Raw genomic sequence first — 60,948 nt, forward strand, 5'->3', positions numbered from 1 at the left:
ACCACTTCCAGAACAGTGAATACAAACAGTACCACTGGCTTACAGCCTCTGAGGAGCAGTGCAAATTATGACTATGCATCTCTGGTGAGTAGGTTGTATATTATTTACATTTTTATGTGAATTTTTTTTTGTCAAATATTGATTCTGAACTGCTCCAGATGATGTAGGTGGCACAGTTGCAGTTTAGAGGTTTGGAGATGTCTTACTTGGTTTCTTGCTTTAGTAAAATGGTATTCACCCTCCATTTGCGAAATATTCATATATTGCATTTTTGTATAGTATTGATGGTTTCTATAATTGCGACGTGATAGTGGGGGTATTAAGAGGTGGATTAAGTCGAGTAAGTCCCCACTGAAGGCCCAGGTACCAAATGCACGGCCCGCCACTGGTATTATGCTGGCGCTACCATTTTACATTGATCTTTGAGTTGATCACTAGGTGGCACTGTGACCTTGTGTAGCGTCGTCTTCAGAGCTGTTTACAATCAGCCTGGATTTTTCGCTTATGTGGGCAATCAGGTAGAAAATTGGTAGGACATAATTTAAAAAAGGGATGCTGCAGTATTGAGAAACAAAACAAGCCTAGTTTAAACTAAATAACTTCATTAGGTCAAATGCACTTATGAGTGTAAAGAACTTTCTTGGAAATGGGATAAAAAAAAACAAAAAACAGTCCCACACACATGTAATGCAGCTTGCAGTATGGAATTTTATTTTCCTTTGAATATTTGTTTATCCACTATTGAAAGATGCTTCAAAGTCAGCTGCATCAGAAAATGTACTGGAAGAGCACTGACACATGAGTTTCTTCCAAGCATTTAAAAACGTACTTGGTTCATTTAACCCAGCATATGCATCGCCCAGTAGTGACCCTGACATAATTCAGACCTTAAAACATAAAGAGCAAAGGCCTTGGAAGTTCAGATAATCTAGATCAGCAGGTATTATATGAGAAGACTAAAGATGAAAAGTATTACTTATAAATTATACCTAATAGACTATATAATACAGAATGATACATAATACAGAAGGATGTGCCGTTCTGATTTCTACTTGATTCAAAATTCCATTAACAAAAAAAAACGACAGCAATTTAAAAGTGGCATTTAAAACATTAGTTATATAACACGTCATATCTACATCATGATGTATTTGAACTATACAAATAATAAATAACTCAATATTTTAATGTCATTGACAATGTAACAAGATCAAAAAAAGTCTAAAATAAACAATAACAGTTTATATATATATTGTATATGTCTAGCATAAATTAACAAGAACATAATTAGTTCTGAACAGTGTTTCACCTGTAAACTATCTAAAGCTGACTGATTTTATTTAAAATTATCTTTATTTTATTTATTTTTTTTTAAATTGACTGTTTTAGGTTTATTCTTTTTCTAGGTACTTTTTTTTAGGCCCTTCTTAGCTACATTAGCCTCTGAATTAGTTTAGCCACATTTTAGCTCAGTCTCCTAAAAAGAAAAGATTTTAATCCCTTTTATCCATAATCCTGGCCTCGGCCTCCTGTGAACCAGACACTGAGCAGATTACTGGAATTTTCTGCTCTAAGCACTGGGATGTCTTAGCTACATATTCATTCCTGGAAGAAAGCACAGACAATAGTTAGACTGGAATATTATATGTGGAGAGATGTTGTGAAGATATGCTGTGTTCATATTCATCAGTAGTAAATCATCTTATTCATAGTTATCATAGAATTTTGAAAATGCCTTATGAATTGTGCAGATATTCTAATGTGGGTCAAACACACAGGGAATGTTTCCATCATTCTCACCGACCTTAAGTTAGAATTACCACTAAACAACCTTTATAGTCACAAGACTGCTATTACAAATCCAAAATGTTTTTTGTTTTTTTAGTATTGTCTGACAATTCAGTTGCCATTTTAAGAATGGAATACATTTGGACATCAGGACAAAAAAACAGTAGTTAAGTTAAAGAGCAGTAGTTAAGCAATCGCAGAGAAAGAGAGCGACAGAGAGACAGACGAGGAATTAGACTGAACTGCAATTGTCTTAATACTGTTAATAAGATTATGATAAGTAGGAGATTTGCAGGTCCACTGCTGTGCATGTATAATCTACATTCAGATCTCAAGTTCAAAACTGTACCAATAATCTTGAATGTGTCATGACAGTACCTCAGAGCTATGTGTCTACAAAACATTTCAGATAATTTCAATAACTGATTCTCTGCAGTTTTCATACGGTGATCAAGAGTGATGCTCAGAACAACATTTTATAACTGACAATTTCTAAATGTTTTCCTCATAGCAGTTTCCATTAAATTGGCTGAAAAATGCAATTACCCAGTTTCTTTTAAGGTAATGTGAGATTTACTTTTTTACTGTAAATGAGTAACAAGACATCACATGCTACGTAGCAGTCAGGTTCATTTCAAGTTGACACATAACAACTCGTTTATTTTTTCCCAAGCATCTAACGTTATTACGTACTTCTGTGCACTTTCTTATTGTACTGCACCATGGTCCTAGAGAAATTATATTTCAATCCATTGTATACAAGCCACTGCATATAGATAAATGACAATACTAGACTTATGCAGACTAATGTTATGAAGTTGGATCACAGAGTCTGCAATTTGATATTTAGTACAGGCTATCAAATAAATAAATACAATTTACACAGTTTATTGGCAAAAGTGGGGCATTCACCTCTTATTATTTAAAGTGGTACCTCCATTGTCCAGGCTGTCGGGCTCTGTGACATTAGGTACCAAGAGTTGGTGGTTAGTTAGAGTGGTCCTATTAGGAATGCTTCTTTGGGATATCTGGGGCAGGTAAGGAGCCTGCAGTCTCCCTCTGGAAACCTTTGGCTGTCCCCATGGCCTTGGTAATGTGGACCTACAGGAAGTCTTGACAGATTGAGGGGCTGATTGGTTCTCTTGACAAAACACTGAGCGAGCATTATAAAATGATTTAGAACTAGAGGCAGTCATGAAGCCATTTTCATTATCACTGTCTCTTCTGGTCCACCTCGTGATGTGGGAAGCAAATGAGGCTGTAAATATTTCCTCCTGACTGTTGACAGGACAGGCAGGGGATGGAGGTAAAGCAGTAGCATTTGAAACTTTGTGGCATGTAGAATAATTTGAGGGTGGGACTTGAGCTCTGGTGACTGGAGAAGTAGTTGGACGGTAGCTGTTAGCATAAAGAGTTGATGCTTCCCCTTCACCTAAGTCCCTGCTTCCCAAGCTTACTCTGCTTTCCAACCTCTCAGAAAAAGACTTGGTACCCTCATCACATAAGCTTAATTTGGGTAATATATCAGTGGAATGATATAATTGACCGGTTGCTTGAGAGTGCTGGAAAGGGCCAATTGATTCATCTTTTTCTTCATCTTTATCAACAATTGACAGGCCATGGTCTTGCTCTGTGTGGCTTTCATTCATATTCAGGTAGCCCCTTGAAATACTAGCCTGGCTGGTTGGTAAGGATACTGTCTGTCTTGATGCTCGTGGACACTGTAAAACACAACATTTCTGTCTTTGTGTGGAACACTTCTGAGGTTGGGATGCACGGTCATCTTCATCCCTCGTAGTACTTTCATCTCTTTTAAAAGAGTTGTCCATCATTACTTCTGGAGGAGGAGGTGGAAGGCTGTCCATATTATTAGATCTCACTTGAAATCGCTGGACAACTTTATAGCTGTTAGTATTTTTGTTATCACTGGTGGTAACACCTGCCCTGTAATTGTTTATTACAGGTAAAAAGTTGCCTCTTGTAGGCTCATTAAGGGGTTTTTGGTTGGAAGTGTCACAAACCCCCTGGCTAAATGTATTAATGAGTCTTTTTACAGCATTTTTACCAGGGTGTAACGGTGAAAAGGGAATAGTCCAAGATGTTACAACTTTCTTAAATGGGCTATTGTTTCCATCTTGAAGACCACAGAACTGTGATGGACTGTGCTTTTTGTTAATCCATTCAGGTTTTGTGTTTTTATTTGGGATTTTATTCTGTCCTTGTACCATATAGTCATTTACTCTATTACATAAACAATCAGCTGATAGTGACCGCTGTGCACCCCATAAAAGAGAATGTCTGTGCTTTTTTGCTTGACAAAATTCAGACAGATCTTCTGCAGTTTTTGATTTGGTGATGTGTCTCTCTTTCTTATAATTCCATTCATATGTATTATTGGTTGACCTCTTGTTCTGGTGCTTTACTTGGAGTGGCTGACTTGAGTCTGCCTGAGACGTAGTAGGGATTTTTCTGTCTGTCACATCGGTTTTGTTCCCTTGTTCATCTTTTGGTTTTTCATCCTCATTGCTGTCTTCTGTGACAATATTGTTGTCAACGTCATCATATTTGTTCCCTTTAACATAGGGATGATCTGGTAAACTGTCCTCAGGACAGCCATATAATGACTGAATGCCAGTTCCAGAGTTCTCAAGTTTGCTGCAATGTCTTACTGAGCCATTGAGGCACTCATTCTCTACACCAATGCCACTGTCCTCACTGTGCAGAGCAGAGTCTTTTGAATTTAGTGTTCTAGAAGCGTATGATTCCACACAAGCCAATACCTGTTTCAAATGTGACTCTGCTGCTCTCTTTGTCTCCAGCTTTCTGGACAGCAATTGGTAAAGTGAGCCATAGTAGTCGACTGTTTCTTCTAAGGATGTCTTCCCCAGCTCTTTTACACAATCTCCCATTTTTTTAATCAATTGATGAAGCATATGCTGCAGGAGATCTGAAGAACTTTCAGTTGAGTTAATCTCAGCCTTTGGCATGTCTTGGCTTACCAAAACATTATTTTGTACTGCTGGCAAGGACATGTGGTATCCATGCATTTTAAGCATCTGCTCTCCTTCCGAGGCAACTTCATCTATGGCCTGGTTTATTTCCTCATATTGTAATGCTAATAAGGTGACCATAGGCTGTAAAGAAAGTTGTGTCTGTGTTGCTTTTTCCAAGATCCCTAAGAGAGACTCATATTTAGGGATATTATTTTTAAGATATGCATAGGCTGCCTGGTGAGCTTTTAGCATTGCTTGTGGAAAATCTAAATTTGACTGTATGTAGACAGTTTTTTCCTCTATCTCTCTCGGTCTTCTTTTGCATCCATTATTTTTCACTGTTTTGTAATGCTTTCTGTTTGAATTTTCTTTCATCAATAATTCCTCTTGGGAATGCAACTTTGTCTCTCCTATATCAGCACTTCCCATAATTATAGCAGACTCTGTGGGCTTTTTACCTTGGAGTTGTACAGCAGCATTTTCTTCTTGTAATAAAGTTAATCCACTGGAAACTATCGGTGTCTCGGCTTGGCTCTTAATTTCTGTCCCACCAGAGAAATGATTGTTGTTTTCATTTGATCCAAACTGCAGAGCATTGTTTTGATGGTTATAGATTCCAGCAAAATGCCCTTTGGATGGTGAGCAGCCCATTATGATGATCAGCGTGGTGTCAGTGTAGTCGAAGATAAACAAAACAGCAAATCCTTATTAATGTCTATGCTTTCTCTACCATGTCCACTGATGGTGTCTTCATGCTGTTACAGGATTTTATCCTTTAAAAAAAGATGATGCTTCCTTAAATTGGGTAAATCTGCAAAAAATCCCTTCGCCTTAGGATGTAATTTTTGCCTTGGAATGCTTTATCAAGATTTTCTTCGTTTGTATTCACCTAAGAATGAAACCAGTCCATTCTCATCCATGCTGTGTCCTCAAATAGTCAAGTGGCTGAGAGGATAAAGGGGGATTGGGGATCCTTGCTCTTAGTATGTACAGATGGCCATAATAAAAGTATAAAGTGCACACGTAAGAGCCTAATCTCATGAAAACAAGGTGGCTGTTGGTTTACATTCTTCCTCCTTATTACTATTAGTATACAATACTATGATAACTAATGCATATACTATTATACACATAACTCTGCAAAACACATAATTCTGCAAAACCGATTTAGAGCACTTCTGCTCTTTTAATTACCTACACTCTCCACTAGACTTTGGATTGTATCTGTGGAATACAACCAGCAGAGGTGGGAAGTAACGAAATACAAATTCTTTGTTACTGTACTTAAGCAGAGAAAATCATGTAAATACGGCCATAGGTGTTGTGGCAAGTTAGTCAGGAGATTCTTTCATCGTTTATTACTCTCAAATTGTTCTGCTTGCTGTTGTACTGATGCTAAAGTGTATGTTTGTGCTAGGTAAATACCACCAAGTGGCAATCACTGGCTTGCTGTGTGTTTGAACAGTTTTTATTCACTCATGGATAAAAAGTAATGACTGATTTCATGAAATGTAGATGTAAAAAGGAAGATATTTAACTGTGAAATGTAGTGAAAAAGTAAAAGTCTCCCCAAATGGAAATACTTAAAGTACAGATACGAGAAAAAGTGACTTAAGTACAGTAACGAATTACATTTAATTTGTTACTGTACACCACTACAGGCAGTCAAGCAGACTGCTTAGTTACAGTTAATAATTTTTTTTATGCCATAGCATACAAAGACAACGTGTTAGGTATCTTTATACTTTTGGCCATGTAGTGTATTTGTGGGCTGCCAAAGATTAATAAAAAAGGAACGACTAAAAGCTCTTTCTATTTATAACTCGAGTCATATAATCATCTGCCTTATTGTTGAATTTTCTTTCTGTAATTCAGTATATTCTATGATGACAGAACAGATCTATTGAATGTTGCACTTTTCTTTTCTTTTCTTTTTATTTATTTATTTATTTATTTATTTATTTATTTATTTATTTATTAATTTTTCCAGTGGTTAAATAGTAGTTTTCTGTCTGCTCCTGTGCTAAACATGCTAAGTGGTTACTTGTGCATATATATCTTTTAGTTGAAATTCTATGTAGATTTGAGAAGAGCAAATGGACATATGTGAGTGAGGTGGTAGCCTAGTGGTTAAGCCATTTGACTTTAGATCTGGGGTTGTTGGCTTGAGTCTCAGCCATACCAGTCTGCCACTCTTGGGACCCTCCCAAGCCCAGCTGAAGAAGAAGGAAGAGGATGGGCATTGAGCTATCAACCTGACCCTGCTACAAAAACAGCAAGTAAGCGATTAGGCCCAATGCACAATGCCACAAAAAAAGGTACATGTGGTAAAACAATAATTTTATTGCAACGTGTAGATATTTTTACGCATGATAGACTTGCTATTTAGAAATTAACTTGTCATTAAATCCAACTCCAACTAAAAAGATTTACTTAAAGAGCACCTAAGCTTGTATTTCAAATCTCCTATTGGACTCCATATGCCATATGCCTGTGTAATCTTTGTTCATCAACAAGATTACCTAAAAAGGTTTGTGCAAGGTTTATAAATAAAAAAATTAAAAAAAAAAAAAAAGATGAATTTATAACTCTTTATTTATATTGTACATGTTCAAATAATTGAATATATCCAAAAACCCTTCAGTAAAACTTTAATAATACAATAACTCAAATATATTTCATAAAAAAAAGGACATGTATACCAAAAATCATTTACGCCAAAAAATAAAAAAATGATTAGCACTTATTCACGCGAAGTATAATACAAAATTTAAAATTGAGTCATATGCTAAGCTGTGAAGTGTTAATTTAAAATCTTCCTTCTAGAGTGTCAGTTAGTTTTGGAGAGAGACCTTCAACTTTAATTCACAATTTCAAGAGCCTTTATATACTGTTCAATTCAATTACAACTCAATTTACATACAACTTCTTTACATACAAATCGTTACAAACTCAGTTCAGATTGAAGATTTTCAATAGTGTTATCCTTGCAATGTTATGCTCTTTATTAATCATTGGGTTTTTTTTTGCCCTGTATCTATTGACCTAATTATTGACTTTTTCAATTGTGGACTTGGTAATTTGGTAATTATATGCTTTGGTAATAATACTAGCTAATACTTTTATTTATACAGAAAACTACCAATCACATCTGCATTTTCACTTTCTTTGATTATATGTTCAGAAAGGGTGCTAGTCAGAGCTCTCAAACTGCATCTGTAGCAAACTGCACAAGCTCAAAAATACCTTTTTTTTTTAAAATACATTTTCTTTTCTGTAGAATTTGCACAAAAACACACAATTTGCCTTAATTTTAAATACTCAGGAAAACCACAATGCACACAAAAAATGCACAAAATGCACTGAAAAGCTGGGGTCATTTTATGAGGTTAATATTGATGCTTTAGCTGTGGTTGCAGTAAAATGAGACTTGCTGAATTGTGTTTGTGTTTCTTGCTTTAGTAATGGGATTCATTCACACTGCATGAGATACCTTTCTGTGCTCTGCAATACTATATGCATTTCTGTATAATATTTATGGTTATATACAGTGAGGAAAATAAGTATTTGAACACCCTGCTATTTTGCAAGTTCTCCCACTAAGAAATCATGGAGGGGTCTGAAATTGTCATCGTAGGTGCATGTCCACTGTGAGAGACATAATCTAAAAAAAAAAATCCAGAAATCACAATGTATGATTTTTTAACTATTTATTTGTATGATACAGCTGCAAATAAGTATTTGAACACCTGAGAAAGTCAATGTTAATATTTGGTACAGTAGCCTTTGTTTGCAATTACAGAGGTCAAACGTTTCCTGTAGTTTTTCACCAGGTTTGCACACACTGCAGGGGGATTTTGGCCCACTCCTCCACACAGATCGTCTCTAGATCAGTCAGGTTTCTGGCCTGTCGCTGAGAAACACGGAGTTTGAGCTCCCTCCAAAGATTCTCTATTGGGTTTAGGTCTGGAGACTGGCTAGGCCACGCCAGAACCTTGATATGCTTCTTACAGAGCCACTCCTTGGTTATCCTGGCTGTGTGCTTCGGGTCATTGTCATGTTGGAAGACCCAGCCTCGACCCATCTTCAATGCTCTAACTGAGGGAAGGAGGTTGTTCCCCAAAATCTCGCAATACATGTCCCCGGTCATCCTCTCCTTAATACAGTGCAGTCGCCCTGTCCAATGTTCAGAAAAACACCCCCAAAGCATGATGCTACCACCCCAATGCTTCACAGTAGGGATGGTGTTCTTGGGATGGTACTTATCATTCCTCTTCCTCCAAACACGTTTAGTGGAATTATGACCCAAAAGTTATATTTTGGTCTCATCTGACCACATGACTTTCTCCCATGACTCCTCTGGATCATCCAAATGGTCATTGGCAAACTTAAGACGTGCCTGGACACGTGCTGGTTTAAGCAGGGGAACCTTCCGTGCCATGCATGATTTCAAACCATGACGTCTTAGTGTATTACCAACAGTAACCTTGGAAACGGTGGTCCCAGCTCTTTTCAGGTCATTGACCAGCTCCTCCTGTGTAGTTCTGGACTGATTTCTCACCTTCCTTAGGATCATTGAGACCCCACGAGGTGAGATCTTGCATGGAGCCCCAGTCCGAGGGAGATTGACAGTCATGTTCAGCTTCTTCCATTTTCTAATGATTGCTCCAACAGTGGACCTTTTTTCACCAAGCTGCTTGGCAATTTCCCCGTAGCCCTTTCCAGCCATGTGGATTTTGTCTCTAGTGTCTTTGGACATCTCTTTGGTCTTGGCCATGTTAGTAGTTGGATTCTTACTGATTGTATGGGGTGGACAGGTGTCTTTATGCAGCTAACAACCTCAAACAGGTGCATCTAATTTAGGATAATAAATGTAGTGGAGGTGGACATTTTAAAGGCAGACTAACAGGTCTTTGAGGGTCAGAATTCTAGCTGATAGACAGGTGTTCAAATACTTATTTGCAGCTGTATCATACAAATAAATAGTTTAAAAATCATAAATTGTGATTTCTGGATTTTTTTTTTTAGATTATGTCTCTCACAGTGGACATGCACCTACGATGACAATTTCAGACCCCTCCATGATTTCTAAGTGGGAGAACTTGCAAAATAGCAGCGTGTTCAAATACTTATTTTCCTCACTGTATATAGGTATTGTCATAATAATGGTATTAAGAGGTGGATTGATTCAGGAAGGACACCACTGAAGGGCTACGTGTGTCTTGATTGGTCCGCAACTGAAATATCTTGTACCATTTCGGGATAAAATGGCAGAAGATGATTCCGTAATTGGAGACCATAATCGCAGAGAGTTGAATAATTGGCCGCTGTTCCTCATATGCAACAAAGAGTGGGATAAAACATAGCCAGGCAAACAAATGAAAGAGCATGCTGAAGGCTATAGGCTCAGTCTCATTCTCTCTTCCTTTAAAGGCAAGTATGAAAGAAAACAGAGCCAGAAGAGCAATGTATATATGCATCATGGCAAAGCCAGCAAATGACCCTTGATTGCACAGACGGTTCATTGTAAGAGGATCGTATTTTGATTGACTTTCATAAACTGTAAGAGGATCAAATATAAACCAGAAAAGGCAAATGAGACCTTGAACAGCAGTGAGGATGAATATGTTGACATAAGACTTATTAAACCTGCTTAAGTAGCGCTGTGTATACGGGTCAATGGACATAAAGATTAAGAATGAATGGAAGGCTGTAACTAGAATGCATGATATAGCGAGCGTGCATCCAAGACCATACATTGCCTGTTGTGTCATGCAATGTTGGGTGCTTGGATCGCCTAAAAAGACTATTACACTTCCAAAGCTTACAATTAATCCAATCTGCATAATACACAGCAAAATAAAATTTTCCTGTGTTACTTGATATGATCTGTACTTAATTAAAATGATAATTGAGGACACTAACAGAAGTATGCCTATTGCTGTTCCAATTATCGCCACAATAGAATGCCCTGCTGACCAATTCAAAATCCCCTGCCGCCATTCCACACATTCTGATGATCCAGGAAAAGAAGTACTGTTTAGACACTTCTTACACGAGGCTTGATCTGTGTGGGAAAAAAAGTGGAACATTATAAGTTTAAATGCAGGAGGATGACTAGCACAAATTTATATTCCCTACTCTATGAATGAACAAAAGTATTGAGACCCCTCAATTTTCCTGCCATATGTGGTGCTTTCCCAAAATGTTACCACATGTTTTGCATGACAATGTCCTTGTGCACAAAGTGAACTTCATGCAGATTTGGGATGGAGTGGAAGATCTTGAGTGGCCTGCTATAGAGCTCTGACTTCAACCCTACTTAACACCTTTGGGATTGTTAAATTGGAATTGGAACGCTGTTGCAGGCCTCCTCACCTACATCAGTACCTGACTTTACTAACACCTTTGGGGCTAAATGAGCACAAACCTTAATAGCCATACTCCAAAATCTAGTGGACCATCTTCCCAAAAGAATAGAGGTTATAATAACAGCAAATGAAGACTAAATGTGGAATAATATGTTTAAAAGCACAAAAAAATATTATGGTCAGGTGTCCACAAACTTTTGCACATATAGACTATATATACAATTACCACTTATTACTTATGATTTCTTTTTGTTTTGTAATGAAAATAAATAAATAAACAAAATATTGAAACTGAATAAATATATCCATCTAGCCATCCATCTACACATAAATAACATCTGGTGATGAAATATAGAGTCAAAATTAAACTTTTATTTATTTGTATTTATTTGTATTTTTCTTTGAGTGTACCTTAACTAATTATAAATATTAACAAAAGGAGCGGCTTACTTTTTTTTAATTTTATTTTTTTTATACAGTTTTAAGTGAAAGTGAATTGCTTGAAATGAGTGTTAGAAAGAGGCTTCCACAAGTAATATTACATTGGATAAGCTTGTTATTCTAAAAACTTAATAAATATTTCTGTGTTATATTCCCTATGTTATATTTGATCTAGACATACTGTATATTGATGCGACAGCTCTCATATATCGCAAATACCAGTATCTCTCCTTGAATTAAAAGAATTATCTGATCTATATTTTATCTACAGAGTCAGGTGTCTGCTCTGGATTAAAGGTAATAAAAAGCAAAAGTTTTTATGTGAATCGTCTGTGGTCCTTGCCTTTACTTAAAAATTTTACCATATATTTGATTAGCTGGACTAAGATACATCCCCCATTTAAAAAATGTTAGGACAATGTGCAAAATGTAAATAAAAACAGAATGCAATGATTTGCAACTCTCTTAAATCCATATTCTATTTTCAATAAAATGTAATAAATAAATGTTGTACCTAAATTGAGCAAAATCGTGACTTAAAAAGCAGTGTACATACCGAACCATGAATTTGTGTACCGTTACACCTCGAGATTTACTATTTTAAAATAAAATAAAAAATAATGATATTGATGGCTGAAATAGGTGTCAGAAAAATCAGGACAGGGCCATGCTTACCACTGTGTAGCATCATGTCTTCTTTTCGTATACATCTGGGAACTGAGGAGGCAGTTTCTGACAGTTGCTTGAGTTTTGGGAGAGGAATGATTTCTCAAAATTTTTCCACTTTGTCTCATTACATTTTAAATGAGCTTTGGCCCAGAGAGGATGGCAATGCATTATGTTCACGCATGCCGGATTTCTTCGCATGATAGAGATTTTACCTGCATTTGTGGATGACCTGGTAAACTGTATTCACGGACAATGATTTCTGGGGTTGTTATTAAGCCCATGCAGTGACTTCCATTTCAGAATTAAGACAAGAAAAGTTTTAATTTCAGTGCCACCTGAGGGCTTGAAGATCACCGGCATCCCATATAAATTTTCGCACTGGTCCCTTGTGCACAGAGATTTCACCAGATTTTTTGAAACCTTTGATTATATTATGTACTGTAAATTATTAGATATTCAACTGTTTTGCAATTTTATGTTATTCCATAAAAATTCTATTCTGCTAAAATTCTTCCACAATTTGTAGACCCAGTCTTTCACAAACTGGAGAAGCTCTGCCTCTCTAAGATGCACTATTTATACCCAATCATCTTACTGACCTATTGTCAAATAACCTAATTAGTTGCAAAATATTTTTTCCAAATATTTAATTTTAATAGCACTTACCAGAACATAAATTTTTTGGCCCTGTCCCAACTTTTTAAAACATGTTGGAAATTACATTATTTCTTTCCTTAAAGACATTTCAGTTTAAATATTTGATGTGTTTTCTATGTTCTATTTTGAATAAATATGGGTTTACGAGATTTGCAAATCATTGCATTCTGTTTTTATTTACATTTTACAGTGTCCCAACTTTTTGGAATTGGGGTTGAATTTGTAAAAAAAAGGCATTGTATTCAAATCAGACAGTGATATAAAACCATCGGAAACATAACAGGGAGATGGGAAAGATAGGTGTTTTGGAGCTAAATTCAATTTAATTCTTACTTTTTATATAAACCAATACATGATATAATTAGTCAGCTTTTATTGTTTACAAGGGAACCATGTTTCTTTTGGTTAAGCCAAGCTTCAGCTAGCTTGCTGAGAAAATGATAGTAATTTTTAAGATTATAACTCTAACTTTTGAACTAGTTTCTGAGATACTTAATTTTAGGATGTTTTGTTTAATTTTACATGTATTTAATTGTACTCACCCTCCTGGTCAGAATACTCTCCAGCAGTACAGTTGACACAGGTATAGCAGCATGGCTTATTTAATAAAAGCTTGTGTGTTCCTCGTAAACAATTTATTGAACACCTGGATTTGGGAACCTTAATATGAAGAGAGAGGTGTAATTTCATTACAAACCAATCCTTAATGATGCGGTTGTGCTAATTATGTATCATATATACTAATGCTTTATTTTTCTCTTACTGTGTTGTTAAACCATGATACTTTGTCCTCATAGACATAGATATTGTTACTGCTAATAAGGTATTTCCCAACCACTTCAAGTACTCTTTCCTCACCGTTCTTCTTCCACATGACAAAATCGTAACCGTTTTCAAAATCACCATCTTTATTAAAGGAATATGTCTGGTCATCCACGGTGAAGTTTATCTCACGAAGAATGCTTATAAGCTGAACATAAAAGTGATGAAAACGTTTGTAAAATACAAACAACACAGATCACAGAAGGCAGACAGTCAGTTTACATTTGTAAGAAATTCATGACCTTATGTGTAATTGTTTTTCTGAATTTGTACAATGTATGCATGCTGTTACTTTAAGTAGAATTTATGTTATATAACATAAGTTATTTTGGAATTTGTGTTTAAAACCTTGCCTGTGCAAACCCATAGCACTCCAAAAAGTTTTATTGGTATTAAAAATTGATTGTTACCTTCCAAGGCAGGAAGTTACTGTTTTCAGAGCAAGATGTGCTGTTGCATTTTAAAAGCTTCTTGATGGCATTAGCAATGGCGTAGATTGCCACTCTCTGAGTGTAAGCTATTGTCAGATCCACATTCTGAAGAAGATAGTTATCATCTGTCTCGTTGCAATCTGGATGAAATGAGCTCACTGGTTGCTGACTCTGGTTGCAGTTGGAGCGAATTTGTTTGTACTCACTGATGTAATCATTCCTTGCCCCTGGACTTGGCCTAAGGTTCCCCAGATAGTCTTTAAAGCCAGGAATATTCCCTGTGACAAACGTAAAACCTAATATGTCTCCCACTTTGTTAATGTCTTTCATCTTCATTAAAAATCGTGTTGTAGACCAGGCATCACTAGAAATCCAGACACGACTAATGTTTCTCTTAATCATCTCCTCAAATAACATCTGGACATGTTCTGGTCTTAGAATAAGCAGAATGACTGTGGCATTCGAGGACTCAATCCGATCAGCTGCCATTTTTATTTTCTCTTTAATATTCATCAAACCTAAGTAATTTGGTAACACTTCATGGAACTGAATACACACAAGTTCATCCTGTAAATCCTTTACAAAGTTCTCAAAGACTGCTCTGCCATAATCATCATCCAGGGTAACCACTCCAACCCAGTTCCAGGAATAATGTGTCATGAGCTTGACCAGTGCCTGAGTCTGGTACACATCATTCGGAACAACGCGGAAAAAGGAAGCATAGCGTAATTTGTCACTCAGTACTGGTGCAGTAGAACTGCAACTAATCTGTAAAGGTAGTAAAAAAAATATTAATTAAAAAAGTGTACATAGAAATTTGCATTTACACACACACACACACACACACACGCACACACGCACACACGCACACACACACATGCACACAGAGACATATCTATATACACTACATTGCCAAAAGTATTCACCAGACTTTTCCTGCCCTAGGTGGTTCTTTTCCAAACTGTTACCACAAAGCTGGAGGCACTCAATGTATCTCTAGATGCACTATATTCAAATTTTGCGTTCACTTGAACTTGGAAACCCAAACCTGCTCCAGCATGGCAATGCCACTGTGCACAAAGTGAGCTCCTTGAAGATATGGTTGACATGCTTTGGAGAGGAAGATCTTGAGTGGCCTGCTATAGAGCTCTGATCTCATCCCTACTGAACACCTTAGGGATGAATTGGAAAACTGACTGCACCCCAGGTCATCAGTACCTGACTTTCATAATACCCTAGTGGCTGATAAACACAAATATCCATAAGCACATGCCAAAATCTAGTGGAACATCTTCCCAGAAGAGTGGAGGGAGTTATACAAGCAAATTGGGACTAAATATTGAATGCACTGCTCAAAAATCACATACCATAATTATGACCAGGTGACCCAATACATTTGGCAATGTCGTGTATATATAGTGTGACTATCTTTGCAATACACTTGCACAAAGTGAGGATCAGGATTGTAGGATCAGAGTCAGTTGTATGATCAACCAATTATATCAAGCAGGTGCTGATGATAATACATTTTATATGCACATTGAAACACAATCATTTAGTTAAAACAGCAACAAAACACAAAGTAGTTACACTGCATCAGAAAGCTCTTTTTCAGGCAAAAATTTTAAAGAAGGCTGAGGTTTCAAGATGTGCTGTTCAACCTATTTTGAAGGATCACAAAGAAACTGGCTGCATGATCTTCAAGGGTTCACAATTTTTTAAACATCGCTCTATGTGTCTGTTGAAATTATTTATTTTTTGCTGGACCTAGTACATATCTTTTTTTTTTTGTCAATGTCTATTTTAAAAGTCAAAATTTCTGTATATTCAGTATTAAATCGCAATTTATTTGAAAATAGAATTAAAATAATTAAAAGTATTTTCAAAACACAAATTTATATCAGTTTTTCAGATGGAACCAACTCTAGTAAAGCTGAAAAAAAAGGTTTCAATATTTTTACCTGGGGAATCATGTAGAGACTGAGTAGCTTTGCAACAGGAATAGACAATTCTGAGTATCTTTCACCCAAGAATACTTTTATGGGTGAAGTGAAGTTTGTGTAATCAGAGAGGACAGCAGGTGACCCATTAACAGCAAGCATGCGCTCCACACATTCCAAAGCTTTGGTACCATATGCACAAGCATCACACATCAGATATCCAAGATTGATACCAGGAAGGAAGCTAGAGTTATTGATCTCTTCAATTGTGTAAATTGCAGCTAAAGACGTTACAAATGGTATATAATCATAGCTAGAAAGAAAAAAACAGGTTAGAAAGAGGCGCACTTAAAAGCAGCATATATATATATATATATATATATATATATATATATATATATATATATATATATATATATATATATATATAGTACAGACCAAAAGTTTATATATATTATATATACAGTACAGATCAAAAGTTTGGACACACCTGCTTATTCAAAGAGTTTTCTTTATTTTCATGACTATGAAAATTCACACTGAGTCACACTGAAGGCATCAAAACTATGAATTAACACATGTGGAATTATATACATAACAAAAAAGTGAACTGAAAATGTCGTATTGTAGGTTCTTCAAAGTAGGCATCAAGAGAATGCCAATCGTGTGCAAAGCAGTAATCTAAGCAAAAGGTGGCTACTTTGAAGAACCTACAATATGACATATTTTCAGTTGTTTCACACTTTTTTGTTATGTATATAATTCCACATGTCTGTACTGTATTAAACACATTACTGTACTGTATATATACATATATAAACACATTACATTTTTCCTTAATACTCACTCATTGCAAGTATACATTTCTGGACTTGTCCGATTTTCAAGGGCTTTTACATTAGAATGAACTGATTCTAGAATTCCTATGACAATGTCACCCTGCAAATAAGCTCCAAAATGAGACTGCATTAAATCACAATGTGCCATTAATCCTATCATTACAGGTAGCCCCAGGACATAAAGATACAGATGAGGACTGCAGGTTGCCATGTTGTGGAGAAGTGAAAACTGACCTTCTATTTCACACTGGTGAAATAAAAATGTAGTCTGAAATGGGAGGGAAAAGGGAAAAGGGACGCCCTTCATTTGTTTTAAAAAGTCGTAGAACAGGTACAACAGCCACTGAAAGAATGGTAACCATTACTGTGCTGAATACAGTCACTTACTGAAAGTGGCATTAAAATACTGAAGAATTATCATAGAAAAAGAAAACTGCAAGATGTGCTTACATGAACTGTATGTAATGTGTGTAAATTACATAGTGGTTTATTATTCTTCAAAAACAAAAGAGTTCCATATAAAAGCTATAAAAGCTCCAAAGTTCCATTCTGAGCTCAGGTTCCTCTTTTTTGATGTTGTTAAATGTAAAAATGTGTCATTTGTGAACATTTGAGGGTATCTGATACATTTAGATAGTTATTCATGCGAAACCACCCCACTTTAAACATGCTTATTTTTTTTTAACATCATGCTGACACTAAGATATTTTGAATTTAAATAATTAAAACTAAATGGCATCAGTTTCTGCATAAATACGCTATGACATTTTAAATTAAAAATTTATTGCAGAATTGCTTCAATTTAATATTTATGTAGTAAATACTGGTATTCATGCCTTTAACAGACAATTTACATATCTTACATTTAGCAAATATAAATAAAAAGACGATATATATAAAAAATATATATACGCATTTAAGGTTGGGAGATCAAGCCCCAGTATGGCCAAGCTGTAACTTTTTGGGCCCTTGAGCAGGGCCCTTACCCTCTGTTCTCCAGGGTTGACCTGTGCTCCAACCCCTGCTGGGATATGCGAAGAAAGAATTTTACTGTGCTGCATAAGTATAAGGCCATAGGTGAAATGATTAGAAAATTAATGTGGTACTCAGTGGATTTGTTTTGGATTTAATGTGGCAATTTATTTTTTCATCATGCACTCATTCTGCATTTTTTCAGCTCATACATAGTTCAAAAAGTTTCTTTTCACTACATTACTTGACAAACCAGAAAAACTGCATGCATTGGTGACAGGATGAGATTTGCATATTTGCGTATTTGCCTATTACTTTACTTTTTTTTTTTTTTTTTTTGCATCACTTAATATTTGGAGTATGTGCCACAATCCCACTAGTGTTAGTGGCTAACATAAAGTGGCTTTATCTTTTATTAATTATTATTTGTTCTAATGCTTACAGGTGCATCTCAATAAATTTTAATATCTTTAAAAAGTTTATTTATTTTAGTATTCATTACAAAAAACATGAAACTTGTATATTATATAGATTTATCACACACAGACTAATATATTTCAAGTGTTTATTTCTTTTAATTTTGATGATTATGGCTTACAGCTAATGAAAACCCAAAATTCAGTAGCTCAGAAAATTTGAATATTACTTAAGACAAATAAATATATAAAATATTAATAATAATATAAAAAACATTTTGGATGTTGGACTACTGAAAAGAATGTACATGTACAGAACTCAATACTCAGTTGGGGCTTCCTTTCCATGATTTACTGCAGTACTGACATGTTATGAAAGCCCAGCTTGCTCTGATAGCAGCCTTCAGCTCTTCTACGTTGTTGGGTCTGGTGTCTCATATCTTCCTCTTTACAATACCCAATAGACTGTCTAAGGGGGTTTTAGTTTGCTGCCAAATTAAGCAGATGGACAACCATGGTCAGTAAACCAGGTATTAACACTTTTGGCAGTGTGGGCAGGTGCCCTGTTGCAAATTAAAATCAGCATCTCCATAAAGCTGGTCAGCAGAAAGAAGCATGAAGCACTCTAAAACATACTGGTAGATGACCTTGGACCTGATAAAACACAGTGGACCAACACCAGCAGATGACATGACTCCCCAAACCACCATTGACTGTGAAAACTTTACACTGGACCTCAAGTGTCAGGGTGCGAGTGAAACTGGAGGTGGAAGCCGGAGTACAGCTCGCTCGGGTTTTAATGACAAGAGCGAGGGAGAGAAACACACACACACACACACACACACACGCGCACACGGCAGTCCTTTGGCTGAGAAAGTCCAAGGTGCGCTGGAGAGAAGCGTAGCTGATCCGAGATGCGCGGGGAGGAGAAGCGCAGCCGGTACAGGATAGCGGAGTCCGGATGGAACGGATAACATAGAGTTCTGTATGAAACACTGAACACATAAGCATGCAGCGGCACGTAATGTCCAACACGTTTAATAACGAACGGGGTGTGAGTGAGAGGTTTATGTAGGAGCGGGGTGGAGTGATGATGATGAGTCCCAGGTGTTCATAGTTAAGCCTGGAGCTCCAGAGAGAGCGGAGGGATGAAAGCCACAAAAGGGGGGCGTGGCAGGTGGATCCCTGACATCAAGCAACTTGAATTCTTTGGCTCTTCTCCTCCAGACTCTGGGACCTTGATTTCTAAATGAAATGCAAAATTTTCTTTGGTTTTATCTGAAAAGACGACTTTGGCCCACTGAGCAACAGTCCAGTCCTTTTGTTACCTTTGCCCAGGTAAAACACCTCTGGCATTGTTTCTGGTTCAGGAGCGGTTTGACACAAGGTATGCATCAGTTGTATCACTCTTTGTGAATCTATCCAAATTCTTGAATGGGCTTTGTTTCACCTTTTTCTACCACATTTTTTCTTTCCATTCAACTTTCCATTAATGTGTTTGATACAGCACTCTGTGAACAGCAGCTTCTTTAGCGATGACCTTTTATGTCTTACCCTCCATGTGCAGGGTGTCAATGATTGTCTTCTGGACAACTGTCAAGTCAACAGTCTTCCCCCATGATTGTGTACCCTGAACCAGAGTGAGACAGTATTTAAAGGCTCAGGAAACCTTTGCAGGTGCCTGGATTTAACTAGCTGATTAGAGTGTGACACCACGAGTCCCCAATATTGAACTTTTTCACAATATTCAAATCTTCTGAGATACTGAATTTTGGGTTTTCATAAGCTGTGAATGATCAAAATTAAAAGAAATACACACTTAAAATATATCATTCTGTTTGTGATGAATCTATATAATATACAAGTGTAATTTTTTGTATTGAATTACTAAAATAAATAATCTTTTTAATGATATTCAAATATATTGAGATGCACCTGCATATTTCTAGAGCAGTAAATGCTACTTTTGATCATGTTTGGATATTTCTTCTCTGTAGTGTCTGCAAAAAATATGCTAAGGCAATCAAAATTTACATGCATATGTGGTGTTGTGCATGCTGCATGTTGAAAGCACACAACAACGAGAGTGGATGCAAGTGCAGGCGAGAGTATTTATTATATAATCAGTCAGACAATCCAAATCGTAGGGCAAAATTGTACACTTAATAGAGGCAGTGGTCGGGTGACTGGCAAACAACAAATTGAGGACAAAACGTGGAATGTGAAACGAGAAACTAAAAGAAAGTTTTAAAACTGTGAACCCATGAAAATAAAACTGTGGACATAAACGTGAACATGAAACATATATATACACGCAGTAATCAACGCCAAAAGTAGGAACAGCTGTAAGGAAAGATACATTACAACACAACCAACCAGGGTGGAGACATGACATGAAAACCAACTACATGTGCCACAAACAAAATAAAAGCACATGGTACATACAGAAATGCAGAACTATAGTAGCTATAGTATCTCACAAAAATCAGTACACCCCTCACATTTCAGCAACCATTTTAGTATATCTTCTCAAGGGACAATACTATAGAAATAATACTTGGATATATTTTAGAGCAGGGGTGGCCAACCAGTCAGAGACAGAGAGCCACATTTTTTACTATGTTACCGCAAAGAGCCACATCATACACATGGGAACACATGAACATCACCATCCCTTCCTCTTACACACACACACACACACACACACACACACACACACACACACACACACACACACACACACACACACACACACACACACACACACACATCTCTGCTCAGCCGGATTTATTGTAAATGTCACACACCAACATGATAATGACAGAAATTGACTCCTACAGTACTAAGACCACAGGCCAGTCATTTTCAACAATGAACATTGTGTGCACTGTCTCACACACACACAAACTCTTAGTTCAACCAAGTCCACAAACAAAAATATAATAATTTACAATAGTGTTTTTTTTTTACTATGCATGTTACTTAGTGGGACTTTTGGCATTCCTTGCCTTGAACAATCCCCTTCAAATCTGCCTCGTATTCCGTTGTTGCCACTCGAAGCAATTCTTTCACATGGGTGTCAGTCAGAACAGATCAATGCTTTGATTTCACGTGTTTCAGGGTAGAAAACACAGACTTTGTTTGTGGGTTTTTTAATGTGCGTGTTCACTTCGCTTGAGTTCAATATCGGTATTTTTGTCAAATGCGCATGTGTGTGAGATTTATATACCGCAGTGGTGGGCAATTAATCTTTGCAAGGGGCCACATGAGAAACCTGAATTGTGTCAGAGGGCCACACCAACGATATTAATTTAGGGATGCACTGAAATGAAAATTCAATTCAAAAAGCAACGAAATCCATAATTTTTTGTGTTATGCCTTTTGCCTTGGCACCATCACTGGAAAACTTTCCTGCCTTATCAAAAACGTCCTCTACAGACGGATTGCGCATGCTCGGATTGACTTTACTTTTCTGTGCCACGTTCTTCTGATATTTGGATTTGTTTGGATTTCAGGTGATAAATTAAACCCAACTTGGAGAAACTCTTTGCAGATACACCCCCTATTAAAATTTCAGCATTGCATGTTTTGCAAATCGCTATCCGCACACCGCAGACATGTTGGCTCTTATCCATATAACTGTGTGCTGGCTGCGCTTTTTTATTGCGTCATTACAATTGTGTTTCTGCCGTGTTGTTTCGGTGATTTAGGTATTTCAGCCGAAAATGTTCGGTGCATCCCTGTAATTTGTGATTGGCCTCACGCCGGATGTGGCCCGCGGGCCGTAGTTTACACAGGTCTGATATACCGCAAAGTTTCCCAGTAGGGGCAAGCTCATTTACGTCTTAAAAAAAACGTATTGAACTCAAGCGAAGCGAACACGCACATAAAAAAACAAACAAACACAAACTTCGATATGAACGTAAGAGCCGCATGAAACCAGCCAAAGAGCCGCATGCAGTTTTCGAGCCGCGGGTTGGCCACCCCTGTTTTAGAGTAGTCAAAAATAACTCAATATATAGCCATTATTGTCAAAATAGCTGGTAACAAAAATGAGTACACAATAAGTGATGATAGCTTTACGTCATGTTTTGCATGGTAACCACACGTCCTATTCATCATGTTCATGTTTTTGTCTGCTTGATAGCACCATTCAAATTTTGTATCTGGTATTAGAGCAGTTAAAATTTGATGCTTTGAGAACAATTCTCTCATACTGACCACTGGATGTTCAACATGGTACCTCATAGCAAAGAACTCTGAGAATTAGAATTGTTGCTCTCCACAAAGATGCCTAGACAATAAGAAGATTGGAAGCACCCTGAAACTGAGTTACTGTACAGTGACCAGAGTCATACAGAGGTTTTCTAAGATGGTTTCCACTTGGAACAGGCCTAGCAAGGGTTCATCAAAGAAGTTGAGTCCTTGTGCTGTGCGTCAGATGCAGATTCTGCTTAAAAAAAGAGAAGCATGAGTGCTGCCAGACTAAGATAAACTTTAGATGGTTCAGATGGTGTCCAGCATGTGTGGCGACGCCCTGGTAAGGAGTACCAAGAACATTATGGTGGTAGCATCATGGTTTGGGGCTGCATGAGTGCTGCTGGTACTAGGGAGCTGCGGTTCATTGAGGGAAACATAGATTTCAACATGTACTGTGACATTTTATAGCAGAACATGATACCCTCCCTTTTGAAACTGAGCTGAATGGCAGGTTTCTAACATAATAACGACCCCAAACACACCACCACGACAACTGCCTTTCTGAAGAAGCTGAAGATGTAGTTGATGGAGCGGCCAAGTTTGTCTACAGAACTGAACTCTATTGAGCACCTATGGGCAGAGGTTGCAAAAATACACACATCCTTTACTTAAGTAGAAGTACAGATACTCATGATTTAAAATACTCGGGTGAAAGTTGAAGTACTGATTATACATTTTTACTTAAGTGAAAGTAAAGAAGTCTTGGCTCTAACATGTACTTAAGTAAAAAGTAGTTATTACTTCCACCTGTTTTAGCTGTTAACTGGACCTTACATCATATTAATATTTGATAGATAGATAGATAGATAGATAGATAGATAGATAGATAGATAGATAGATAGATAGATAGATAGATAGATCGAAAGATAGATAGATAGATAGATCGATCGATCTTTATTGTCATTGCATTGTACAGGTACACAGCAACGAAATGCAGTTTGGCATCTACCAGAAGTGCAAAAAGTAGCAATCGTGCAAATAGTGCAGATAAATATGTAGCATATGTACAGCATGTGATATATATGTAAGCATATGTACAGTGATTAAATATAAAGGCTATATCAGTGCAGAGACGTGTGGACATCATTAAGAGCCTTTGCTATGTTTCCACACGGACAGTTAATGAGGTGATACCGGAGAAAGGGCACCTCGTCAAGTCAAGAAGCTTATATATATATATATATATATATATATATATATATATATATATATATATATATATATATATATATATATATATATATACACAGTGAGGAAAATAAGTATTTGAACACCCTGCTATTTTGCAAGTTCTCCCACTTAGAGTGGGAGACTTACAGTGGGAGACTTCCACTTACAGTGGCTCTGTAAGAAGCATATCAAGGTTCTGGCGTGGCCTAGCCAGTCTCCAGACCTAAACCCAATAGAGAATCTTTGGAGGGAGCTCAAACTCCGCGTTTCTCAGCGACAGGCCAGAAACCTGACTGATCTAGAGAAGATCTGTGTGGAGGAGTGGGCCAAAATCCCTCCTGCAGTGTGTGCAAACCTGGTGAAAAACTACAGGAAACGTTTGACCTCTGTAATTGCAAACAAAGGCTACTGTACCAAATATTAACATTGACTTTCTCAGGTGTTCAAATACTTATTTGCAGCTGTATCATACAAATAAATAGTTAAAAAAAATCATATATTGTGATTTCTGGATTTTTTTTTTTTATTATGTCTCTCACAGTGGACATGCACCTACGATGACAATTTCAGACCCCTTCATGATTTCTAAGTGGGAGAACTTGCAAAATAGCAGGGTGTTCAAATACTTATTTTCCTTACTGTATATAAATATAAATACAAAACGAATTAAAAATGTTGTTATCTAATGAATGTATCCAGGCTGAAGATCCACATATAGAACACAAGCAGAGAAAAAATGATGATGATCATGAATGTGTCTGTTCTCAGTCATGTTCTCATCACTGACTCCCTCTGTCTCATCCACATTAACCCCAAACTTCTAACTGCCTTCTGCCTGATGATTCTTCTCTTCGTTAAGAGTGAGAGTCAGGACTTTATACACCAGCGGATTGAAAAAGACGCGCAGTAACAGGAAATCGGTTGTTCGGCTAAAATCAGCGCGCAGTGAAAAGAAACATTTATATTTCACCAAATCAATGGATTAAAACTAAAGTAACAAGCCGGTTTTAAAAATGTAAGAAGTAAAAACTACAGATATTTGTGTAAAAATGTAATGAGTAAAAGTAAAAAGTTGTCTGAAAAATAAATAGTGGAGTAAAGTACTGATACCAGAAAAATCTACTTAAGTACAGTAACAAAGTATTTGTACTCCGTTACTTCCCACCTCTGCCTATGGGGCATTCTCAAGTGGCAGGTGGAGAAGCATCCATTGTCTAACGTCCAGCAGCTGTGTGGTGTCATTATGAAGAATTACATACACAGGAGGATTAACACAGTACTAGATAACAATGGTATTCATACAAAATATTAACACTTTGGACACAGTTTTGACATGTTGACTTTTGTCAGAGGACAGTAAATCTGCACTGCTATACAAGCTGCACATTGATTACTCCAAAATAGTACTCCAAAAGTTTTATTTCTATAGTATTGCCCCTTAAGAAGATATACTAAAATGGTTGCTGAAATATGAGGGGTGTACAAATGTTTGTATAGATATTGTAAGTTTATATAATGGTAATTACTAGGGCTTTCAAAATTAACGCTTTAATAATAACGCAAATGTATTTTAATGGCACAAATTTTATGAATGTGCGATTAATGCAGCGCACATTTATTTTGTCCATTTTTATACACGAAATTAAACCACCAATGGAATACGCGGTTCTTTCTTTACCCAGATATAAAAAAAAATACTCAACTTAAAAATTATTTTTAAACAATAAACATTTGTTTTAATGACGCGCCAAGTCTTAAATCAAGCACCGGAATCTGCCATTAAGCACACATCCGGCATTTAAAACTGTCCATGAGGAAACATAGCAAATGTTCAGTTTAGTGTCCTGATGATTTACGTAATTTAAAACACCATAATTAATTTTTAAATATTTACAAGAATATTTTGTCTTCATGCTCTATGTTGAGTGTGGTTTCACTAATAATAAATATACATTTGCATTAAGCATCCATATTTGTCCATGCCCATGCTGATTTGATTATTAAAAATATATAAAAGTATATTTAAGGTACATTTAGAACAGATTAAAATTTAACTCATTACAATCATGCGATTAATCACGATTAAATATTTTAATTAATTAACAGCCCTAGTAATTATACAAGAAGGCTTTTTCCAGCAATACACTTCTCCCCAACACCAACAGGGATGGCTGCCCCACATGTGGCAGCATGAGAGCAAAGCGTAATGCAACTGCCATGTAATTTCTTGTCTAGTTTTCCCAGTTCTTGTCACCATGGCAAAGTAACCACCTTCCGCCTCTTGTCCCATTAGATTGGGACTATACATAGCAGAATTATTCACTTGACAGGCACTTTACATAATAAACTTACATTCAAATTGACAACTAATAAGAAATGCAATGGTAGTGTGGTATTGGGGAAAGATAACCATGAATGTACACTGTAAAAAATTTCCGCGATTTCACAAGATGTAACAGTAATATTTCACAGTAGCTTACATTATTAGCATTTCACAGGCATTAACTGTGACATTTCACAATATAGTACAGTGTTGAGACTTTTATTGTGAAAATAATGCCATCAGCGAAATCACGGGAAGCGGCTGTGACTTTCCTCCCGCGCTCGCGCTATTTCTGAGTTCTCTCATCTCTGCGGATTCAGTGGTAAGTTTTAAAATGTGCAAATTTGTCAATTAAATGACAGATTTTTTTTTAAAAATATGTGATAGTGTATGAGGTATCAGCCAATTTTCATTAGTTGTAGGTTTTGTTGTCGCGCTGTTGTCGCGCTGTAGGTTGGACCGCGGAATTTAAAAAAAAAAGAAATGAACAGACGTTGGAATGTTAATTGTACAGTGTACTGTGTTAAGGGTTAAATGTACTGTGTTAAGGGTTAAATGTACTGTGTTAAGGGTACTGTGTTAAGGGTTAAATGTACTGTGTTAAGGGTACTGTGTTAAGGGTTAAATGTACTGTGTTAAGGGTACTGTGTTAAGGGTTAAATGTACTGTGTTAAGGGTACTGTGTTAAGGGTTAAATATACTGTGTTAAGTGTACTGTGTTAAGGGTTAAATATACTGTGTTAAGTGTACTGTGTTAAGGGTTAAATGTACTGTGTTAAGTGTACTGTGTTAAGGGTTAAATGTACTGTGTTAAGGGTACTGTGTTAAGGGTTAAATGTACTGTGTTAAGGGTACTGTGTTAAGGGTTAAATGTACTGTGTTAAGGGTACTGTGTTAAGGGTTAAATGTACTGTGTTAAGGGTACTGTGTTCAGGGTTAAATGTACTGTGTTAAGGGTACTGTGTTAAGGGTTAAATATACTGTGTTAAGTGTACTGTGTTAAGGGTTAAATGTACTGTGTTAAGGGTACTGTGTTAAGGGTTAAATGTACTGTGTTAAGGGTACTGTGTTAAGGGTTAAATGTACTGTGTTAAGTGTACTGTGTTAAGGGTTAAATATACTGTGTTAAGTGTACTGTGTTAAGGGTTAAATAAACTGTGTTAAGGGTACTGTGTTAAGGGTTAAATGTACTGTGTTAAGGGTACTGTGTTAAGGGTTAAATGTACTGTGTTAAGGGTACTGTGTTAAGGGTTAAATGTACTGTGTTAAGGGTACTGTGTTAAGGGTTAAATGTACTGTGTTAAGGGTACTGTGTTAAGGGTTAAATGTACTGTGTTAAGTGTACTGTGTTAAATGTACTGTACTGTGAGACCATATTTTAAGCCTTATTAAAAAAAAAAAAAAAACATTATCTGTTAACTTATCTGCTTAAACGTTCTCTCTTTCTTTACTGTAGGTTCTTCCCACAGCATCTTTTTGCGGTAAGTTAACCACTGGGGAATAAAGTTGTGAGGTAAAACGTTATTCTGTGGCCTGAATGTATATAAATGAGACATTATGGCTGTTATTATCAGCTAGAAAAATGAACGTTATATGCCCGGTTTCAGTGAAACCAGGTTGTAGTGTCGTGGATTAGGACAAAAGTTAATTCATTTCAACCTTGTGCCTTATGCTGTGTGAGAGAGGTACAGAGCAACCGCGATCTGTCTCGTCAAATGAAAAATGAAGTGCTCATGTCAATGTTTGAACATTTAAAAAAAAAAAAAAAAAGAAAGAAAGGATAATAATTCTATTGTCTTGTCTCAGAAAAATTCCACTGCCAAATGTTTTTTTTATACCACTGATAAATGTGCGCCTGCGCGGCAGTGTTCTCACTGTTAGACTAAGCTAAACCCTTGTGTTTGCAAGTACACACACGTTAGCCTACTGTGATTTTTAGTTGAACGTAATTTATAAGTTTATAATTATTGTTTTTTAATCATCTTGTTTGTATTTATGAGCAGTAGTGGGGGTGGTGAGCTTTCTAACTAAGTTACACACATCGTTCATTTTAGGGTTGACACACTAGTTGTCTTGTCCCTTAGTTTTATACTTTAATGTGTTTAAGATGTTTTTTTTTACTTTTAGGTTGTTCAGTAGTGTTTAGTAACTTTCATGTGTGTGAACCAAATATATTCACTTTGAGTTATTAGGGCAATCTGCTATCTATATCCTAAGTAACAAGATCAGTTTCTTAAGTTCAGGCAGTCTGTTCCCTTTGGTTGTGCATGTTGAAAAGGGTACAGAGTTTTATGTAAGTGATTATAATCACAGGATCAGGGCATCAGTTGCTGGTCAAAATTTGGAGTCACAATCTGCAGTAGCTTGCAATGAAGTGCAATGGAGCTTGCAATGCACAGTATACCGAAAGGGGATGTATGTTTTGCTTGAGAGAAATGATGTAGTACTGGAAAGATTCATTTTATCATTGTTTTTAATAAGTCTGTGTAGTTTGTGACCCAAAAATATACTTTTGTGAAGCTAAGTGACATTGGTGCCTATTGCAAATTAGGAGTAGCCCAAGAGAATTATGTTTTGCATCAAATTTGCTGGACTACTATCCTCTTTCATCATACAAAATGTGTGATGTATCACTTATTGCTCTCCACCATTCTTTTCCAGAGGCAGTTTAAGCTAAATGTGACAGAAGTAGCGGAAAAAGGCAGGACGAGTGGAGCAAGCTGCTTTGGTAAAAATGCATGCACAAGATATTGCAAATTTATTGGGTGTACTTTATAATAACATGTTTTTAAACAGTGACACAGGTCCTGTTTTGTTGTTTTGTTTTGTTGTACATGATTCTGTTCTGTTGTGTTCTCATCACAGTGATGCTAAAAAAAAGTTGAACATTAAATTGTGCATAATCTTAGCTTGTTTAAGACATTAGTTTAAAAGTCACCCTTCTTTTTTTGATTGCTTGAGACATGTTTTTATCTGGCTTGATGTGTTTTTCTGTATAGTTGTAAATAGTTAAATCGAGTAAGCGTATAATGCAAAGGATGAGTATATTTAGTGATTATTGTTGTGGAAATGTTGGAAAACTTGTAGATGTAATTTAGTTACAAAAAAAACTATAGTATAGTTTTATAGTATAGTATTTTATAGTTACTATTAAAAACTGTTAGCATATAAGGATTTAAATGGTCTTGACAACTTGAATGCAACTTGACACATTGCAAATTATGAAGGTCAGAATGTGAAAATGATGAAACTGAAGCATACATTAGGAGGCACTCTGTGATCCATGTCACTGGCACATTCTTCCTGTTGGGTGGAGCAAATTCAAGCAAATTGATAAAATGTTAATTTTATTGAGGAGAAAATCCATACCAAAATTGTTTATTTAAATGTTTGGGGTTTAACTGGACCAAAGCTAACTTTAGTTTTGCTCTGTACTGCAAAAGCATTGACCAACTGAAGGCTACTTTTTCATCGCACTTGAAAGAAACTAACAGTTTTTCTCTCTGCCTTTCTGTTTATAGGTGCTTTTTGGGTATTAATCTGGAGACAGGCACAAAGTCAAAGAAGCAGAAAGGACTCATCAACCAGCAAGTCTGTACACTCATAAGAAAACTTATTGATTTTGAATGGATGTCAGTCTAGTGTGATCCAAAATATATGTTCTTTGTTTAGCTAGGCAGTTAAGCACTTTATAAACTTACTATGTTCTATGTTTAGCTAGAGGCAGTTATGCACTTTATAAAATTACTATGTTCTATATTGTCTCTTTGTTCAATAAAGAAACACAACAAATGAGTTAATGTCAGTCTACGCTGTAAAAAGCCTTGTTGCAATTACATTTTAATGAAGTTGAATCAACTTGAAATTACAATTCATTTAAACTTTCTTGACAGGTGAGGAGAAAGCGTACAACAGAGTGCCAAGAGAGGAGTTGTGGTAATGTATGAGGAAGTCAGGTGTGTCAGAGAAATATGTGAGGGTGGTGAAGGACATGTATAAGGACAGTGTGACAGCAGTGAAGTGTGCAGTAGAAATGACAGACTGGTTCAAGGTGAAGGTTGGATTGCATCAACGATCAGCCCTGAGCCGTTTCCTGTTTGCAGTGGTGATGGACAGGTTGACGGACGAGAAAAATAAGAGGGAGGGCAGTGGAATAATGGCTCAATGGATCTTGTGCTCAATCTGCCACTAATGCATGTAGATTTTCTGGTCAGTCAAGTAATGTTACTGCAGGTTACTGTACAATCTGGTTAATAACTACACTGCCATCTCTCCAAAACATCTCCATGCTTCTACGGGTATGTAAGCAGTGAGTTTACACACTGTAAAACTTTTATTGGTATTAAAAATTAATTATTACCTTCCAAGGCAGGAAGTTACTGTTTCTAGAGCAAGATGTGCTGTTGCATTCTAAAAGCTTCTTGATGGCATTAACACTGGTGTAGATTGCCACTCTCTGAGTGTAAGGTACTGTCAGATACACATTGTGAACAAGATAGTTATCTGTCTCATTGCAATCCAGATAAAATGAGCTCACTGGTTGCTGACTCTGGATGCAGTTGGAGTGAATTTGTTTGTACTCACTGATGTAATCATTCCTTGCCCCTGTACTTGGTCTAAGGTTCCCCACGGTATTTAAAGCCGTGAAGTTTTCCTGTGACAAACGTAAAACCTAAGAGTATGTCTCCCACTTTGTTCATGTCTTTCATCTTTATTAAAAATCGTGTTGCAGACCAGGAATCACTATCAATCCAGACACGACTAATGTTTCTCTTAATCATCTCCTCAAATAACATCTGGACATGTTCTGGTCTTAGAATAAGCAGAATGACTGTGGCATTCGAGGACTTAATCCAATAGGCTGCCATCTTTATTTTCTCTTTAATATTCATCAAACCTAAGTAATTTGGTAACACTTTCTGGAACTGAATACACACAAGTTAATCTTTTACAAAGTTCTCAAGGACTGCTGTGCTATAATCATCATCCAGGGTAACCACTCCAACCCAGTTTCAGGAATAATGTGTCATGAGCTTTACCAGTGCCCGAGTCTGGTACACATAATTTGGAACAACGCGGAAAAAGGAAGCATAGCGTAATTTGCAGTGGCGGGCCGTGCATTTGGTACCCGGGCCCTCAGTGGGGACTTACCCGCCCTAATCAACCTCTTAATACCACCACTATCACGTTGCTATTATAGAAACCATCATTACAATACAAAAAAGCAATCTAACAACGCATTTGGCATTAAAGAGAGAGAGGCATTTTACATATATAAATATTTGTCTAATAACATGGCAAAAACATACTACTCACCAGAGATGCATAGTCATAATTTGCCCCACTCCTCAGAGGTGGTGAACATGAACATTTTTTGTCAACCTATAGCACAGGTTTTTTTGTGTAAAAAAACAAATCTTGTCAAAATGCCGAAATGTAATTGTGGAATATGATAGGGTTAAGTTAAATATAGAAGCATAAAGTGTTTTTTTACTTTACTACATTACTTGACTGACTAGAAAAACTACTTGTACTAGTGGCAGATTGAACACAGGATCTGCCTATTAACATTTGCTTATTCTGATTGTTTGCTCTTTATAATACTCTCACTCATTATTTAGAGTACACATCAAAATCCCCTAAAGCGTTATCCTTTATGATAATTTGTTCTCATGTGTATAATTTTAGAGCAAAGTCAAGTCAAATAGGTTTTCAGTGTCATTTTAATCATATACAGTACAGTACGTTCCCCCAGGACCAATGTGCTACATCAAACAATATAAATGAACATAAAATAACACAGAAGTACACAATGAACTACACAAAACTCAAAACTAACAACATGAAATGCACATGTGCAACATTTAGTACAAAAAAGGTAGAACATAAGACAAGAAGACAGTAGATATGGTGACAGTACAGCACTGACCAGTACAGTACAGAAGGTTTCTGAAAGTGGTTTGTCCATATATAAATAAAAAATAAATACTAATTAAAATACAAATAAATATTTCATAAAGATAAAAAAACAAATGCCATAAAAATAGCTTGTATTTGTGAAGTAACCCTCTACAATGAGCTTTAAATGAATCTGGACTTTTTGTGTTGTGGTGTGATGATTTAACTGAATTTGGGTATGATGCATGCAGCCGGGGCGACGCATTACTTTATATAAGAAGGGTTACACTTAAATTGAAAAAACAGCAATGGTATTGTGGAATTGTTAAACATTTGTAAATTTGTATAGATTTTTGTAAACCTACAACATAATAGGCTTTTTGTGTAAGTTAAAAATCTTGGCAAAATGCTAAATAATAGGGTTGAGATTAATGTAGAAGAATAAAGGGGATTTTTGTGCACTACATTACTTGACTGACCAGAAGAACTACTTGCATTAGTGGCAGATTGAGCACAAGATTTGTCTGTTAACAATTTTTTGTTTGCTTGTTTTTCTGATTTCTGATGTTTGTTTACACTACTTTTGCTGCTGTGGCTGCATGCATCATTTCAGTTAAATCATCACAACCCCCCCAATAAAATGTCCAGGTGTATATAAAGCTCATTGTAAAGAGTTACTTGAATAATGCATGCTAGTAAGCTATAATAGGCAATAAATCTCAAATACATTTAAAAGTCACAGAAACCAAGATTCACAGAGAACACAAATTGGTTAGGATAGTATATAGTATTGGTTAGTACTATCTACATGCACAATATATGTAAAATGTATATTAATATTAATATTATATACCTGCAGTAGGGTAATATTAAGAGAGAGAGAGAGAGAGAGAGAGAGAGAGAGAGAGAATAGAAAAGGTATATTCTAATTATGTTTGGGTCTTACAGGGTAAATGTCTCCATCTGCTGACTACATAAATTATCTCCAGTAGTTGTTCAGGTCAGAAGCAACCACCACACATGTATTCTTACATATCGGTATCGATTCCTAGAGGGCATATGAATTTTTTAAATAATAAATGTATATTTGGAAACAGTAAAGTCAGCTATAGCAACAGCAAGTGAATCATGGAACAAATGTATATTAGCTAAGGCAGAAAAATTGCTTAAAGCTCAACCTCAAAATAGAGTAAAGATCAGAGGGTGAAGCAGAAGCACAGCAATGGCAATACATAAGTGACATGCTGGTGTTAAGGGTAGGCTAAAGTAATGTTAGTCCTCTCCCTTATACACCTGGATCAGTACGTAATCCATCCATCATAGCCATGGAATTCGTTATATACGCTCCAACTGCTAAAAAAAGGAGCGTAAATGTGGGTTTGGATTGAGAAACTTGTCAAAGGTTAGTAATACTTATTTAGACATAAAGATAGACACGCAAACAAACACACACACACGATTTCAGAAGAGGTAAGAATGATTTTTTAAATATGCATAACCCTTTTTCTTTTGTCCACAATGAGGTAAATAACTTATAATATACACATAAATACACTTTTCCAGTAGTTATATTAATTTCATAATAATGTAATGCAAAAAAATAAAATTGTAAATTAAATATGAAATAAATTATAGCTCTGTCTATAAAACAGAATAGTAGGAGTGAAGTCTCTGAAAGACATCTGTATATTGGATGCATCAAATGCTGCACCGTAACATTATAATGGTTTTACATTCCCATTGACTTTAGACTGCGTTACTAAATATAAATATAAATTTATATAAATAAAACACAAGCATTTTTTCAAAAGTAAAACTGATCAAATAAAAGTAAAATGTAATTTGTTTAAAATTCATTTGCATACTTCTTAAAACCATTATGAAATACATACATTACTGGTTCATTGATTATTCCTATAAAAATACTGTCCTTTTTATATTTTAAAAAGAGGTTTAGCATTATTTCGTTTGAGAACTGGAAGACTTGTTTGTTTTCTTAAGTTATAGTAAAACTTTTAAACATTCAATTTATGCCACACAAATAAAACTGAATGTAATTAAATTAAAATGGGGAAAAAGACAACAAAAAGCATGGTAAGAATATAGGCCTCTTTTTACTGTGTTAATGGTGTGTGTGAGGTTTCAGAAAAGCTGGAATGTGCAGTTTATCAAGACTTTCTGAAAATTCATGTTGAGGCAGTTGAGACAAGACTTTCTGCATAGCTGTAAGAAAAAGTGTTGCAGGAATTCTCCCCACTAGAAGGTTATACTGCTCCTCTCCCAGAATTTTGGACCAGAACACTTGATCCTCTTGAAGTGTGCTCTTCATTTTAAAGTGCAACTTTGGCATGAAAAAGAGCAGGTTCTCGATGCACATTCTTAAAGCCCTAATACACTTAATGGAGTTTGCATTCCCTTTGGCGGTCCAAAGTTTATTCAATAGAAGATCCAGTGGTGTCATTCCATTCTGATCCTCAGCTAGCGGTGAAGCCCCATTTCCCAACAATATTATGACGGTATGTGGTTGTAAAAGCTCACATGCCACATGGAGTGGAGTTTTGCCATTCCTCTCGTGTTTGCACACACGCTGGTTTATGTATAAGCGCAGAGAAGGTGTTCTATGAACCACCTGAAGGATGAACGCTATGACGTCATTCCTGCCACGGCGGATATCCATTTCCAGGTGTGAATCTGATGTTGGATAACAGCAGAATTGCTCTCCTGGATTTGCAAGAGCAACGTCCTGAAACTGATTCAGCAACTATTGTGCGTAATCTCGGTGGTCGTGCATGATGGCATACAGAAACGCCTCGGATGGGTTGTAGGTCTGTTGCCGGACGTTTTCTTCCCAATGAAAAGTCTTCAGGTTTCGCATTTCTTCCAACATCCACACAGGTTTGTGGTCCCTCACAGCTTGGCAGAATAAAAGTGAGAGGAATTCGCTTGCACGTGTCGTCCATTTGTCCAGGCTACACTAGCTATATCCAGAGAACGATCAACACCTTTAGGTTGTCATTGTAACCGAGCGTTTATACTTTTCACTAAGAAAATAATAGAAATGGACGCAGGATTCTGTGAAACAACCAGTCCGACTTTTTATTGCGCTTCATCACAAGAACAGCATCACTGTGGCAGGTGTGATAATAATCTATCTTGCCTACGGCAAGCCCCGAGGGAAAAATAAGAAATGTATAACACACCTTTAAAATGGACACAGCCCCCTCTTGAGCTATCACACACAATTACACCCCAAAAGTATTTTACATGCGTCCCCCCCTTCAAATTAAACGTCCACGTTTACACACACCCAACCCCCCCCCCCCAAAAAAAAAAAAAAAAACCACACACATATACACATACATACATATATGGTTAACACACCCAGAACACGTATATGCAATGCAGAATGAAAAGCAATACTAGAACATCCATAGCAGTTTCCATTCTACCATTTACACACCTCATTTAACATCCTCTCTTCCTCATGAACACAACATCAAATGACATTTAATACAGAACAAAGTCATCTAAATAACCAGGAGGTTTCTGCACTCTACCAGCCCTACTCAAACTTGGCATCAAGCAATCAACATCTGCATGCGTACACAGTCCCTGAGTATAATCCGAATGCTGATTCTGTGGAGAAACTCCCACGTCCACCCCAGATAACAATGACTCAGAGGAAGTAGAACCCTGAGAAGAATCAGTACCATCAAAAGAGAGATTAGTTGACAAAGGAGAAACAGGCAGTGTATAAGGGCGCAATCTGTTATAATGCACCACCTTCCCTCTGTCATCACTGTCCATGGGATTTATGATCTGATAGATCAGTCCTTGTTCGCCACAAGAGTCCATTACCTCCACAACTTTAAAAGGTCCCTTCCAATGCGGTGCCAGCTTCATACGACTCTCAACAGGATTATCGAGCCACACCATAGCACCCACTGCATAGGGCTGATAACGAACACTTTTAGCATGGTAGAGTTTTTGGCGTTCACATGCTTCCTCACTGTGCATGCGCGCTCTACTAAAGGCGGAGCGCAGTCTAGACAAAAACGAAGACAGGAAATCAGCATGTGACGAAGATGATTGTGAATCAAATGCACGTACAGGTACCAAAACATCGACAGGGACCCTTGCTTCCCGTCCATGAGTAAGGAAATATGGTGAGAATTTAGTGCTTGAGTGGGGCGAGGTGTTGTAGGCAAACGTTACATGTTTCACAAAACTGTCCCATTCCCCACCATACGTCAACAGCGTTTTCGCTAATTAATGGGTCAAAGTCCTGTTAAAACGTTCGACCATCCCATCTGACTCCGGATGGTAGGGAGTAGTCTGCGTTTTTCGAATCCCAAACATTTGACAAAGTCTATGAACAATGTCTGCCTCGAACTGACGCCCTTGGTCAGAATGTAAAGTCTCTGGAATACCATGAGTCAACACATAGTCCTCGAATAGACAGCGAGCTACGGTCTGTGCAGATTGATTAGGAAGAGCATACAAACTAACAAACTTAGTGAAATAGTCCTCCACCACAAGCACATAACGATTGCCCTTTGAAGTCAAAGAAAGCTCAAAAAAGTCAGTAGCTACTCTCTCGAATGGGCGTGTGGTATTCGTGCCGCCCAATGGAGCACGTTGTGTTGGAACGGGACCACGACGAGTCTGACAAGCCCTGCACTGCTCACACCACTCTCTGATGTCCTTAAACATTGAAGGCTAGTAACAAGCCAGTCTCGCTTTTTCCCACACACGTTCAGCAGAGAAATGGGCTGCGGCCGGACCACCATGTAACTGCAAAAGTATGTAGGGTACAAGGGTAGAGGGAACAACAAACTGAATGACCGGGTCACTTGTAAGTGAAGAGACAAAAGAACGACACAATAATCCATCATTTATTGAAAGGCGATTGAACTCGGTCCAGAGTTTCCTCAGGCATTTAGAGATCCCTTTCAAGTGTTGTCTATGCGGTCGTTGCCCCAGCTGCACCCAGTGTAGGACAGTTCCAATGTCGGAGTCAGAATGCTGCAATTCCCTCAGGTAGGAAGCATCATATGACAAATCATGTACACAGAGCCTACTTTGTGAAACAATGTCCGGTACCGACACCTGATCTGTAGACACAGAAGTCATAGGAGGGTTGGTCGGTGGAGGCTCGAAGCCAACCATGTTAACTTCCTGCATGCTTTCAATGCCTTGACCCATGCTATCCCAGTTAGGCACATCAGGATGTCTAGATAGAGCATCAGCATTCTTGTGGTGATGCCCACTTTTGTAGATGATCGTCCAATTCAGTGGATCCAGCTCTAAGATCCATCTCCCCCTCCTACCAGTCGGATCATCATCAATGGCCATCCGTCGAAGGGCCAAGAGAGGACGATGGTCGGTGATAATAATAATAAATGATGAAAGTCCGATGTAGTGTTTAAATTCTCTTACTGCCCACACAATCGCCCATAACTCACGATCAAAAGTATACCAGCGCCTCTGTGTAGGGTTCAATGCCTGGCTGGCATATGCTACCACATGTTCAAGCCCATTTTTCTCTTGTGCCAGCACTGCACCGACAGCATATTTTGAAGCATCAGTGTAGACTCTGAAAGGTATATTAGAACCAGGCAGTGTCACAACTGGGGCAGAGGTTAACACATCTTTCAGATAATTGAATGACAGTTCACAATTTTTTGTCCAGTCAAAAGTTGCATTTTTGCCCACAAGCTGGTTAAGCGGAGCTGCATATTTTGAAAAATCTTTTACGAATCATCTGTAGTAGGAGCAGAGTCCAACAAAAGCTCTGACTTCAGAAGAAGACTTGGGTGTTGGCCAGTTTCTCACCTTTTCCGTATTACATGGATCCGGCTGAAGTCCCTTCTGGGACACAACATGACCCAGGAAGACCATGTGGTCTCTAGCCAAGTGGCATTTTTTTGGATTTAATTTCAAACCTGCTGACCCAATTCTTGTAAACAATTCCTTAAAATTAGACAGATGTTCCTCGAATGTTTTGCTGTAAATTAAAACGTCAAGATACACCATGCAGATGTGCCATGGAAGACCTCTCAGAACAAGCTCCATCAAGCGTTGGAATGTCGCTGGAGAGTTAGAGAGACCCATCGGCATAGCCCGCCATTGAAAAAGTCCACGGCCAGTTGTAAAGGCAGTTTTCTTTCTGTCCTCTTTAGCAACTTCAACTTGCCAAAAGCCATTGGAAAAGTCTAATGTGCTGAAACAAGTTGAACCCGCCAATGCGTCCAGCGTGTCATCCACACGGGGCAGAGGATAAGAGTTTTTAACTGTGACACTGTTTAAGCGCCCACACAAAACCTCCATGCACCACATTTCTTTTTCCACAAGCACCAAAGGTGAGGCCCAGGGACTACAGCTCTCTCTCAGATAACACCATCTGCCAGCAGGGCAGTGACTAGTCTATCAATTTCAGCTCTTTTCTCAGGTGAGGCACGGTATGCACGTTGTTTAATGGGAGCTTGGTCTCCTGTTCTAATGCGATGTTTCACAAAAGTACACTTCCCAACACTTCCTTCAGATGCTCTGAAGATCGTATTGTGTTCTAACAACAATGCAGAAAGTGCAGCTCTTTGCGAGGCAGTGACTGGTGAGTCATCCAAGGACACTGAAGGTGCCACCTGTGACGTGGCTGCTGCAACTAAGTTCAATGAGCATTGATGAAGAGGCATAAGCTCAGATTCATTTACCCTGTAAAACTCACCCAGATGCAGTCCTTGTTGCAATGAAATGTGTTGTCCTGTAGGATTTAAAATCCTTGCTTTGGTTAGTCCGTTCTGAACCCTGGTGACAGTGTGAGCAACCACCAGATCAAAAGAATCAGGAATGTTTGGCTCCAAATATCCTACATAGTCGCAAAGCACTTTAGCAATGTCCGGCGCACACACGAGAACTGGTACAATCGACTCACTTAGGGCTGGCAAGGTCATAGTGTTGGCTATAGAAACATTACAACACAGTGGAATAAAGTCATTGCTGGTGAGGAGTGGCACAGAAATGTCCCAAAGCCTTAACATTGCACAGCTGGTGTCCAGTACAGCATTGTTCCTCAAGAGAATGTCCCAGCCCAACAAAACAGACTGAGTGGTTTCCCGTAGCACATGAAATAAATGCTGCCATGATTTAGTCCCAAATCGAAAGTTAACTGTAATGGTGCCCAATGTGTCAAGAACCTGACAATTTACAGCACGGGCTGCTACATAGTCCTTTTTCAATGGGCGGTTGCGAAGTGCTGGAAAAGACATGCGAAATTTCGCACTCATAAGTGATACACTCGAACCAGAGTCCACTAACATTGAAACTGCCATGCCTTCAATCACCCCTCTCACATATGAAATCAGTGGCACTGCATCAGTGGTACTGTGGTATCAGTGCTATCAACACTCCACATATGAAATCAGTGGCACTGCATCAGTGGTACTGTGGTATCAGTGGTATCAACACTCCACGCTTCTTAGAATCATGCATGTGCCCACCGAAACTCTGAGGACTTGGACTAGGACTGGGCCTCACTGGAAAGGAGACTTGTCCCTTCGTACATGATATTGTGTATTTGATTCCTTGCCGTGCCGCAGCACTCGTCTATCAGGTGAACGACCTCTTTGCGAGTCATAAGACCCTCGTGACTGGCACCCACGGCCGCCACAGTTGCACCTGCATGTTCGACTTGACTGTGAGTAAGCTTCACTGCACTCATCCATGCTGCCAAAGGCCAGTCTACTTCGCAACTTTCGATTTTCCTTCACCACATTTTTCAACTCCATCCTCACCTGCCTCATGTCCTCAGATAACCTCTCCACTGCTCTATACAGCCCATCATTATCAGCAAGAGGTTGAACAGTAGCAATTGAACCAGAATTAACAATGGAAGACCCATTAATAGGAAAGCAATCACTTTGCTCTCAGCACTGGGTCAATTCCAGCAAGAAAACGACAAAATTTCTCCTCACTCTGTGCAGCATCTCCATAATCAGGAAAAGCCTCGTCCACCAGTATACTAACCTCCGCAGTATAAATCTCCAAGCTTTCCCATGCAGTGCGAGGTCGTGCCGATAAACTAGCTTTAAACCGATTCATGAACTGTTTCTGTCCAAATGACTCTTTTAGTATGTCCTTCACTGCTTTGTAATCAGCCTGGACAGTAGTGGGAAGAGTGTCCGAGAGAAGAAAGGGCGCATGGTTCAAGCGCGTAGGTAAAATCCAAGTCAAGTCAAATAGGTTTTCATTGTCATTTTAATCATATACAGTACAGTACAGCACTGACCAGTAGAGTACAGAAGGTTTCTGCAAGTGGATTGTCCATATATAACTAAAAAAATTAATACTAGTTAAAATACAAATAAATATTTTATAAAGATAAAAACCAAATGCCATAAAAATAGCTTGTATTAGTCAAGTAACCCTCTACAATGAGCTTTAAATTAATCTGGACTTTTTGTGTTGTGGTGTGATGATTTAACTGAATTTGGGTATGATGCATGCAAGTCGGGGCGACGCATTACTTTATATAAGAAGGGTTACACTTAAAATGGATAACCAATTAAAAAGACAGCAATGGTATTGTGGAATTGTTAAACATTTGTAAATTTGTATAGATTTTTATAAACCTACAACATAATAGTCTTTTTGTGTAAGTAAAAAATCTTGGCAAAATGCTAAATAATAGGGTTGAGATTAATGTAGAAGAATAAAGGGGATTTTTGTGGACTACATTACTTGACTGACCAGAAGAACTACTTGCATTAGTGGCAGATTGAGCACAAGATTTGTCTGTTAACAATTTTTTTTTTGCTTGTTTTTCTGCTTTCTGATGTTTGTTTACACTACTTTTGCTGCTGTGGCTGCATGCATCATTTCAGTTAAATCATCACACCCCCCCAAAAAAAATGTCCATGTGTTTAAAGCTCATTGTAAAGAGTTACTTAAATAATGCATGCTAGTCAGCTATAATAGGCAATAAATCTCAAATACATTTAAAAGTCACAGAAACCAAGATTCACAGAGAACACAAATTGGTTAGGATAGTATATAGTATTGGTTAGTACTATCTATATGCACAATATATGTAAAATGTATATTAATATTAATATTATATACCTGCAGTAGGGTAATATTTAGAGCGAGAGAGAGGGTAAATGGTCTTACAGGGTAAATGTCTCCATCTGCTGACTACATGCAGTATCTCCAGTAGTTGTTCAGGTCAGAAGCAACCACCACACATGTATTCTTACATATCAGTATCGATTGCTACAGAGCATATGAATTTTTTAAATAATAAATTTATATTTGGAAACAGTAAAGTCAGCTATAGCAACAGCAAGTGAATCATGGAACAAATGTATATTAGCTAAGGCAGAAAAATTACTTGAAGCACAACCTCAAAATAGAGTAAAGATCAGAGGGTGAAGCAGAAGCACAGCAATGGCAATACATAAGTGACATGCTGGTGTTAAGGGTAGGATAAAGTAATGTTAGTCCTCTCCCTTATACACCTGGATCAGTACTTAATCCATCCATCATAGCCATGGAATTCGTTATATACGCTCCAACTGCTAAAAAAAGGAGCGTAAATGTGGGTTTGGATTGAGAAACTTGTCAAAGGTTAGTAATACTTATTTAGACATAAAGATAGACACGCAAACAAACACACACACACACACACACACGATTTCAGAAGAGGTAAGAATGATTTTTTAAATATGCATAACCCTCTACACTTTTCCACTAGTTATATTAATTTCATAATAATGTAATGCAAAAAAATAAAATTGTAAATTAAATATGAAATAAACTATAGCTCTGTCTATAAAACAGAATAGTAGGAGTGAAGTCTCTGAAAGACATCTGTATATTGGATGCATCAAATGCTGCACCGTAACATTATAATGGTTTTACATTCCCATTGACTTTAGACTGCGTTTCTAAATATAAATATAAATTTATATAAATAAAACACAAGCATTTTTTCAAAAGTAAAACTGTGATCAAATAAAAGTAAAATGTAATTTGTTTAAAATTCATTTGCATACTTCTTAAAACCATTATGAAATACATACATTACTGGTTCATTGATTATTCCTATAAAAATACTGTCCTTTTTATATTTTAAAAAGAGGTTTAGCATTATTTCGTTTGAGAACTGGAAGACATGTTTGTTTTCTTAAGTTATAGTAAAACTTTTAAACATTCAATTTATGCCACACAAATAAAACTGAATGTAATTAAATTAAAATGGGGAAAAAAGACAACAAAAAGCATGGTAAGAATATAGGCCTCTTTTTACTGTGTTAATGGTGTGTGTGAGGTTTCAGAAAAGCTGGAATGTGCAGTTTATCAAGACTTTCTGAAAATTCATGTTGAGGCAGTTGAGACAAGACTTTCTGCATAGCTGTAAGAAAAAGTGCTGCAGGAATTCTCCCCACTAGAAGGTTATACTGCTCCTCTCCCAGAATTTTGGACCAGAACACTTGATCCTCTTTAGGTGTGCTCTTCATTTTAAAGTGCAACTTTGGCATGAAAAAGAGCAGGTTCTCGATGCACATTCTTAAAGCCCTAATACACTTAATGGAGTTTGCATTCCCTTTGGCGGTCCAAAGTTTATTCAATAGAAGATCCAGTGGTGTCATTCCATTCTGATCCTCAGCTAGCGGTGAAGCCCCATTTTCCAACAATATTATGACGGTATGTGGTTGTAAAAGCTCACATGCCACATGGAGTGGAGTTTTGCCATCCCTCTCGTGTTTGCACACACGCTGGTTTATGTATAAGCGCAGAGAAGGTATTCTATGAACCACCTGAAGGATGAACGCTATGACGTCATTCCTGCCACGGCGGATATCCATTTCCAGGTGTGAATCTGATGTTGGATAACAGCAGAATTGCTCTCCAGGATTTGCAAGAGCAACGTCCTGAAACTGATTCAGCAACTATTGTGCGTAATCTCGGTGGTCGTGCATGATGGCATACAGAAACGCCTCGGATGGGTTGTAGGTCTGTTGCCGGACGTTTTCTTCCCAATGAAAAGTCTTCAGGTTTCGCATTTCTTCCAACATCCACAAAGGTTTGTGGTCCCTCACAGCTTGGCAGAATAAAAGTGAGAGGAATTCGCTTGCACGTGTCGTCCATTTGTCCAGGCTACACTAGCTATATCCAGAGAACGATCAACACCTTTAGGTTGTCATTGTAACCGAGCGTTTATACTTTTCACTAAGAAAATAATAGAAATGGACGCAGGATTCTGTGAAACAACCAGTCCGACTTTTTATTGCGCTTCATCACAAGAACAGCATCACTGTGGCAGGTGTGATAATAATCTATCTTGCCTACGGCAAGCCCCGAGGGAAAAATAAGAAATGTATAACACACCTTTAAAATGGACACAGCCCCCTCTTGAGCTATCACACACAATTACACCCCAAAAGTATTTTACATGCGTCCCCCCCTTCAAATTAAACGTCCACGTTTACACACACCCAACCCCCCCCCCCCCCAAAAAAAAAAAAAAAAAAAACCACACACATATACACATACATACATATATGGTTAACACACCCAGAACACGTATATGCAATGCAGAATGAAAAGCAATACTAGAACATCCATAGCAGTTTCCATTCTACCATTTACACACCTCATTTAACATCCTCTCTTCCTCATGAACACAACATCAAATGACATTTAATACAGAACAAAGTCATCTAAATAACCAGGAGGTTTCTGCACTCTACCAGCCCTACTCAAACTTGGCATCAAGCAATCAACATCTGCATGCGTACACAGTCCCTGAGTATAATCCGAATGCTGATTCTGTGGAGAAACTCCCACGTCCACCCCAGATAACAATGACTCAGAGGAAGTAGAACCCTGAGAAGAATCAGTACCATCAAAAGAGAGATTAGTTGACAAAGGAGAAACAGGCAGTGTATAAGGGCGCAATCTGTTATAATGCACCACCTTCCCTCTGTCATCACTGTCCATGGGATTTATGATCTGATAGATCAGTCCTTGTTCGCCACAAGAGTCCATTACCTCCACAACTTTAAAAGGTCCCTTCCAATGCGGTGCCAGCTTCATACGACTCTCAACAGGATTATCGAGCCACACCATAGCACCCACTGCATAGGGCTGATAACGAACACTTTTAGCATGGTAGAGTTTTTGGCGTTCACATGCTTCCTCACTGTGCATGCGCGCTCTACTAAAGGCGGAGCGCAGTCTAGACAAAAACGAAGACAGGAAATCAGCATGTGACGAAGATGATTGTGAATCAAATGCACGTACAGGTACCAAAACATCGACAGGGACCCTTGCTTCCCGTCCATGAGTAAGGAAATATGGTGAGAATTTAGTGCTTGAGTGGGGCGAGGTGTTGTAGGCAAACGTTACATGTTTCACAAAACTGTCCCATTCCCCACCATACGTCAACAGCGTTTTCGCTAATTAATGGGTCAAAGTCCTGTTAAAACGTTCGACCATCCCATCTGACTCCGGATGGTAGGGAGTAGTCTGCGTTTTTCGAATCCCAAACATTTGACAAAGTCTATGAACAATGTCTGCCTCGAACTGACGCCCTTGGTCAGAATGTAAAGTCTCTGGAATACCATGAGTCAACACATAGTCCTCGAATAGACAGCGAGCTACGGTCTGTGCAGATTGATTAGGAAGAGCATACAAACTAACAAACTTAGTGAAATAGTCCTCCACCACAAGCACATAACGATTGCCCTTTGAAGTCAAAGAAAGCTCAAAAAAGTCAGTAGCTACTCTCTCGAATGGGCGTGTGGTATTCGTGCCGCCCAATGGAGCACGTTGTGTTGGAACGGGACCACGACGAGTCTGACAAGCCCTGCACTGCTCACACCACTCTCTGATGTCCTTAAACATTGAAGGCTAGTAACAAGCCAGTCTCGCTTTTTCCCACACACGTTCAGCAGAGAAATGGGCTGCGGCCGGACCACCATGTAACTGCAAAAGTATGTAGGGTACAAGGGTAGAGGGAACAACAAACTGAATGACCGGGTCACTTGTAAGTGAAGAGACAAAAGAACGACACAATAATCCATCATTTATTGAAAGGCGATTGAACTCGGTCCAGAGTTTCCTCAGGCATTTAGAGATCCCTTTCAAGTGTTGTCTATGCGGTCGTTGCCCCAGCTGCACCCAGTGTAGGACAGTTCCAATGTCGGAGTCAGAATGCTGCAATTCCCTCAGGTAGGAAGCATCATATGACAAATCATGTACACAGAGCCTACTTTGTGAAACAATGTCCGGTACCGACACCTGATCTGTAGACACAGAAGTCATAGGAGGGTTGGTCGGTGGAGGCTCGAAGCCAACCATGTTAACTTCCTGCATGCTTTCAATGCCTTGACCCATGCTATCCCAGTTAGGCACATCAGGATGTCTAGATAGAGCATCAGCATTCTTGTGGTGATGCCCACTTTTGTAGATGATCGTCCAATTCAGTGGATCCAGCTCTAAGATCCATCTCCCCCTCCTACCAGTCGGATCATCATCAATGGCCATCCGTCGAAGGGCCAAGAGAGGACGATGGTCGGTGATAATAATAATAAATGATGAAAGTCCGATGTAGTGTTTAAATTCTCTTACTGCCCACACAATCGCCCATAACTCACGATCAAAAGTATACCAGCGCCTCTGTGTAGGGTTCAATGCCTGGCTGGCATATGCTACCACATGTTCAAGCCCATTTTTCTCTTGTGCCAGCACTGCACCGACAGCATATTTTGAAGCATCAGTGTAGACTCTGAAAGGTATATTAGAACCAGGCAGTGTCACAACTGGGGCAGAGGTTAACACATCTTTCAGATAATTGAATGACAGTTCACAATTTTTTGTCCAGTCAAAAGTTGCATTTTTGCCCACAAGCTGGTTAAGCGGAGCTGCATATTTTGAAAAATCTTTTACGAATCATCTGTAGTAGGAGCAGAGTCCAACAAAAGCTCTGACTTCAGAAGAAGACTTGGGTGTTGGCCAGTTTCTCACCTTTTCCGTATTACATGGATCCGGCTGAAGTCCCTTCTGGGACACAACATGACCCAGGAAGACCATGTGGTCTCTAGCCAAGTGGCATTTTTTTGGATTTAATTTCAAACCTGCTGACCCAATTCTTGTAAACAATTCCTTAAAATTAGACAGATGTTCCTCGAATGTTTTGCTGTAAATTAAAACATCGTCAAGATACACCATGCAGATGTGCCATGGAAGACCTCTCAGAACAAGCTCCATCAAGCGTTGGAATGTCGCTGGAGAGTTAGAGAGACCCATCGGCATAGCCCGCCATTGAAAGTCCACGGCCAGTTGTAAAGGCAGTTTTCTCTCTGTCCTCTTTAGCAACTTCAACTTGCCAAAAGCCATTGGAAAAGTCTAATGTGCTGAAACAAGTTGAACCCGCCAATGCGTCCAGCGTGTCATCCACACGGGGCAGAGGATAAGAGTTTTTAACTGTGACACTGTTTATGCGCCCACACAAAACCTCCATGCACCACATTTCTTTTTCCACAAGCACCAAAGGTGAGGCCCAGGGACTACAGCTCTCTCTCATATAACACCATCTGCCAGCAGGGCAGTGACTAGTCTATCAATTTCAGCTCTTTTCTCAGGTGAGGCACGGTATGCACGTTGTTTAATGGGAGCTTGGTCTCCTGTTCTAATGCGATGTTTCACAAAAGTACACTTCCCAACACTTCCTTCAGATGCTCTGAAGATCGTATTGTGTTCTAACAACAATGCAGAAAGTGCAGCTCTTTGCAAGGCAGTGACTGGTGAGTCATCCAAGGACACTGAAGGTGCCACCTGTGACGTGGCTGCTGCAACTAAGTTCAATGAGCATTGATGAAGAGGCATAAGCTCAGATTCATTTACCCTGTAAAACTCACCCAGATGCAGTCCTTGTTGCAATGAAATGTGTTGTCCTGTAGGATTTAAAATCCTTGCTTTGGTTAGTCCGTTCTGAACCCTGGTGACAGTGTGAGCAACCACCAGATCAAAAGAATCAGGAATGTTTGGCTCCAAATATCCTACATAGTCGCAAAGCACTTTAGCAATGTCCGGCGCACACACGAGAACTGGTACAATCGACTCACTTAGGGCTGGCAAGGTCATAGTGTTGGCTATAGAAACATTACAACACAGTGGAATAAAGTCATTGCTGGTGAGGAGTGGCACAGAAATGTCCCAAAGCCTTAACATTGCACAGCTGGTGTCCAGTACAGCATTGTTCCTCAAGAGAATGTCCCAGCCCAACAAAACAGACTGAGTGGTTTCCCGTAGCACATGAAATAAATGCTGCCATGATTTAGTCCCAAATCGAAAGTTAACTGTAATGGTGCCCAATGTGTCAAGAACCTGACAATTTACAGCACGGGCTGCTACATAGTCCTTTTTCAATGGGCGGTTGCGAAGTGCTGGAAAAGACATGCGAAATTTCGCACTCATAAGTGATACACTCGAACCAGAGTCCACTAACATTGAAACTGCCATGCCTTTAATCACCCCTCTCACATATGAAATCAGTGGCACTGCATCAGTGGTACTGTGGTATCAGTGCTATCAACACTCCACATATGAAATCAGTGGCACTGCATCAGTGGTACTGTGGTATCAGTGGTATCAACACTCCACGCTTCTAGAATCATGCATGTGCCCACCGAAACTCTGAGGACTTGGACTAGGACTGGGCCTCACTGGAAAGGAGACTTGTCCCTTCGTACATGATATTGTGTTTTTGATTCCTTGCCGTGCCGCAGCACTCGTCTATCAGGTGAACGACCTCTTTGCGATTCATAAGACCCTCGTGACTGGCACCCACGGCCGCCACAGTTGCACCTGCATGTTCGACTTGACTGTGAGTAAGCTTCACTGCACTCATCCATGCTGCCAAAGGCCAGTCTACTTCGCAACTTTCGATTTTCCTTCACCACATTTTTCAACTCCATCCTCACCTGCCTCATGTCCTCAGATAACCTCTCCACTGCTCTATACAGCCCATCATTATCAGCAAGAGGTTGAACAGTAGCAATTGAACCAGAATTAACAATGGAAGACCCATTAATAGGAAAGCAATCACTTTGCTCTCAGCACTGGGTCAATTCCAGCAAGAAAACGACAAAATTTCTCCTCACTCTGTGCAGCATCTCCATAATCAGGAAAAGCCTCGTCCACCAGTATACTAACCTCCGCAGTATAAATCTCCAAGCTTTCCCGTGCAGTGCGAGGTCGTGCCGATAAACTAGCTTTAAACCGATTCATGAACTGTTTCTGTCCAAATGACTCTTTTAGTATGTCCTTCACTGCTTTGTAATCAGCCTGGACAGTAGTGGGAAGAGTGTCCGAGAGAAGAAAGGCCGCATGGTTCAAGCGCGTAGGTAAAATCCAAGTCAAGTCAAATAGGTTTTCATTGTCATTTTAATCATATACAGTACAGTACAGCACTGACCAGTACAGTACAGAAGGTTTCTGCAAGTGGATTGTCCATATATAACTAAAAAAATTAATACTAGTTAAAATACAAATAAATATTTTATAAAGATAAAAACCAAATGCCATAAAAATAGCCTGTATTTGTCAAGTAACCCTCTACAATGAGCTTTAAATTAATCTGGACTTTTTGTGTTGTGGTGTGATGATTTAACTGAATTTGGGTATGATGCATGCAGTCGGGGCGACGCATTACTTTATATAAGAAGGGTTACACTTAAAATGGATAACCAATTAAAAAGACAGCAATGGTATTGTGGAATTGTTAAACATTTGTAAATTTGTATAGATTTTTATAAACCTACAACATAATAGGCTTTTTGTGTAAGTTAAAAATCTTGGCAAAATGCTAAATAATAGGGTTGAGATTAATGTAGAAGAATAAAGGGGATTTTTGTGGACTACATTACTTGACTGACCAGAAGAACTACTTGCATTAGTGGCAGATTGAGCACAAGATTTGTCTGTTAACAATTTTTTGTTTGCTTGTTTTTCTGCTTTCTGATGTTTGTTTACACTACTTTTGCTGCTGTGGCTGCATGCATCATTTCAGTTAAATCATCACACCCCCCCAAAAAAAATGTCCATGTGTTTAAAGCTCATTGTAAAGAGTTACTTAAATAATGCATGCTAGTCAGCTATAATAGGCAATAAATCTCAAATACATTTAAAAGTCACAGAAACCAAGATTCACAGAGAACACAAATTGGTTAGGATAGTATATAGTATTGGTTAGTACTATCTATATGCACAATATATGTAAAATGTATATTAATATTAATATTATATACCTGCAGTAGGGTAATATTTAGAGCGAGAGAGAGAGAGAGAGAGAGAGAGAGAGAGAGAGAGAAAACAGAAAAGGTATATTCTAATTATGTTTGGGTCTTACAGGGTAAATGTCTCCATCTGCTGACTACATGCAGTATCTCCAGTAGTTGTTCAGGTCAGAAGCAACCACCACACATGTATTCTTACATATCAGTATCGATTGCTACAGAGCATATGAATTTTTTAAATAATAAATTTATATTTGGAAACAGTAAAGTCAGCTATAGCAACAGCAAGTGAATCATGGAACAAATGTATATTAGCTAAGGCAGAAAAATTACTTGAAGCACAACCTCAAAATAGAGTAAAGATCAGAGGGTGAAGCAGAAGCACAGCAATGGCAATACATAAGTGACATGCTGGTGTTAAGGGTAGGATAAAGTAATGTTAGTCCTCTTCCTTATACACTTGGATCAGGTACTTCATCCATCCATCATAGCCATGGAATTCGTTATATACGCTCCAACTGCTAAAAGATGGAGCGAAATTGTGTGTGTTTGGATTGAGAAACTTGTCACAGGTTAGTAATACTTATTTAGACATAGAGATAGACATGCAAACAAACACGCACGCGCAAAAACACACATATACATATACACACACACACACACAAACACACACACACACACACACATGCACACACAAATTATTTCAGAAGAGGTAAGAATGATTTTTTTAAATATGCATAACCCTTTTTCTTTTGTCCACAATGAGGTCAATAACTTATAATATACACATAAATAACACATTATAATGGTTACTGTTAAATCACAGCTGCACAGTTCATCGAAATACACTTTCAGGTTTGCATAATAATACTGTTGGCAGACACATGCCCCAGATTACATATAATAAATATCTGTTTTTCAGTAGTTATAATCATTTCATAATAATGTAATGCAAAAAAATAAAATTGTAAATTAAATATGAAATAAATTATAGCTCTGTCCATAAAACAGAATAGTAGGAGTGAAGTCTCTAAAAGACATCTGTTTATTGGATGCATCAAATGCTGCACCGTAACATTATAATGGTTTTACATTCTCATTGACTTTAGAATGCGTTTCTAAATATAAATATAAATTTATATAATTAAAACACAAGCATTTTTTCAAAAGTAAAACTGTGATAAAATAAAAGTAAAATGTAATTTGTTTAAAATTCATTTGCATACTTCTTAAAACCATTATGAAATACATACATTACTGGTTCATTGATTATTCCTATAAAAATACTGTCCTTTTTATATTTTAAAAAGAGGTTTAGCATTATTTCGTTTGAGAACTGGAAGACTTGTTTGTTTTCTTAAGTTATAGTAAAACTTTTAAACATTCATTTTATGCCACACAAATAAAACTAAATGTAATTAAATTAAAATGGGAAAAAAGACAACAAAAAAGCATGGTAAGAATATAGGCCTCTTTTTACTGTGTTAATGGTGTGTGTGAGGTTTCAGAAAAGCTGGAATGTGCAGTTTATCAAGACTTTCTGAAAATTCATGTTGAGGCAGTTGAGACAAGACTTTCTGCATAGCTGTAAGAAAAAGTGTTGCAGGAATTCTCCCCACTAGAAGGTTATACTGCTCCTCTTCCAGAATTTTGGACCAGAACACTTGATCCTCTTTAAGTGTGCTCTTCATTTTAATCTGCAACTTTGGCATGAAAAAGAGCAGGTTCTCGATGCACATTCTTAAAGCCCTAATACACTTAATGGTGTTTGCATTCCCTTTGGCGGTCCAAAGTTTATTCAATAGAAGATCCAGTGGTGTCATTCCATTCTGATCCTCAGCTAGCGGTGAAGCCCCATTTCCCAACAATATTATGACGGTATGTGGTTGTAAAAGCTCACATGCCACATGGAGTGGAGTTTTGCCATTCCTCTCGTGTTTGCACACACGCTGGTTTATGTATAAGCGCAGAGAAGGTGTTCTATGAACCACCTGAAGGATGAACGCTATGACGTCATTCCTGCCACGGCGGATAGCCATTTCCAGGTGTGAATCTGATGTTGGATAACAGCAGAATTGCTCTCCTGGATTTGCAAGAGCAACGTCCTGAAACTGATTCAGCAAGTATTGTGCGTAATCTCGGTGGTCGTGCACGATGGCATACAGAAGCGCCTCGGATGGGTTGTAGGTCTGTTGCCGGACGTTTTCTTCCCAGTGAAAAGTCTTCAGGTTTCGCATTTCTTCCAACATCCACACAGGTTTGTGGTCCCTCACAGCTTGGAAGAATGAAAGTGAGAGGAATTCGCTTTCTTTGCACATGTCGTCCATTTGTCCAGGCTACGCTAGCTATATCCAGAGAACGATCAACACCTTTAGGTTGTCAGCATCAAATGCGTCATAGATTAATGTAAACAGACTAGAAGAACTGTTGCGGTGCAGCCATGTCACCATGGCAACGGGTAAACGAAGCGTCCGTCGCGACGAATTCGTTTACCCGTTGCCATGGTGACATGGCTGCACCGCCACAGTTCTTCTAGTCTAGAAGAACTGTCAAAAAAAATCTTGTCAAAATGTAATTGTGGAATATAATAGGGTTAAGTTGAATGTAGAAGCATAAAGGTTTTTTTTTTTTTTTACTTTACTACATTACTTGACTGACTAGAAAAACTACTTGTACTAGTGGCAGATTGAGCACAGGATCTGCCTATTAACGTTTGCTTATTGTTTGCTCTTTATAATACTCTCACTCATTATTTAGAGTACACATCAAAATCCCCTAAAGCGTTATCCTTTATTAAACATGATAATTTGTTCTCATGTTTATAATTTTAGAGCAAAGTCACGTCAAATAGGTTTTCATTGTAATTTTAATCATATACAGTACAGTACGTTCTCCCAGGACCAATGTGCTACATCAAACAATATAAATGAACATAAAATAACACAGAAGTACACAATGAACTACACAAAACTCAAAACTAACAACATAAAATGCACATGTGCAACATTTAGTGCAAAAAAGGTAGAACATAAGACAAGAAGACAGTAGATATGGTGACAGTACAGCACTGACCAGTACAGTACAGAAGGTTTCTGCAAGTGGATTGTCCATATATAACTAAAAAAATTAATACTAGTTAAAATACAAATAAATATTTTATAAAGATAAAAAACAAATGCCATAAAAATAGCCTGTATTTGTCAAGTAACCCTCTACAATGAGCTTTAAATTAATCTGGACTTTTTGTGTTGTGGTGTGATGATTTAACTGAATTTGGGTATGATGCATGCAGTCGGGGCGACGCATTACTTTATATAAGAAGGGTTACACTTAAAATGGATAACCAATTAAAAAGACAGCAATGGTATTGTGGAATTGTTAAACATTTGTAAATTTGTATAGATTTTTATAAACCTACAACATAATAGGCTTTTTGTGTAAGTTAAAAATCTTGGCAAAATGCTAAATAATAGGGTTGAGATTAATGTAGAAGAATAAAGGGGATTTTTGTGGACTACATTACTTGACTGACCAGAAGAACTACTTGCATTAGTGGCAGATTGAGCACAAGATTTGTCTGTTAACAATTTTTTGTTTGCTTGTTTTTCTGCTTTCTGATGTTTGTTTACACTACTTTTGCTGCTGTGGCTGCATGCATCATTTCAGTTAAATCATCACACCCCCCCAAAAAAAATGTCCATGTGTTTAAAGCTCATTGTAAAGAGTTACTTAAATAATGCATGCTAGTCAGCTATAATAGGCAATAAATCTCAAATACATTTAAAAGTCACAGAAACCAAGATTCACAGAGAACACAAATTTGTTAGGATAGTATATAGTATTGGTTAGTACTATCTATATGCACAATATATGTAAAATGTATATTAATATTAATATTATATACCTGCAGTAGGGTAATATTTAGAGCGAGAGAGAGAGAGAGAGAGAGAGAGAGAGAGAGAGAGAGAGAGAGAGAGAGAAAACAGAAAAGGTATATTCTAATTATGTTTGGGTCTTACAGGGTAAATGTCTCCATCTGCTGACTACATGCAGTATCTCCAGTAGTTGTTCAGGTCAGAAGCAACCACCACACATGTATTCTTACATATCAGTATCGATTGCTACAGAGCATATGAATTTTTTAAATAATAAATTTATATTTGGAAACAGTAAAGTCAGCTATAGCAACAGCAAGTGAATCATGGAACAAATGTATATTAGCTAAGGCAGAAAAATTACTTGAAGCACAACCTCAAAATAGAGTAAAGATCAGAGGGTGAAGCAGAAGCACAGCAATGGCAATACATAAGTGACATGCTGGTGTTAAGGGTAGGATAAAGTAATGTTAGTCCTCTCCCTTATACACTTGGATCAGGTACTTCATCCATCCATCATAGCCATGGAATTCGTTATATACGCTCCAACTGCTAAAAGATGGAGCGAAATTGTGTGTGTTTGGATTGAGAAACTTGTCACAGGTTAGTAATACTTATTTAGACATAGAGATAGACATGCAAACAAACACGCACGCGCAAAAACACACATATACATATACACACACACACACACAAACACACACACACACACACACATGCACACACAAATTATTTCAGAAGAGGTAAGAATGATTTTTTTAAATATGCATAACCCTTTTTCTTTTGTCCACAATGAGGTCAATAACTTATAATATACACATAAATAACACATTATAATGGTTACTGTTAAATCACAGCTGCACAGTTCATCGAAATACACTTTCAGGTTTGCATAATAATACTGTTGGCAGACACATGCCCCAGATTACATATAATAAATATCTGTTTTTCAGTAGTTATAATCATTTCATAATAATGTAATGCAAAAAAATAAAATTGTAAATTAAATATGAAATAAATTATAGCTCTGTCCATAAAACAGAATAGTAGGAGTGAAGTCTCTAAAAGACATCTGTTTATTGGATGCATCAAATGCTGCACCGTAACATTATAATGGTTTTACATTCTCATTGACTTTAGAATGCGTTTCTAAATATAAATATAAATTTATATAATTAAAACACAAGCATTTTTTCAAAAGTAAAACTGTGATAAAATAAAAGTAAAATGTAATTTGTTTAAAATTCATTTGCATACTTCTTAAAACCATTATGAAATACATACATTACTGGTTCATTGATTATTCCTATAAAAATACTGTCCTTTTTATATTTTAAAAAGAGGTTTAGCATTATTTCGTTTGAGAACTGGAAGACTTGTTTGTTTTCTTAAGTTATAGTAAAACTTTTAAACATTCATTTTATGCCACACAAATAAAACTAAATGTAATTAAATTAAAATGGGAAAAAAGACAACAAAAAAGCATGGTAAGAATATAGGCCTCTTTTTACTGTGTTAATGGTGTGTGTGAGGTTTCAGAAAAGCTGGAATGTGCAGTTTATCAAGACTTTCTGAAAATTCATGTTGAGGCAGTTGAGACAAGACTTTCTGCATAGCTGTAAGAAAAAGTGTTGCAGGAATTCTCCCCACTAGAAGGTTATACTGCTCCTCTTCCAGAATTTTGGACCAGAACACTTGATCCTCTTTAAGTGTGCTCTTCATTTTAATCTGCAACTTTGGCATGAAAAAGAGCAGGTTCTCGATGCACATTCTTAAAGCCCTAATACACTTAATGGTGTTTGCATTCCCTTTGGCGGTCCAAAGTTTATTCAATAGAAGATCCAGTGGTGTCATTCCATTCTGATCCTCAGCTAGCGGTGAAGCCCCATTTCCCAACAATATTATGACGGTATGTGGTTGTAAAAGCTCACATGCCACATGGAGTGGAGTTTTGCCATTCCTCTCGTGTTTGCACACACGCTGGTTTATGTATAAGCGCAGAGAAGGTGTTCTATGAACCACCTGAAGGATGAACGCTATGACGTCATTCCTGCCACGGCGGATAGCCATTTCCAGGTGTGAATCTGATGTTGGATAACAGCAGAATTGCTCTCCTGGATTTGCAAGAGCAACGTCCTGAAACTGATTCAGCAAGTATTGTGCGTAATCTCGGTGGTCGTGCACGATGGCATACAGAAGCGCCTCGGATGGGTTGTAGGTCTGTTGCCGGACGTTTTCTTCCCAGTGAAAAGTCTTCAGGTTTCGCATTTCTTCCAACATCCACACAGGTTTGTGGTCCCTCACAGCTTGGAAGAATGAAAGTGAGAGGAATTCGCTTTCTTTGCACATGTCGTCCATTTGTCCAGGCTACGCTAGCTATATCCAGAGAACGATCAACACCTTTAGGTTGTCAGCATCAAATGCGTCATAGATTAATGTAAACAGACTAGAAGAACTGTTGCGGTGCAGCCATGTCACCATGGCAACGGGTAAACGAAGCGTCCGTCGCGACGAATTCGTTTACCCGTTGCCATGGTGACATGGCTGCACCGCCACAGTTCTTCTAGTCTAGAAGAACTGTCAAAAAAAATCTTGTCAAAATGTAATTGTGGAATATAATAGGGTTAAGTTGAATGTAGAAGCATAAAGGTTTTTTTTTTTTTTTACTTTACTACATTACTTGACTGACTAGAAAAACTACTTGTACTAGTGGCAGATTGAGCACAGGATCTGCCTATTAACGTTTGCTTATTGTTTGCTCTTTATAATACTCTCACTCATTATTTAGAGTACACATCAAAATCCCCTAAAGCGTTATCCTTTATTAAACATGATAATTTGTTCTCATGTTTATAATTTTAGAGCAAAGTCACGTCAAATAGGTTTTCATTGTAATTTTAATCATATACAGTACAGTACGTTCTCCCAGGACCAATGTGCTACATCAAACAATATAAATGAACATAAAATAACACAGAAGTACACAATGAACTACACAAAACTCAAAACTAACAACATAAAATGCACATGTGCAACATTTAGTGCAAAAAAGGTAGAACATAAGACAAGAAGACAGTAGATATGGTGACAGTACAGCACTGACCAGTACAGTACAGAAGGTTTCTGCAAGTGGATTGTCCATATATAACTAAAAAAATTAATACTAGTTAAAATACAAATAAATATTTTATAAAGATAAAAAACAAATGCCATAAAAATAGCCTGTATTTGTCAAGTAACCCTCTACAATGAGCTTTAAATTAATCTGGACTTTTTGTGTTGTGGTGTGATGATTTAACTGAATTTGGGTATGATGCATGCAGTCGGGGCGACGCATTACTTTATATAAGAAGGGTTACACTTAAAATGGATAACCAATTAAAAAGACAGCAATGGTATTGTGGAATTGTTAAACATTTGTAAATTTGTATAGATTTTTATAAACCTACAACATAATAGGCTTTTTGTGTAAGTTAAAAATCTTGGCAAAATGCTAAATAATAGGGTTGAGATTAATGTAGAAGAATAAAGGGGATTTTTGTGGACTACATTACTTGACTGACCAGAAGAACTACTTGCATTAGTGGCAGATTGAGCACAAGATTTGTCTGTTAACAATTTTTTGTTTGCTTGTTTTTCTGCTTTCTGATGTTTGTTTACACTACTTTTGCTGCTGTGGCTGCATGCATCATTTCAGTTAAATCATCACAACCCCCCCAATAAAATGTCCATGTGTATATAAAGCTTATTGTAAAGAGTTACTTGAATAATGCATGCTAGTAAGCTATAATAGGCAATAAATCTCAAATACATTTAAAAGTCACAGAAACCAAGATTCACAGAGAACACAAATTTGTTAGGATAGTATATAGTATTGGTTAGTACTATCTATATGCACAATATATGTAAAATGTATATTAATATTAATATTATATACCTGCAGTAGGGTAATATTTAGAGCGAGAGAGAGAGAGAGAGAGAGAGAGAGAGAGAGAGAGAGAGAGAACAGAAAAGGTATATTCTAATTATGTTTGGGTCTTACAGGGTAAATGTCTCCATCTGCTGACTACATACAGTATCTCCAGTAGTTGTTCAGGTCAGAAGCAACCACCACACATGTATTCTTACATATCAGTATCGATTGCTACAGAGCATATGATTTTTTTAAATAATAAATGTATATTTGGAAACAGTAAAGTCAGCTATAGCAACAGCAAGTGAATCATGGAACAAATGTATATTAGCTAAGGCAGAAAAATTGCTTAAAGGTCAACCTCAAAATAGAGTAAAGATCAGAGGGTGAAGCAGAAGCACAGCAATGGCAATACATAAGTGACATGCTGGTGTTAAGGGTAGGCTAAAGTAATGTTAGTCCTCTCCCTTATACACCTGGATCAGTACGTAATCCATCCATCATAGCCGTGGAATTCGTTATATACGCTCCAACTGCTAAAAGATGGAGCGTAAATGTGTGTGTTTGGGTTAAGAAACTTGTCACAGGTTAGTAATACTTATTTAGACATAAAGATAGACATGCAAACAAACACGCACGCACGCACGCGCACGCACGCACGCACACAAATGATTTCAGAAGAGGTAAGAATGATTTTTTTTAATATGCATAACCCTTTTTCTTTTGTCCACAATAAGGTAAATAACTTATAATATACACATAAATACACTTTTCCAGTAGTTATATTAATTTCATAATAATGTAATGCAAAAAAATTTAATTGTAAATCAAATATGAAATAAACTATAGCTCTGTCCATAAAACAGAATAGTAGGAGTAAAGTCTCTAAAAGACATCTGTTTATTGGATGCATCAAATGCTGCACCGTAACATTATAATGGTTTTACATTCCCATTGACTTTAGACTGCGTTTCTAAATATAAATATAAATTTATATAAATAAAACACAAGCATTTTTTCAAAAGTAAAACTGTGAGCAAATAAAAGTAAAATGTAATTTGTTTAAAATTCATTTGCATGGGAGTCACGTGTGTACCTCAAGCGAGATGGCGGCTATCTAGATAAGCTCCTACCCACTCGGTAATAATTTGATCATTTATGACGAAGTAGTTGACATTGTGTTAAAAAATAAAATTTGAAAACGTTTATGATCCAGATGCTAAGAACTTAATCACGTTTTTGATTGTATCACGATGACTACAACCTCCAAATATTTAAAAGAAGCAAACCGCATGGCAACCAGGCAGACCCCACCTTTAACGGACACTAAGGCAGCTTCGAGTCCGCCCGAAAAGCAGACTGACGCTAAAGTGAGCCTAGAGAAAGTTTTTGCTGAAGTTACTAAAATGAGTAAGACCCTTCAGGCAGTTGCAGCGGACACAATCGCCATTAAAGAGACGATGACGGAGCTAAAAGATACCGTGAACGGGCTGCAAGTTCGAATGGAGGAAGCGGAGGGCCGTATCTCACAAATGGAGGATGTGACAGAGAGGTTGGCGACAGATAAAGATGCTAAAGAAAAGAAGATATACGTTTTGTGGGATCGTGTTCAAATGCTTGAAAACCATAGTAAGAGGAATAATGTAAGACTTGTGGGGCTGAAAGAGAAGTATGGAACGAACGGCACCTTGCAGAGATGTGTGAAGAAAGTTTTGAGTGAAGGCCTGGGGATCGACATGGAGGGCGAATTCGAAATTGAGAGAGCCCATCGAATACTGGCTCCCATGCCGAGTGAGGATCAACCGCCGAGACCGGTGCTGATCAGGTTTTTGAGGCAGTCAGCGCGGGAAAAGATACTTCGAGCTGCGCGGGAGCACCGGGGAATAGAGTGGGAGGATGTTAAGTTATCCGTATTTCCCGACATGATGAAGGAGCTGGCTGAAAAAAGAAAGACCTTTTTGCCTGCCAAGAAATCGCTTCAACAGCTAAACGTGAGATACACGCTTGCTTTCCCTGCTACCTTGAAATTTACTTGGAAAGGTAGAAACCGTAGTTTCACCAGCACGGAGGAAGCGGAGCATTTCATCAGCACCTTACGCAATGATGGGTCATAAACAGGTACGCTGTATGCCCTTATAAGACAGTGATGCGTTTGGACGATGAGGATTATATAAAAGTCAACCATGGGTGGAAATTAAACACGAGTGGGTTTTGAGCTTTATGGTATGCTGCCCGAGCAGCGTGCAGCTGGACAGTGACATTATGAGCTGCATGGGGGGTACCCCACGGACCAATAGGAGTTATTTTTCGTTGTTGCGTGTTATATTTGCAACAATTTTTTTTTGTTTGTTTTCAGGCTTTGGTTTAGAGACCAGGGACTGGTCAGAGCTCCCAGGTTCTGTTTTAAGGGAGCATTTGAAGTTACTTAATGGTGTTCGTTGTTTTTTTCAAATTTTTCATGAAAAAAGGTTCGGTCATGACAAAGTTTACTACTAAAAATGTGTTATTGTATTTGCTAGGCAGGAAGGTCTATAAATATACAACAGTGGGTTCCTTTGTGGTTGGAATTAATTTTATTTTATTTTACTTTACCCTTTCTCCTGATGTCGATACTTCATAGTGCACTATGGTGGGGAATCATATAATATGTGTGTCTTGGAACATAAAAGGCTGTGGGAGTCCTATAAAAAGAGGCAAAGTTATGACATATTTGAAACATAATAAGGTGGATATTGCATTTATTCAGGAAACACACTTTAAAGGGGAGGAGGCTCTAAAACTGAAGTATGGGTGGGTTGGACATGTATTTCATAGCTCCTTTTCCAGTAAGCGGAATGGGGTCGCCATACTAGTGAATAAGAAGCTAAATTTTGCTCTGACTGGTGAGGTCAGGGATGGTGAAGGGAGAATGGTGTGTATACAGGCCACGATAAATGGTACTGCTGTGGTGTTATGTAACATCTACGCTCCAAATATAGGGGATCCTCATTTTTTCTATGAATTAAATAAGAATTTAGGGGAAATGGATGGCCAAATAATACTAGCCGGAGATTTTAACCAAGTGTGGGATGCTTTTATAGATAAAAGTAAATGTAGTGACCAAACATATCCTAAAGACAGAACGGCAATTCATATGATGAGTGAGGATAATGGATTAGTGGATATTTGGCGTCTTGTAAACCCACGCGAGAGGGAATACACCTTTTATTCACATTGTCATAAATCCCACTCCAGAATTGATATGTTCTTGATCTCAAATACAATAACAAAGCATGTAACACACTGTAAAATAAATGCTATTGCCTTATCAGATCATGCTGCCGTGACGTTAGGCATTGATATTAATTGTGACAAAGAGCGAAATGGCAGATGGAGATTAAACACCTCACTGTTGTCTCATGAGGCCTTTGGTTCATCGTTAAAAGAAGATTTACAGTCTTTCTTCGAAATTAATACTGGTAGTACTGATAGGAGAGCAACTGAATGGGAAGCATCTAAGGCATATGTTAGAGGGAAGATGATAGGTTATGCTTCTAAAAGGAAAAGGGAGGATTGGGACAGAATACATGAATTAGACAACAAAATTAAGAATCATGATAAACAATTATCCAAATGTTTCTCAAATCAGTTATATCAAGATATTTGTAAACTTAAATTTGAACTCCAGGAAATTCATAATAAAAAGGTGGAATATGCCTTATTCAGATTGGGAACGACTTTCTATGAGGAAGGGGAGAAAACTGGTAAATTGCTCGCTAGACAGTTGAAGCAAAAAAATACATGTAATTTGATATCAGCTATTAAGAAAGGAAACAGTGTAGTAACGTCAACTAAGGAGATAAATGATGTTTTACAGAAGTTTTACAAAGA

At 37.7% G+C, this 60,948-nt stretch overlaps 1 protein-coding gene, 1 long non-coding RNA gene and 4 pseudogenes across 6 annotated transcripts; 1 reads left to right on the forward strand and 5 right to left on the reverse strand.

The window, feature by feature from the left end:
- Positions 1-9,941: 9,941 nt before the first annotated feature.
- Positions 9,942-17,663, reverse strand: olfcb1 (olfactory receptor C family, b1). Its single transcript, XM_083561873.1, has 6 exons — positions 16,960-17,663; positions 16,134-16,425; positions 14,152-14,940; positions 13,683-13,889; positions 13,462-13,579; positions 9,942-10,848 (listed from the first exon to the last, which is right to left on the reverse strand). Exons 1-6 carry the CDS (start codon positions 17,256-17,258, stop codon positions 9,953-9,955), a joined length of 2,601 nt encoding a protein of 866 aa, XP_083417999.1. The 5' UTR covers positions 17,259-17,663; the 3' UTR covers positions 9,942-9,952.
- Positions 17,664-26,184: 8,521 nt separating this feature from the next.
- On the forward strand, positions 26,185-29,987 carry LOC310738421. The gene is made up of 3 exons (XR_014537088.1): positions 26,185-26,414; positions 27,549-27,605; positions 29,614-29,987. It is a non-coding gene; the product is annotated as an uncharacterized lncRNA (long non-coding RNA).
- A 4,041-nt stretch (positions 29,988-34,028) lies between these two features.
- LOC310737511 (ankyrin repeat domain-containing protein 9-like) lies at positions 34,029-34,950 on the reverse strand (annotated as a pseudogene). Its single transcript has one exon. The product of its transcript is annotated as an ankyrin repeat domain-containing protein 9-like (transcript).
- A 7,350-nt stretch (positions 34,951-42,300) lies between these two features.
- Positions 42,301-43,138, reverse strand: LOC310738451 (ankyrin repeat domain-containing protein 9-like; annotated as a pseudogene). Its single transcript has one exon. The product of its transcript is annotated as an ankyrin repeat domain-containing protein 9-like (transcript).
- A 7,636-nt stretch (positions 43,139-50,774) lies between these two features.
- LOC310738452 (ankyrin repeat domain-containing protein 9 pseudogene) lies at positions 50,775-51,700 on the reverse strand (annotated as a pseudogene). Its single transcript has one exon. The product of its transcript is annotated as an ankyrin repeat domain-containing protein 9 pseudogene (transcript).
- Positions 51,701-54,680: 2,980 nt separating this feature from the next.
- Positions 54,681-55,606, reverse strand: LOC310738453 (ankyrin repeat domain-containing protein 9 pseudogene; annotated as a pseudogene). Its single transcript has one exon. The product of its transcript is annotated as an ankyrin repeat domain-containing protein 9 pseudogene (transcript).
- Between the last annotated feature and the right edge of the window lie 5,342 nt (positions 55,607-60,948).

This window comes from Silurus aristotelis (genome assembly GCF_946808225.1).
Source record: "Silurus aristotelis genome assembly, chromosome: 15".
NCBI classification, from domain to species: Eukaryota; Metazoa; Chordata; class Actinopteri; order Siluriformes; family Siluridae; genus Silurus; species Silurus aristotelis.

Coding starts and splice junctions, on each gene's coding strand:
- olfcb1 (XM_083561873.1), bottom strand. CDS start 17,258: ATGAAGGGCGTCCCTTTTCCCTTTTCCCTCCCATTTCAGACTACATTT. Junction 13,580..13,682: donor TATCATGGTTTAACAACACA/GTAAGAGAAAAA, acceptor CTTCATATTAAG/GTTCCCAAATCCAGGTGTTC. Junction 10,849..13,461: donor AGAGTATTCTGACCAGGAGG/GTGAGTACAATT, acceptor TTTCCCACACAG/ATCAAGCCTCGTGTAAGAAG.